Source organism: Quercus lobata, chromosome 9 (genome assembly GCF_001633185.2).
Source record: "Quercus lobata isolate SW786 chromosome 9, ValleyOak3.0 Primary Assembly, whole genome shotgun sequence".
Classification (NCBI taxonomy): Eukaryota; Viridiplantae; Streptophyta; class Magnoliopsida; order Fagales; family Fagaceae; genus Quercus; species Quercus lobata.
The window spans coordinates 107,601-179,689 of NC_044912.1; the positions used below are offsets into that span (position 1 = coordinate 107,601).

General features: G+C 35.3%; 1 protein-coding gene and 1 pseudogene across 1 annotated transcript; one reads left to right on the forward strand and one right to left on the reverse strand.

The window, feature by feature from the left end:
• Positions 1–29,936: 29,936 nt before the first annotated feature.
• Positions 29,937–44,102, reverse strand: LOC115959915 (annotated as a pseudogene).
• A 20,065-nt stretch (positions 44,103–64,167) lies between these two features.
• LOC115959917 lies at positions 64,168–65,759 on the forward strand. Its single transcript, XM_031078586.1, has 4 exons — positions 64,168–64,497; positions 64,587–65,021; positions 65,344–65,433; positions 65,538–65,759. The coding sequence occupies exons 1-4, from the start codon at positions 64,168–64,170 to the stop codon at positions 65,757–65,759; spliced, it is 1,077 nt and encodes a 358-aa protein (XP_030934446.1).
• The last annotated feature ends 6,330 nt before the right edge of the window (positions 65,760–72,089 follow it).

Sequence of the window (72,089 nt, forward strand, 5' to 3'; positions counted from 1 at the left end):
ACCTCTCTTAGGGTTTTTTTTTTTTTTTTTTTTTTTTTTTTTTTTTTTTTTTTTTTTTTTTTTTTTGAATGACCACACATATTTTGTGGGAATGAGGGGTATTTATACTGGTGTGAGAATGGAATGCAAAGAGTCAATTTTTGCAAAATAGGGTTGGCTGGCAACTTGACCTCGCGACTTGACTGAGTCGCGAGTTCAAGCCGCGAGCCAACTGAATGGCCAGTCTGGATTTTTGTCCTGTAGTGCTTCGACTGGCATGACTGTTCAGCTCCCCAGCATGCTCTGCACGTGTGCAACTTTTTGTGGCTTGCAAGCCGCGAGCCTCCCACGAGATCAAGCCGCGAGTCTCTACTTCACTGCACAGTCTTAAGCATTTCTTCACACTCTCTCACACACTACCCTTACATGATTCCCACCTAAATACAAGATTTCTAAGTGCTATATTACAAGCAAATTTGTCACGGAATAAAGCCAACACATGGTTGATTAAATTCAACCTTACAATTTGTATATGAGTTTCATTGTTATATTATTGCAATTTAAACATTGAATTTGTTATATGAACCTATGGTATAACCTCAAGTTACTATTAATCTTTATTAATTTGTTCATATATCCTTTAGAGATAACATATATAATATTATATAAAGATTAATATGAAATTAATTAACATTTTATTTATTAGTACTTAATAAAGAAAACAAATATGTATAATATATTAAAATATATTTTTTGAATATTTGGATATGTAAGTGATGTTGTATTGAATCATTTTGGTGAATAGGTACAGTTTCGCTGCTAGCAAAATGCATCCATTCGGGTCTTCAACGCCAGTTGATGGTGTCCACTCTGTTTCACCTGCATTGATTCGATTAAAACTTGCCCTTTTAGGATCTCAAGGGAGTCTATTACCTCCATAAGCAGCATTTTCTTCAGTTGAAATTGAATGTTACAATTCTTTTTTATTTTTATTTTTTCACTTTGATTTGGTTATGAACTAAGAAATATGAGTTAGTTTTGAGTATTTTGGTTGGGTTGGTTTTTATTTAAGCTTTTTGGTTGGGTTAGTTGTATAGTGAAAAGGTATGTCTATTTTATTTCAATGTAATTTGTCAAGATCCTTGATAATTAACTAATCTTACACACTTTGCAACAAATTTTTTCTTTGAAAATTGATTTTATTAACCAAATTTCTCATCTACTGACAAGATTTAAATTGATCCCGCACATTGCGCGGGTAAAACACTAATCTATATCCATATCTGTATATATATATATATATATATATATATATATATATTATTTTATATAATAGCAGAATTTGAGAGAAAGCAGATTCCTATAATTAAGGATGTGCTGACAAATAGGATAACTGCCTATCTAAAATTCAGCCACGTTTAAGTTAAAAAGTAATAAATTACATTGTTTGGTAATGTTACAGCATCGATTAAAAGCGATAAATTATAATGTTTCACTACGGTCAAAATACTATTTGGGAGCCCTTGGTATAGAAGGAAACTAATCGCTTAAAAAAAAAAAAAGAAAAAAAAAAGCTACACGGAGAAAGGAGAAAGAGAGATCGACAGAAAAGAGAGACAGAGAAATAGAGAGATAGAGATAGAGAGAAGGGTGCCACCCAGATTGTCTGCCATCACCATTAGGGCACCACCCAGATCTTCTGCCATCACCGTAAGCCTCCATTCACTACCTGACTATCGGAATCGCTACTGGTAAAATTCTGTTTTAAATTTAAAAATTTAGGGTTTTTGGTTATTATTTGGAGAATCAATTGGGTGTTAATTATGATTTAGATTGGTATTTTGGGTCAGATTTGGTCAAATTTATAAACATGCAAAAACTCTCTATTCGTTTTTTGTTTTCTGAAACTTCTCACCATTGATTTTCCCCTGTTGAGACATCTAGGATTCTTCTTTGACCCCTTTTGAAAAATAGATGGATTTATTCTCTTTCTTTGATGCTTTCGTCTCAAATTATCATCTCTGGTTCACTTTTAATAAAAACAAAATAGACGGTTCTGTCATTGTTTTTTCTACAGTTTGGCGTGGACTACAAAAAGGCATAGGCACAGGGGAGATGGAGAGACATCTTAGGCCAGCACCACTGTTGGACTCTAACCACCAAAAAATTTGCATCCCTTAACTAGCGGTACATTGTTACAGGGTGAGTTTTCTTTTTTTGCTTTATTTGTTTTTTTTATTTTTTTTATTATAAATTTTTAAAAGAAAAAACCAAAATCTTGCAATAACAATGATTTATGTTTGGCAATTTTGGTATTTGCTTTGTTTTGATTTAGGCATTTCGGTTATTTATGGTTTCAATAAAGGTTTTTCCCCTAACCAAACCTTAAACCCATTCTTTCAACACAAACAAGCAAAAGAAATAATGCGGCTTTATCATATGGCTGATTAAGCAAACCAGTTCACTATTTTATCTACCATTCTGTCACCACGTCGAAACCTTAACAGGTAAGGTTTTTTGATTTCTTTTAAAATTTTATCGTTTAAATATGATTTAGGCTTGGGAATTTTGATCGAATTGATTTTGATTTAGGCTTAGGTTTGGGTATGTAATTTTTTGAATGTGAAATTCTTTAAAATAAATCATATTTAAGGTTTCAGATATGCTCTTGATTTTTTAGTTTTTATTTGTTCTTCACAATGTTGTTTGGTTAATCATCTTATGGGTTCTAAAAACAACTCTACTAGAGATTGTTCTACTTACATTGTTTAAATTTGAGACAAAATTAAGAGAGAGGCAGAGTCCCTAAGGTTCATAGAGAAATTTGAGGGTCACCCCTACGAAAGCTGCCACCCATTATCATTACACCATTCTGTCACTGTCATATTCCTAAAACCACTACTAGTAATATAGATAAAATAATTGTGTGTCATATAGGTTTTGGTTGGCTTAGTTTTGATATAGGTATCTAGGTTAATCTTAGGCTTTGAAATGGGATTTTTTTGCAGAAGAACATACATTAATGCCATTCTTTTAAGTTTTTTTTTTTAATTTTTTTTAATTTTTATTTTTTATAATTAATTTAAATAAATTTACAATGAGTAACAGCAAATTAACAGCAAGCTTTACAAATTCCCCCTTTTATATTATTTTCATCTTAATTATTTTGTTTCATGCATTGCACAATGAACCAGATTAATGGTTTTTTCAAGACTCACCCAATCTCATTATATCTCAAGGTATTTTTTCCTTTTTATGTTCTTTTCTCCTTATTCTTTAAATAGTTTTCTTTTTGTCTACATGAATATTAGATGGGTATAAAATCTCTAGAAAACCACCCCCATTCTCCCTCTCTCAAATTTTGCCTTTTGTTATATGCAGGCAAACTATTTGATAAAATAGCTTCATATTTTTTCCCTTTTAACTTCAACAGACTTTAATATAACTATATGAAAGGTTTGTTGCAGATTGTTGTCCTCTTTGTTGGTATGTTCTGTGAAGTTGAGGTGGATCTGTGAAAAGGGTTTTGGGTAAAATCGAAGGTTTGTTGGAGTCCTGTCAGTTTAAATTATTTTGGTTGTTTTAGTTGCACACCTCTAATTAGTGGCATTTATCTATAAGGAACTGTAAACTTATATTGATCTATCAAAAATAAAATTAGAGCAGCTTCATACTCTGTGAGATCCAAATAATGTTTTATGTTGTTTGTGCACTTTCTCTAACTATGCATGTGATTATAAGTAGAAATCTTGCCCTAAATCACTTATGCTCCTTAGAGAGTTTCTGGGGGTCCCATGGTTCAGATTTTTGACAATTATGTGGAAATATGATATTGTTTTCTCTGCAAGATTCCAGAAATTATCACGTAGCTTTCTGTCTCTGTTGTTGCACTTGATGTGATTAATCAGTGCTTACCTTTGGAACCCTAATGAGTGTTGTTGCATTGTTATCCTTCATCTCTATATTTTGTATATATATATCAATTTATAGTAAATTCATTATTTAGTTTTTTTTTTTTTTGTTGTAATTTCAACACTCTTTTTGCTATAACATACAACTATTTAATCAATTAAATCATTTGGTTTCCTTACATGTTCTGTGTTGATTTCTCAGTTTATGTAGTTCTTTTCATTTATAACATGACTTAATAATGCAGTCACAAGAGCAAGCCTATTCAGGTCCTTACTCATGTGATCAATGCTGCTTTGTTGTTGCTTTCCTACTTCTTAATGTTGCATATTGAAAACAAATTTGAGGATGTTGAGTGAACTTCCATTATAAAAAAAATTAATAAAAAAGAAGGAAGAAAAATTAAACAAAAGGGAGATCCAGAAGAAGTGGATGAACCTTATAAATGTTGACTAATTTTGTTTTAGTTAGATTTTTTTTTTTTTTTGGTTGGGGAGCTGTATTAGCGATTGGGTTCTAGATGGGTTATTAAAATGAGTACTAGGTGTTCAATGAAATCTTGCAAAGAACTTGGGATAGAAAAGGTTATGTTTGGGTTATTCTAAAACAAAATTAAAAGGAACTGGATTGAGTTTATTAAGCATTATTGTTGAGGAAACTACAAGAAGCAGCTGACAAGATTAAGTTAGTGCCTATAGTTTTCAATTACTTTTTTTTAATTGAAAAAAATTAAGCTTTTCATTCGAGCATTGATGTTTGCGTAATAATAGTAATAAAACTATAAGCATTTTGTAGTGAAAAGAATTGATTGAAGATAGGTCTGTTGACAATACTAAAATCAAAGAACTTGAAATAATAATGAAAAGAAATAATAGAACTAATAACTCTGTTAGGAAATGCAATGGTTTACTTTTTATCATTCAAATGGTTGATATTTTCACATATGCTTGAAAGGTGAATAACATTGTGTACACACACATACTAGTAAAAAAGTGGAAAGAAGCACCAAGTTCCTATTTTGATGTTGTTGTTACTTATATATAACATCCATAGTCTATTGAATAATTTGTGTTGTTAGAGAAACCAATTGAAGTGGATAAGAATGAATGATTTTCCTATCAATCTTTATGGGGCACATTATAGAGTATCTCTATTGTTGTTGTTGTTGTTTCTCAATTGTGGTGTTCATGGCATTTAATCTAATCCAAAAGCAATATACATTATGTTCATGGCAGTTAAGTTTTTCCCCGTCCAACCACCAAAGTGCTTGAAGAATTACTTTGGCTTTGGAATTTTTTTTTTTCTATTATTAAAGCAAAGTTACACTTAGAATTATATATGATGATCATTGTACATTTTTTTTGGCAAACCGATCATTAATGTAGCTTCTAGCACCTCAGTTGACTCTTCTCAGGAATTTCGTATTTACAATGATATATTTTCCCCCACATGTTAATGCAAATCAGTCATCCTTGACTTATAAGACCTTTGGCTACTATTTGAGAAGAGCTACTATATTAAATTGAAAGGTCAAGAAAACTTAATTTTCCCCTTGTATCTATTATTTATTTTGTAACTCTTGAAAATGGGAATTCTAAGTGTTTTTGTGCTCTCAACCGGCAAATAGCTTGAGAAACTTTTTGAAAACAAACAAATTCAAGACTGGGTGAGTGCAGGTGCTATTGGTGACCTTCAAAGTCTATTCACCAATATAAGAAGTGTTGGCTCTAATAGGATTGATCCCAAAATTCTTTGTTAGGTCAGGTAATATGCAAATATGACATAAAACTACTAGGATGAACTTTTCACTTTACATTATATTTACATTTGAATTTTAAAGTTACTTCTATAGTCTATGCAAGGTAAGGAAAGGACTGCATACTTTTTCTTAGTATCATGCATCTTGGAAATGTTTATTTTGTTATTGAAAAAAAGGGCTTAGATGAGTAGTTGGGTAGTTTCAAGGTAAAGTTTAATATGACATATCAAGTCTTATGTCATTATGGAATCATTAGTCTTTCACCGTTGCGTAAACCAAAGATTTTGTCATCCACTATCATGCACATTAAATTAAGCAAGTTTTATTTAGATTGGGAGATGATGAGATATTCTTGAGGTTGGTTTGTATTTTTATAATTAAAATTGTCTTATCAAAGTTAGTGCTAAATTTGATGTCTAAATCTCTTTGATTTTTTTTTTCCTGTTAAACTTAGGTTCATGGGTTCAATTTCTTTAGTTGAAGAAGTATTAAGACAAAGGATGTGAAATGGACAACAATCCTGCTTCTCCACCAATTTGCTTCCAAGGAAGGATGATCACACCATTCACTTTAGCTGGATTTTTTTTTTTTTTTTTTCAATTGCTAGAAATGTTTTTCTCTCCATCATAGTGGATGTTACAGTTTTAGTTGTTTAAAATAGGCTTTAAAGAAAATCTATTTGTAAGACAACACATATTTTTATTGATAGCATACTGAGTGTTATATGCATTTTAAATTTGAAATTCATACCAAGTGTTATTTTTTAAAGTTTAAAAATTCAATTGCATTAGCAACATATTTAATTAAATTTATTTAAGTACGACTTTTGAAACAAAATGTTTCTCCAAATATTTACCTAAAATTATTTGAATATATTTGCTTTCTTGGATTCTAATTATTTTTATGTACAAAAATTTATTTGTGGACTCTTACAAAATTTTCATTACTTTTATTTCTATTTTGTTGAAAATAGATTTTTTTTTCCAAAAATCCAAAAATACATGTACTTGTGTAATTCCCGTGCATTTGCACGGGTTTAAAAACTTGTATATATAATAGCAGAAGTTGAGAGAAAATGGATTTCTACAATTAAAGAGGTGGTGACCAATAGGAAAAGTGTCTATCTAAAATTTAGACACGTTTCACTTTAAAAAACGATATATTATATTGTTTGGTAATACTACACTAATGTTTAAAAAAGTAATAAATGATAATTTTTCACTTCGTTAAAACACTGTTTAGAGCCCTCTTGGTATAAAAGGAAATTAATTGGTTAAGACAGAAAAAAGAAAGATGGCTACACGGAGAAAAAAAAAGGAGAAAGAGAGACTGAGAGAAAAGAGAGTAGGGGTGTGCAGAAAACCCACCGACCTGCCAAACTCGACCCAATCCAACCCGACCCGTCGGGTTGGGTCGGTTTTTAAGGCTTGGTGGGTTGGGTTGGGTTACAAATAAAAATTTTATGGCGGGTTGGGTTGGGTTTGGGTCATAAAATTACAAACCCGCCAAATCCAACCCGACCCACCCATATTTAATATATATTTTTATATTTAATAATTTTTTTAAAAAAATCAATTGTAGGACACTTTTATATATATATATTTAAATATATATTATATATTTAATAATTAAAAAAAAAAACAGTTGCAGAGCAGCATTTCCTTAGTTTCTCCTACTAATACTAATTTAATATATATATATATATATATATATATATATAAAATATATTATATAATTAATAAATTTTTTTAAATAGCCAATTCTTCCTATCCTATATAAAAGCCAATTAGTTCACACAAATCCTAATAAATTACTATTGTTGTTTAGTCATTAATGTTGTTTGCCTTTAAGGAGTTACATTGATACTAATCTTTAGGTTTTTTTAATATTTTAATATTTTTTTTCTACTCAATTTAATAATAATAATAAAAAATTTCAAACCCATGGGTTCAACCCGACCCAACCCGATCCATGTGGGTTGGGTTGGACTTATGTGATGGGTTGGGTTGGGTTGGGTTTTTTTTGACCCACCATGGTGGGTTGGGTCAAAAACTCCCCTCAACCCGACCCATGCACACCCCTAAAAGAGAGAGAAATAGAGAGGCAGAGAACGGAGAAGGAGAGAGAGATCGAGAGATCAAAAACTGCACGCTCTAAAAACTGAAACCCAAACCACACAATCATCCATTCTTTCCATTTGTTAACACAAACGGCCAAAAGAAAAGATTTTCCCTGTCGATGAAAAAGAAAAAACAGAAGCCCATTGAAATATTTCCACAGTTTGCAATCAAGAATAAAAAGATGTCTCTCACTTTCCTGTCAGATTTCTTCATCTAACTGTCCGTTAATTTCTTTCACCGGTGAGTTTTTATCTTCGATTTAAGTTTGTTTATTAATTATGATTAGGTTTTGATATTTTGTTTAGATTGTTTTCGATTTTGGTATTTTAATTAAGTTTTTCTCTTCGCTTTTCAGTTTGACATTCTCATCTGCACGCCCTCAAGTTTAACCAGGTACCAATTTTGAATCGATCAGATTCCAGATCGCTTAGATCTACTTTGATTTTTTTTTTTTTTTTTTTTGTCGGATCTAGGGTTTATCATTTTCTCTTTGGATGAATATATTGCTTTTGTTTATTGGTGGTGTTAGTACTCTACTTTGAATGTTCCAATTTCAATGTATTTCTCCCTCAATTGTTCACATTCTAGATTTTGGAATCTTAATGATTGTGTTACTCGCTAATGGTGAAATAAGCCGCATCACTTCCCAATGAAAACTTCAAAGTCACTGTCACTGAGATCTGCTCTTCCACCCTGTTCTGTTTCTTCTTTGTAACTCCATACACACAAGGTCAGAATAGCGTGGTTAATTTCCCTCTTTAGGATACTCTCTCTGAAGATTGGGCCCACTTTTTTACTGTTTGCATGTTCCGTTACAGACCAATAGACACAGGAAAAAAGAAAATCCAAAAGGTTTGGCTACCTTTTTCCCTAATTTCCCATTTATTTTTACAATTTCTTGAATTCTGTTTTGTTCGATTATCGTATTGATTAAATTTTGTTTTAGTTTGGCAGATTTTTGTTAGGTTTTTTTTTTTTTTTTTTTTTTTTTTTTTTTTTTTTTTTTTGTTAAACCCTCAAATTTGAATTGATTTATGCTTTGTGCAGATCTATGTTTTGCTGAATCATTCTCAAAAAAAAAAAAAAAAAAACGTTGATTATTGAGAGTACAGTTATTTATAATTTTTATAAGTAAAATTATTGGATTTTTTATGTTAATTACTGAGTTTTTACAGATTGAACCACATTTTCTCTGATCGCCTTTGTTGTTTTTCTTCTTGATATTTAATTTTATTATTATTTCTCTATTGATATATATTTTCATCGTTTTGCACCTTCTAGCTTAATTAATGTGGTATCATTCTATTTTTATAGATTAGTCCGTAAAATTGTTGGAAATTTGGAATTGCTTTAATTTTTTTTTTGTTACCCTTTTTGCAGCAGCCTTATAGAAGGCTGGAATTCTCCTCAAATTTTTGTTCACTATGCTTTGTAATCAATTTGACTTATTTGTGTTTGTGAGGTTTTACTCAATTTCAAGCTAGTTTTGTATATTTAGTTTGTGGTCTCTAGCATAGTGTTTCATGTATTGTAACTGTTGATTTTTATAATTCACATAATTTTTTATTTGTGCGTGCACCCACCCTTGTGTGTTAGTTCTTAATTTTTATTGAGAATTTTGCTTTGCAACCCAATGAAGAGATAAAAAGAAGGCAGCGGGCTGATTTTCTATAGATGAGTAATGGAATTCTCAGGGATGTGCTTTAGCAATACAACATTTTGAATCAAAAGAAGGGATCACATATTAGGTTTTACTTGCTCATTTATCATATTTGTCATTTGCTCTGTTAAGTCTGGCTAATTAATTCTTGCAATATTTAAAATACCTTGAACTGCTCAAATGTATTTTTTGATTGAGATCCATAGAGGAGTGTAACAATTATAGGTTCCACCAATATTACGGAAGAAAGTGGCCTCCATGATGCCTAGAAGGTAGAAACATTGTATTATTGTTCTAAATTCCTAATATAGACATTGGTTAAATCAAATATTCAGTAATTGTCCAAGTTCTATTAGACTTGGTTTCTGTTAATTTTTGTATTGATCAAACTATTAGGCTTAGTTTATTGAGTACTTACACATGATTTACTTTTATTATTATTATTTTTTTTATGAATAGATGATTACATAATAATGGGTGGAAAGTTTCATGAATTCCATAACTTGGGTGTGCGTATAATCTAATATGTCTCTTTCTATAATTTTGAAGTAAAGCCTAATAAATTTGAGGAACCTTTGTGTAATTAATCTTGATTCTTGCTGTCGAAATTAGAAATTGTTATCAACTATTCAATTTATTTGTTTTTATTTTCTGCAGAAAAAATTGTCTAACAATATATGGAGTTAAAGTGATAGAATGACTTTGTATATATGAAAGTAGAGACTTTATCTTTACATAGTCTAAAATTTGGCCAGTTGGTGCATTCCTTGCAATATTCTTTTGTTTTTAATTAATTTTTTAAAATTTCTGTGAGACTACTTACTACGGTGGTTTGATTTGATTCATAGATTACTACTATAGGATTTTAATTTCATGATATTTTAATTATTAATTATTGTTAGTTGAAGACACTAATACTTGCTTCTAGAAAAAACAAATACACCTATTATCTCTCTTGGACCACCCTGAATTTATTTTGTATATCTTTTCGGAAATTTGGAACATGCTTGAAATAATTAACTCTTGGAGTCAAAAGAAAGAAAAAAAAAATCATTTTCTTTGATGTGCTTGAGTGCATGTGTGATGAAAAAAGATGATTTTTTTTTGGTCTATTTCAAATTTTGTTGAATGAACAAGAAATTTCAAGATTAGATTTCATAGTTCTCTTTCTTTGCAAGTTTTTTTTTTTTTTTTTTTAATATTTCTTTTGGTATTATCTAACTATAAAATGTTTAAATTTTCACCTACAATATGTCTTTTGTAATAAATGAAAGTGAGCACATTGTGCAAGTTATAAGCTAGTAAGTAATAACCACTCATTACATCAACAATTTGTAAAAATATTTATAAAATAGTTTGTGCCTTTAATACTTTCCTTTTATATATATGTATATACACACACATTATCACCTCATCATCTGAGTTGTGAACCCCCCACCCCTCATCACTCCAAATTTCTCAAATTTTCATACTCAACATTGCCTCCACAGCACCACTTGCTTTAACTCCATATTCAATATGATTACCCCATATCAAAAAATATAAGCAATTTAATGTTTCAGTTTATACTTCATATATTTGATTTTTTTTTTTTTTTTTAATTTTGATTATTTTCTGATGAAAGCAAAAAAGAAAAAAAAAAAGTGATGGTCAAGTATTAGTGGAACACTTAAAATATGACTAAAGATCTTAATCAATTAGTCTTATGGTCCCTCTTTCTTCTTTTTCAGGAACAACCTTGGCAAACAACTTCCACTTGAGTTCTTAATTTTTACTTTTAGGAAGTAAACTTCAATGTTCCTTCCAAATAAAAAGTTATACAAAGGGGCGAGTTAGGTGACAGTGGTTTTGATACCATGTTGACAGATTCGGCGAGGGAGACTGGTGGCTCAATCTATGTGGTGGCAGCAACTCGGAGACGGTGGTTGCAAGGAGAAGCTCGGCCATGGATGGGCTTGGGAGAACAAGAAAATGTAGAGACATTTTAAGAGAGAATGCCACACCAGCATGAACCATCAGAGGTGGTGGCGATGTGGGTTTCGGTGACTGCTAGCTGTAGCCATGGGTGTCCCAGATAGGTTTGGTGGAATGGAAGAGAGAGGGAGAGACTGAAATTTTAAAAAATTCCGAGGAGAAAGTAAATAGTTGAAACTAGAAAGTGGAGTTAAAGGAGCACAGGGATCGCTAACTTGGCTTAAATGATGTGTCAATTTTTGAAGCATTGGATCCAATAAATGGTTGAGATTTGAGTAATTGTACATCGTGCAATACACTAGGTATTGCACGGGATCTCAATCCAGTTTAGTGGATTTCCTATATTTGTTGAAGAAGAAAGATTTCAGATTTTTGGGTGTCAGTAGTGGAAGGTAAAGAAGGAACAACGCATCTGGCTGTCAGTTTATAAAATTAAAGACTAAATTAAATACTTGTATATTTGATCTAAATACTTATACTCATGTACTACACCATAAGTGTTCCAGCAAAATATATATATATATATATATATATATATATAAATCCAGCAAAAAAAGTAGTACACAGTAAAGTGTTGTGTGAGCATCATGAGTCTGTTTAATGAAGAGCTTGTAGCTTTGTTTTTAACTTTCTATTTCTTGCCAATGACTAGTAACTGTGTTCTGGAGCCACTTGTTCTTTAATTCTTTTATGTTTAACATCAGTAGGCGAAGAAGAAGAGACAGAAGAACAAAAAATGAAAGGGAAAAAGAGTTAAGGCCAACCGGTTAGGACTTGAGAGTAAGGATAAGTTTGGGATGAGCTTATTTGCTTCAGTTTATTTAATTTTTAGCTTATTTTTTATATTATTCATGAGTCTCATTATACTTTTTGGTATTATTCATGAGTTTTATTATACTATTCAGCTAACTTTTAACTGTTTTTTCTATACTTTCAACAAAAAGTTTTCAATTTTAGCTATATAAGCTATTCCCCAATGAACCCTAAATGTATTGACATTAATGGGACATGACATTGAGCTGGGTCCCACATATATGTAAAAATTTACAAAAATATCATGTAACTCATAATTCATAATCCATAAATAAGAAAAAGTTGTTCTTATTTTCCACTACTCTAACTCAGTCTTTTGGGTTATGAGAATTATGAAAATTGAGAATGAAAACTTAACCAAACAACTTCACTTAGGGTGTGATTGGTAGGGTAGATTTTAAAGAAGAGGGAAAACTTTGGAGAGAAAATGAAAGTGAAAACTTTTTTAGAGTATGCTTAGTTGGATGGGAAGGAAAAGAATTGGTAAAACCCAAGTGTTTTCTCCCCAAGCGTAACAAAAAATTCTCCCCAAAATGGGAAAAAAATTGGAGGTGGAGATTGTTTCATTTATTTGTGCACTAGATCTTACAGAAATGCCCATGTGCACTTGCACATGGGCTTCTTCCACGCCCATGTGCCTTTTTTTTTTTTTCCTTTTTGTCTTGTTGCTTTTTGTTTTGTTTTGTTTTTTGGTTTTTGGTCCACTTGTAGATACACAATTATTTTTGCTAAAAAAAATGTGTTATTTTTTTTGTTTGCACATATACAATTTTTTTGCTAATAAATGTGTTGCTTTTTTTTGTTTTATTTAATGAGAACATAATTATAAATTTATAACTTCACTTTTCCATCCTTTCATTTTTTTTCTCAACCAAATAAATAAGTTTTCCCTCTCTCCACTCTTTTCATCCTCCCAACCAAACACAAATGAAAGAAAACTAAATTTTTTTAATCCTCCCACTTTTCTATCCCCTCCACATTTTCTATTCTTCCACTTTTCCACTCCTTCCACCAAACGGACAGAGCCCACAAAAAGTGAGTGATGAGTAATGATAACACCCTAAACCAAACATGGCCTACAAATAACTAGACAAATTTAGTTCTGAAAGGTTACATTTGCTCAGGGTTGCCAATCTAAAAATATAGATTCTACAAATCCAAAATCCAATCATCTCATATGCAGTTTTCATCTTCATAGTTCATATGTATAAATAACTTATTAACAAATAGCTCATGAGGATTGTGCACCAGTCCTCAAGGCAGAGCAATGGGTGATACTCCTTTCTATGATTAACATGAAAAATATGCTTGCAAAGACTTGATGATTTTCCTCTAGAAGTTTTCTACTAGATTCTTTTAAATTGAAACTCTTTACGATCAACAATCAACAAACACCCTATCTGAGAGCCAAGTTTTTCTCCTGGAAATTTCTTTCATGTGACTCATAAGGGATGAATGCTGCAAAGCAAAGCAGCCAGGCATCTAGTTGCCACTCGGTTGCATATGGCAGAATTGCAACAACCTGCAAAACTTTCCTGCCAGCACATGATATAGGCAAAACCGCGCCATCTGCACCATCTCTGACATTGTCTCTTTACTGTCAGCAACACCTACTATCCCTTCACAGCTGGACACACCCGCCATGGTACTCATGCAGCAGTAACTCTGATCTAAATGTGCACGATAGGCTTGTGCATGCATACTTGCAAAACAAAGCTTTATTGAGCATTAACACTTCATAAGCAGGCTGTTTTGCACCCTCAAACATCACTTTGTTGATATTATACCACAAGGTCAACAGAGTTATGATAAGACAATTTAGAGAACATCACATATTCCTACTTATGAAAATGCACATCTTCCATTCACTAAGTCAATCACTGCTTGATAGAGCAAGGATAAATGAACACAGTTCTACCTTCTAACTTCTAAGGGTCTAATCCGACCAAAACCATAGTCCAAGCAAGACTGCACTTCAGGAATAAATGATCCAAGTTTTCCTCTTCCTCATTGCATAAGACAGTTTCACCCACCAAGTTTAGGTGTTGTATGAGGTCATATCAGCTTATCAGTAACTCCACACCATGAGATAGGGATGGCTAAAATTTGAGCAGCCACTTATGGATAAAAATTTTTTATTGGAAAATATTGATACAAAAACATACACACACACTTGACCCAAAGTCAAGAAAAATCAAGAGGCCATAGCACAAAAATCATATGGAACAAGCCTGTATAATTAAAGAGAGCAATGCTGCATAAAAGGAGTTTTTAACCATCTAAATTACAAATTAAACAGGAAACTTACATGTGGCAGCACCCATTTCCATCAAAACTTGGCATCAAACACACATACATGATGCAACCTATTAAACTTCTAAATGTCTGAAAAAACAAAACAAAAGAAAAGAAAAGAAAGAAAGAAAGAATAATCTAATTATGAAAAGGCAGAGAAAAAAAGATATATTTATTCTAAATACGATTCAAATATTATTGAGGACTCACCAATGCTTCTGCACAAGCATCACATGAGAGAATGAGGTTTATGATGATTTCACAACTTTGAAAAACAAAGGCACCAAATGGCCAAGGCCACTTAGTAATACTTACCATTCACTATGATATATTGTTGTTTGCAAATAGATACTTCTCTCATGGTAAATTGCTGATCTGACAAGACAGGTATAACAATCAAGTAATAAGTTGCCATTCACAACCCTTTTTTTTTTTTTTTTTGACTGATAAAATGGGAGTATATGATTTTAGCTTTTTAGTATAGCTGTATCAGAGCTTCTTATTTAGTTGGTGATCCCATGTCTGTTAGCATATACGTACAAGCCTAGGTTCCTACTGCTGATAGTTTTAGTAGTGTACCAGAAATATCACTGATGTTGATGTAGAACCTTCTCTGTAGAGCCAACCTTGAAATTGATCAATTGTCAATAATGTTGATGATATTTGGATATGTCAAGAACTTGATTTAATGATTTGTTAATTAATGAAATTTTAAATATCCAAATTAATTCCTCATAAAAATAAGGATCAAACTCCTCATTGCTGAAAATTTTGTACATTTTATACCTACGATTTGATTGTAAAGTTTGTACATTTTAGAATTGGAATCCTGATTGTCTTAGCTGTATAGCAACTGGAGTGGGGAAAATTTCATACTGTTATCCTACTTTAAAATAATAAATTTCATAGCAAAAAAAAAGAAAAAAGAAAAAAAAAAGAACAAGAACTAGAACAGAAACTCAGCTGTTCTCTTAAACAGAAAAAGAGCATTTCCTTTGGTAAAAAGTTAGTACACAACTGTAGATAACTTTCAACAAGGGAGGAAGCTAGATGCTACCTTTAGCTAGACTAATCATTCTGATTGCAATCTATGCTTGACTTCAGATATATAGTATGTAATGAGATAAAAATTAATTTCGATTGTAATGTTTGCAGTGGCATGCATATATTGATTTTGCACTTTGAGAAATTTTTAAATGATGAACTATAGGCAACAATGCAAGAGAAAATCAAAAGCATATAATGGAATGCACTTTTCTTCTTGTCTCTTGATCATGTGACAGTTTCTTCTCATGAAGTCCAATAATCCCACATCAAGGGGGCAACCAACACAAACAAGTAACACAATCACTAAACCAAGATGACCCTAATCATTGCTTATTTCATAAGACTTTTTTATTTGTTTTTGGATTAAATGAGTAGCTTCAAGAATAGGGATGATTCTTTTACCAATTGAATCAATCCTCATGATCCAATAACATGCATATTAAATTAGCTAGGAGTACTGCTTTGTGGTTTTTTATTAATGAAAAAAACCAGATGAGAGTTTGAATAAGTGCCAATAATTAACTAAGGTACAGCCAGCAAGAAACTATTTTGAAATTAAAATTAACCTTATTTTTTTTAATTCAATAAAGTTTTATTTACCAATCAAATTAAATAAATGGGCAAATCACAACTTACCCACTTATGGTTTGGCCGAAATTTAAGTTACCTACCTATAGTTTGAAATTTGACATTTTACCCACTTGAGGTTTAACCAAAACTTAAGTTACCTATCTATGGTTTGAAATCCCTTGATACAAGTTTTCCATTGGATTCTTTTTTATCTTATTTGATCTTGTATTTTTGTGTTTTTGGAGGAGAGAGACATAAAGGTGGAGCAAAATTACATATTTAGCCATTTTTTTTAACAAAGGTGGGTTAGGAAACTCTTACTAAGCTAATTTGAGATGGGTAAAGTGTCAAATTTCAAACCGCAAGTAGACAATTTAAATTTTGGTCAAACCACAAGTGGGTAAGTTGTAATATGCCCTAAATAAATAAATAACCCAAAAAAAATACAACTATATGCCAAGGAAAGGAAAAGCGAAGATGCATCAACCAAACTCAAATTAAGAAGAAAGATAGTGACTTACAGGCAATCAAGAGAAAAAGTTGATCAACCTTCTGGGTCACTTTCACAAAATTCCTTCCAATGAAAAAATCTCTAGTGACTAATCGCTCACTTGACTCCTCACAAACAGCCATGGACATGCACATTCTCTGTTTTTACAAAAGAAACTAGATCCCCACTATTTCCTTCCTACCCTTGCAGCTCTCCTCCAACAGGACTGGTTGCTAGTTGGAACACTCTAAAGTTCTGGACTTGCTTATCCTGCTATTGTCAAGGCTTTTCTTTGTATTTTGAACTGTTAGTTACCCTGCACATTGAAATCAAACTTTTGAAATACATGACCACATTAGTGGCAGAGAATGGCTCTTTCTACATGGTTGCCTTGTTCCTATAAGTCCAAATAGACCATAAGATTGAGACAAAAGACAACGAGAAATACTTTAAGTTCTTTAAATTGCCCTGATATCCTTCATCCAGCTCTTCATCCAAGCCTGAATCAAGTAAAGTTGAATGAAATTAGTTCTAACGGAAAAATCAAACCAAACCAGATTTTTCTAGATGACAAGGCAAAAAATAAGGTCTAAGGTTTCAGTATATTTGACAAAAAAGACATAAGTCCTCAGAAGTCTTCTCAATTCTGCCCTCACAAGAAGAAAATTCAAAAAAATCCTACAAAGAACAAGAATCATTTTAGAAAGTAATTGTAACCTATAAAATGGTTCCAATGCTCAAGGTCTTCAATTATGGTTGTGCCAATGAGATCAAAAAAGGACCTTCTAGCATGGTTTCTACAATTTCTGGTATGCAACAACCATTATCCTTTTCAACTAAATAAGCCCCAGATTTGGAATGAGGCTCTATGAGCTTGTCAGCAACAAAAATAGGAGTTTGTACAATTCTCTCAGAATCAGTTTGGCTATAGAGTTTTCAAACTAATTCAAAATTCCACCCAAATCTTTGACTAGCACATTGGGCACAACATTTAGAGAACCTAAGAAGTTTCATAGGACATCCCTTTGGGGACATGCAATAAAATTGGAACCATATAAATAATTGTATAATTTTTATATACTTGGATGTCTATAAAGGTATATTATCAATTTACTATGAAATGTAATAAATTAGGCTAAAATGACAAAACAACAAGGAAAATGTGACAAGACTTAAATTCTAGACGTAATGCACCAAAATGACAATAACAAGTAGAGCAGGGTTTACATATCTAAGCAGATTACCTTCTCCAATTTTCAACCTTGTCTACATAGTTGTTTGCTTGCTTGAGTCTAATTATTATAAAGATGAACGTGTGAAATGGGCATGGGTGGTTTGCGTCATGATCCAAAATGGGCCTCGAAAATTTCAAGAACATCAAGAGCCCAAAGAACAATAGATCATATGTTAAAAACTTCCATAATTAAAGAGAAATTATAAAATGAGTTTATAAAGTATCAATATCACAGATCAATGTGGTAATTATATTACAGATGAAGGAGGCAATGCATGTGATAGGCTATAGCACCCTTTCCATTCAAACTTGACATTGTATCTGTAAGATGTTTTCCTAACATTGAAAAATAATGGTAGCACATGGCTAACACCAGTTTCTAATATTTACTATCCAATACCATCTATTATTCACAGTACTTGTCGACTTCCATTAGTGACATTATTAACCTTTTGAACTTTGTCTTCAATTACAATTATAAATTCATGGTGACTACCTCTTGCATCTTGACCTAATTTGTTGATTACAATTAGTGACATTAACTTTCTGAACTTTGTCCTCAATTGCAATCATAAACTCATGGAATATTACTTTATTCATTTTAAACAACCTGTCATGCAAACAAAATGAGCTTGTGCTTGGGCACTTCTAAAATGAGGACAGGGCAGGCAGTGAGGAGGGTGGGGAGAGATTCAGAGTTTGCATACTCAGCATATCTAAGTACTAGAATCCTTAGATTTGGGAACCTAGAAGCAGAAGGTGGATTGACTAAAATATTACCTACCAAACTCAGAGACACTAATGTTGTAGAAAAGAAGAGACAGCAAGGAAACTTCACCAAAGGTTTAGTAATGGTTAGATCAAGCTTTTGCAAACCACGTGTAATGGTGGTGCAAATCCATGTGTAAATGTTAGAAGGGAAGACATTTGGTGAAGCAATAGATGTGCAATATGTGTAGAGTATGGGATTGGAAATGGCAAGCGAGGAGTCCAAAGTCTAGACATTAGATCCACAAAGCTAAGATTTTGATCCCACCGCCCAAAGTATGGACCCAAGTCAAGAAAACATATATACAAAAAAGCAAAACACACAATAACCTTCTGTTTTCTTGGGAAAAAAATGCATTTTATGTAAAGGAAAGAAATTTCCAACAAAGCTAAACAAATCTGGCTTACTAGAGCATGCTTATGTGTTCTGAAAACAAAACCATAAGAAAGGATAAACCCTAGCATTTTGTCAGTTGTCCAGTTTCTATGAAAAAAAGAGGATAAGAAAACAAAATCTATACATTTCAAAGGGAACCCAAAAAGTTGAGAACTCATGATCTAAGTCTGGCACCACTATTTCGGCTCAAATTAGTCAAGCATTACAATTCCTGAAACTAAAACATCATACAAGATAGAATTCAAAAGCTTTGTACCCTTTCTACATTAATTTTCTTCAACTTTCCTAGTAGCTAAACATAGATATAGTCACACATACAATGGCCACTTTATCTGATATTGGTGTCAGAATGAAAAATAAAATCACAAGAAGTTTCTAATTCCAATTTGTCAACAGTGGCATCTAGATTCTCATAGACAGAAAAAGAAGTGCACATATAATAAGTAAAACTAAATATGTAAAAATAAAAGTGTATGCTGAGTACAAAATTTTTTTTTTGATAAGTAATAAGTTTATTGATATCAAAAAAGGAACACCCTAGTACACAAGGAGTGTACAAGGGTCAAATAGCTGAGTACAAAAATTATGATGATTCTGATCAGCAATAACACAAATAAAGATATTCAATTGATAGAAGATAATCCATCGACTACAAATATTTTAAGGAGAGAAATCAATACTATTCAATAGGAGCTCACTTGCCACACAGACACACATAAGAAATTCTAGACAAGATTTCATTTCTAAAATCAAATTCTGAATGAAAACAAAAAATAATGATCTTTAAGTTTCTTATATTGGGTGTAAGGTTGAATTCAATCAACCATCTTATTGGCTTTATTCTGTGCCAAATTTACTTGTATTTCAGTATTTAGTAACCTTGTATTTAGGTGGGTTTTGTTGTAAGGGTAGTGAGTGAGATAGAGTGTTGATTGCTCAAGAGTGTGCAAGAAAACAGAGACTTGCGGCATGATCTCGCGGGTGGCTTGCGACTGCAAGCCGCTAGACGCAGCACACATGCCAAGCATGCCAGAAGGTGAACAGTCATGCTAGCTGGAGCACTACAGGACAAAACAGGACAACTGGCCATACGGTTATCTTGTGACTAGATCTCGCGACTCAGTCAAGTCGTGAGGCCAAGTCGCGAGCCACCCCTGTTTTGAAAAACCTGACGTTTCACATTCTCCTTTCACCTCAGTATAAATACCCCTTATACCTACAAATGAAAGAAAGCTTCCAGAGAGAATTTTGAGAGAGAAACCTTAGAGAAAAACAAGATTGATTCACCTACAATCTATACATTAGAGTCTCTTCAAATTTCTCAACTCTCTTTCTCTCCATTGTCAAATCCTTGAGAGGCATTTTACCAAAACCTTGTTCTCACCATATTCATCACTGTGAGAGGGCTGTTTGGTGTTCTGGGAAGCAGTTAGGAAGGAACCAATTTACATTAGTTGATGCTATGGTCTAGTAGCGGAATCCGGGAAGCTAGAAAAGAAAAAGGTTCGGCGCAACCTCGTTGGAGCAAGAAGCTTGGAGGGCTTAGGTGCACTGGGTAGATTAGGCACATCGCGTGTTTCCTCTTCGATAACACATCGCGTGTTGTCTTTGTGTTTGCATCTTCCTTCCCTTTTATCTTTGCCTTTCATTATCTGCTGTGGGTTGTGATTTTAATTTGGCTTAGATAGTTTTTCCAATTCTCTGTTATAGCTTTTGTTCATTTTCCGCACACTAGTTGTTTGACATAAAGCTTGAATTGGTTAATTTGTAAATTGGGGGTCTAAACGTTCAATAGTGTTTTTACACTATTTGAACTTTCAATTGGTATCAGAGTTGGTACACTTCTAGTGGTTTCATAACCATTGTGTGATCCTGGACTCCTTTTTGAGATGGATTGGTCTCAATCCCTAAATGCACCTCCATATTTTGATGGAAATAATTATGCTTTTTGGAAGGTTTGCATGAGAGCCTTTTTGTGTTCCATCGATGAATTTGTTTGGGATGCTGTTGAGATAGGTTGGACCAGGCCTGAGGAAGCCAAATCCACATGGGATAAGGCAGCACTTGTTGCATCTAATGCTAATGGTAAAGCACTCAATACTATTTTCTGTGGTGTGTCTCTAGATGAATTTCACAGGATCTCTCACATTACCATTGCTAAAGAAGCATGGGAGATATTGGGGACCACTTACGAAGGCACGAAGAAAGTAAAAGACACCAAGTTGCAGATGCTAACCACTCGGTTTGAGGAGTTAAAAATGAGTGAGGATGAGTCCTTTGACTCTTTCTATAGCAAGCTGAATGAGGTGATTGTAAGCAAGTTCAATTTGGGAGAGAAAACGGAGGACTCTAAAATTGTAAGGAAAATCCTTCAATCATTGCCGAAAAGTTTTCGTGCTAAAGTGACAGCGATTGAAGAGTGCAAGGACCTTGATGACATCAAAGTCCAAGAGCTGGTTGGTTCTCTTCAGACCTATGAGATGTCGCTGCCCAATCAACGGAAGAGTAAATCTCTTGCTCTTAAGACCATTAATGAGAAAGTGGAAGACCATGACTCATCGGGAGAAGATGTGGTTGACAAAGATGTTGCATACCTTGTAAAATTTTTTTGAAAATTCTTGAAATTCAAAAATAATGGCAAATTTGGTGATAAGGAAAATTCCAAAGTTCAGGAAGGGAGAAAAGGGAATTCAAAAAGAAATATGGAAAAGAATCCCAATCTACGCAAGGTGTCACTTGTTTCGAATACAACGGGCATGGACACTTTAAGAAAGAATGTCCGAATTATTTGAAATCGAAAGGCAAAGTGTATGCCACGACATTGAGTGACTCGGATTCATCCGACTCAGATTCTAAAGAAAGCTGTGATGGAGAGGGGAATTATTCAGCTTTGATGACTATTGCCCATGTTGATTCTTCGAACGAGTTGAATTTACTTGTGCAAGACCTTGGAGAACATAGTGATGAAGAATCAATGGGAATTGTTGAAGAATCAGATGCTGAAGAAGATGAAAGCACAGCTAATCTTCAAGAGAATTATAACTCACTTCTGGAGAAGTCGGGTGAGTACACAAGGGTGGCCAAGGCAGCTGTGAGAAAAATGAAGAAGGCAGAGGAAGACTATAAAAGTCTTCTAATTCGATATAGGGAAGCCAAATGTGAGATATAAACACTGAACAGTGAGCTGCCAGAAGCTTACACAAAAGTGAGATTTCTTGAGTAAGAGGTTGTGCAAGCAAATGCTAAAATTGAGAGGGTCACCACCAAGAAGTTAGATGATGTTATTTCATCTCAAAAGAGTTTTTCAGATAAATCTGGATTGCGATATACCGGAGGAAGTAGCTCATCTGGAAATGTCACAAAAGAAGTGAAGTTTATTAGGGCCAAAGAATCAGCTGATGTTGGTCCTACTGCTGAGAAGCCCAAGATAGAGGAGAAGAGAAATGTGGGGAACGAACGGTTGTTGAATTCACGTAATCAATCTGTGGGCAGGTCTGAATCTCGAGTCAAGTCTCGTTCATAACCACAAAGAGGTCCTAGATCAAATTATGTGTGTCATCATTGCGGACTTCAAGGGCATACTCGACCAAATTGTCAAAAGTTGAGAGCAAAGAATAGTGCAACTCCTTAAAGGTCACGAGGACCTAGAAATGATAGAAGAAATTGGGCTGGTGAACCATTAAGAGATCAAAACGGTGATCTTGGAATAATGAACGTGATGAAGATGATTGGTGCATTCACTAACTGCTTGGAAAGCTTCACATGAAGGTTTGAAAGCCCTAACTCCCGTACTCAATCCTATAAGGAAATCACCCCAAACGCAAGTGACGTGTGGGTGAAAAAGGGTACTCATGCATAAGCATTACAACATTTCCATGCATTAATACTTACTATGCTTTGCGACGATGTTTGATTGTTTACTTGTTGTTTATGTTGATGGTTGCCTTGTTTTTCTATTTGTGCATACTTTTGGTTTTCTTTATGTTTTTGATCAATCTGTTTCTTCTTGTGTCAAAAATCCAAAAATCACATAAAAATAGAAAATCAAAAAGTTTGATTGACATTGTTGAGTTTTGTCTCAAAACTTGTTTTGCCTTGTACCTTTGTGCTAATGGCTTTATGCATTTTCGAGCATAGCTTGTTTCTTTGCACTCTTATCATTGTGGGAGAAATCTTGAAATCTATGTGATTGTTGTAAATAGATCTTCAAACTTGTCATGAATGATTAGTGAATGGTTATGATGATCTTGAGACATGCATAGACTTGTGTCTATATATCTTCCCACTCCTTATTTATGTTTTTGCTAAGAAGAGCTCACCAGATGTAAATCTCCAAATAAAAAGAGATATTGAGCTGCAAAAGCTTGTCGCACATACTAGTATTCGACTAGGAAAAGGGGAAAACGACCAAAAATTAAAGTGAATGTTTATTCAAAAAGCCAAAGGCTATCTTATCAAGGTGAAATATCTATTATCACTCTCACAATGAGAGGTGATTGTTTTGAAAGGATCAAAAAGATCAAATGTTATGATTGAAAGTGGAGTCAAATGTAAAGCTCCAAGTTATGTTATCAAGTTTTGTGGGAGGTCATATATGCATACTTCTATAATTGAGATGGATCACATGATCTAGTGCTAATTGTGTATGCCTTGGTTGAATTGATCATTGAAGCTTCACATTAGACTAAGGACTATCTCATTGTTGATTTCCACCCACAACACACAAGTTTATGTTCAATAAATGCCATATTCATTTGTGTGATTGTACTTGATGAAATATGTTTTAACATGCTCAATCATTGTTGATTCAAGCACAAAAAGATTTTTGAGTGTTTTAGGTGTTTTTGGAAAGTATTTTGTTCTCAAAATTTGAAAATTTCAAAAATTCATTTTTGCCCTGTTTTGGCGACTCAGTCGTGGGTTAGTGAAGTCGCGGGCCTCAGTCGCGAGTTTGCGGGTCTATTTTGGCGACTTGTTCATGAGTGAAAGGTTCAGTCACGAGGGTTACTCAGAGATTTTCGTGGCTCAGCTTGCGACTCTCTCGCGGGTAGACCTTCCAATCATGAAAAACACTTAGAAAATTTTTTCAAAATTTTGTCTTTAAGTGCTTTGGCGACTTGACCTGGTAACTTGTTGGCAACTCACTTAAGTTGAGAAAAACGCGTGTTTGGCAAAAATAGAGGCATTTTTTAAATCTTTTTCAGTTTTCCCTCGAGCTTTTGTGACTATTCATCTTCTCTTTCAACTGTCTCCTTCTCAAACCCTTCGTGTACCCACTTTCAAACTCCATTGTTGCTTCCTTTCAACTCAAAATCTTCAAGTAACAGGTATGGGTTTTCCTTCTCGAACTCTATTTTACTTGATTTTGTGTTTTTCCCTCTTTTTTATTTGCATTTGTGTATGTTTTTGAGATTTTTTTGTTTCGGCAGTTGCTTCTTGCTCATGCTTAGCTAGTGGAAGCTATTGATTTAGTTTGAACTTAATTAAGTTGTTGGTTTTGTTCTTCATCATGTGCTTAGCTAGGGTTTGTTATTTATTGGTTACTCATCTTATCTGATCTTATGTTGATGTGTTGATTCAAAATGTTCCTATTTTGGATGTAAAGTTTACTGTGCTGAATGTGCCTGTTCATCTATTGTGTGAATCTGTCTTTTGTTCTTTGAGTCATGTCATTCTCATCAAAATGTATGTCTCATTGACATATATCTGTCTTTAGGATGTTTTCAATCTCTGCTGCTTTAATACTCCCCTGAATTTTACCTATTGTTCTTGTGTATCCTCTTTTAGGCTTGTTCATCCGTGTGGTTGATTTAAGTAGCATAAGGTTTAAGTGTTTAAATTCATCTGTGTGGTTGCATTTTTGTCCTTGTTAATAACATAGTACTGATTAGTTTTACACATGTATTGTTCTATGTTGTTGTGGCCTCTTCTAATTGTTCACAGATGGCACCTTCATCCCTAAAGAAGAAAACACCTGCAAAGAAGGCAGATAAGAGAATGAAAATGGACCCTAACTTGTTCAGGTTTGTTTCCCACTTTGAGAGATACAAGGACTTCTTCTTAAAAGCAGGAATTATTCAAGAAAGGTTTGTGGATTTGGAGGATTTAAGGGACACTTTGATCCCCAGCTGTTTTGAAGGGAGAGGATGGGATAAGCTTCTGTGTGATCTCCCAGTTGTGTGTGAACCCCTAATTAGGGAGTTCTATTCTAATGCTGTGATAACGGAGGATGAACTAAGCTGCTGGGTTAGAGGTAAAGAATTCACCCTGGATGCACATGACATTGATGATGTGCTAGGTCTTGAAGGATTAGAAGATTAAGAGTTTGTCAATTACAAAGATAGGATTTTGTCTATTGAAACTGTCCAACAGAGGATAGGCGGACAGAGAGAAGGGAAGTGTCTAAATACCACAGCTTTTCCAGTGGACATGAGGTGCCTCACTATAATCATGATGTTTAACCTCTATCCCATAAGGAAGTTGACTACAATCAACAATGCAAGAGCAATTTTTCTGATGGACCTTAAAGAAAAGACTTTCATTGACATCAGTTCCCACATATTTGACACTATTGTGGATGAGACTAGGACCACCTCTAGGCCTAAACTGATCTTCCCTAGTCTACTGATGAGGATCTTTAGAAAGAAGGGTGTTCCAATCCCTCAAGACATCAGTCCCATGTCCATACCTTCTGCAATTAACAAGCTAACCTTCAAAAGGATAAGTGTTCGGCTTCTAGGTGAAGAAGATGAAGGTGATGAAGGAGAGAGTGTCCCAATGGAGACTGAGGTAGAGGCAGCAGGGCATGCATTAACCTCAACACCCAAGAAGAGTGTCAAAAGGAATAGAGCATCAACTTCTTCAGATACACCTCCAGATGCATTTCAAGTCATTCTAGAACGACCTGATGGAATCAGAGGGGTCCAGACCGAGCACTCTAAGAGGATGGCAGCCATGCAGGACCAGATTGATATTTTGTCTGCAAAACTTGACAGCTTCACCACTCAGCATGGACAGTGACCCTTTGGCCATTCCGGTCAAAAAAGGGGAGACATATAAGTTTGTTTTGTTGAGAAGCAGAAAAGCAGCTCTTAAGGGGGAGTAATATGTTGAGGGGGAGCAGTCCATAATCAGGCATTGTTTATCTGTGCTTATGTTTTTGGGTATTTTGTGTTGTGGATACACTGTGGTTTTAGTGTATTTCTGTTTCTAACTCATAACTTGAACTTGGTTTACTCTTTTATATATATTGTTGATGTTATTCAGTATATATTGTGTTTTGTACCCATGTTGCCTTTGTAAGCTTTTAGGGTTATGTTTTTATGCATATTTGTAGGCTTTATGGTTTGTACCATGCTTTATGCAGCCTTTTATGCTTTGTTTAAATCAGTACTTCTATCTAAATGTCTTGCATTTTGTTTTAAGTACTGTCACTCTTGTGCCCTTGTAGGATTGTTCCTAGATGCATATACTTAGTGTATTATGCATTGGTTGAGTGTTGAACATACAAGTAACTTGCTTTGTTCTTGTTAACTTGTATGTTCAAGTGTTCATTTCAAGTGTGAATAAGCACTGTGATCACTACCTTGTGGTGATTACTTGGTTGATCAAGCTATGATTTGAAACTTCTCTTCATCTTTGCTTGATCACCTTAAGCTTGTTTCATATGCATTTCATACTTTCCTGCATACAATGATCATGGTGTATTATTGTGTTTCAGGAGTTTCTTGTTCTTATGATTCAAGTGCTTCATAGCTTCTAGAGTTAGGTGTGAGTGAGTTTTGCTCAACTATTCCCAACTCACATGTTAAGTCTAAAGTCTGTTTTAGGTTTTTGTCACGGAATAGCCAAAGGGGGAGATTGTAAGGTTGAGTTTAATCAACCATCTTATTGGCTTTATTCCATGCCAAATTTGCTTGTATTTCAGCATTTAGTAACCTTGTATTTAGGTGGGTTTTGTTGTAAGGGTAGTGAGTGAGACAGAGTGTTGATTGCTCAAGAGTGTGCAAGAAAACAGAGACTCGTGGCTTGATCTCGCGGGTGGCTCGCGGCTGCAAGCCGCCAGACGCAGCACACGTGTCAAGCATGCCAGAAGGTGAACAGTCATGCTAGATGGAGCACTACAGGACAAAATAGGACAACTGGCCATATGGTTATCTCACGACTGGATCTCGCGACTCAGTTAAGTCGCGAGGCCAAGCCGCGAGCCACCACTGTTTTAAAAAACCTGACGTTTCACATTCTCCTCTCGCCTCAGTATAAATACCCCTTATACCCACAAATGAAAGAGAGCTTCCAGAGAGAATTTTGAGAGAGAAACCCTAGAGAAAAACAAGATTGATTCACCTACAATCTATACATTAGAGTCTCTTCAAATTTCTTAACTCTCTTCCTCTCCATTGTCAAATCCTTGAGAGGCATTTTACCAAAACCTTGTTCTCACCATATTCATTACTGTGAGAGGGCTGTTTGGTGTTCTGGGAAGCAGTTAGGAAGGAACCAATCTACATTGGTTGATGCTATGGTCTAGTAGCGGAATCCAGGAAGCTAGAAAAGAAAAGGGTTCAACGCAACCTCGTTAGAGCAAGAAGCTTGAAGGGCTACGGTGCACTGAGTAGATTAGGCTTGGAGGGTCTATTGCTGTCCATGTATCCCAACTACATTTTCTAGTGGATTGTTTACCGCTTGGAGGGCGGCGGAGAGGTTTTATGCTGAGGGCTTCGATTTCCTCTTCAATAACACATCGCGTGTTGTCTTTGTGTTTGCATCTTCCTTCCCTTTTATCTTTGCCTTTTATTATCTGCTGTGGGTTGTGATTTTAATTTGGCTTAGATAGTTTTTCCAATTCTCTTTTGTAGCTTTTGTTCATTTTCCGCACACTAGTTGTTTGACATAAAGCTTGAATTGGTTAATTTGTACATTGGGGGTCTAAACGTTCAAGGATTGTTTTTACACTATTTGAACTTTCATTGGGATTCAAAAAAAACAAAAGGCCCACCAAATGGGGCCTAATTCAACTATTATAGGCCCAAATTCTAGGGCCAACTCAGCACAAAATACAAAAACCAAAAAGCAAAATTTCCATTGCTTTCTTATCAACCAAACAAAACAAAATCAACAAAATTCATCGTAGCATCAGAGATCATCAACAGTACAATTGAAAATATCATTGACTCAATTTCCAAATTTCCGAAGGGTTGATGTAGTGAAAAAAAAAAAAACATGCCTTTTTTTTTTTTAATAGGAAGGAGGCCTCTCTAGGAAAAAGGCCCCAAATTTCCTCCTTTCCATTTGATTATAAAACACTGAAGTGGCATGAATCTATTGTATTCTCCAATGGAAAAATGTAGTAAATACTATAAATAGAGCAACAAAAGTGCCATTTTTACCCTCCAACATAATTGAACAAAAATAACGAGCACACAATCAATTACCCATATATATCTTCTTCACTGCGGGCAAATGTGACAATTTCTCCTCGCCAAAAACTCCAACAACTTCATCGTATCCAGTATGGGGCAACTAGAAGAAATAAGAATCACAAATTACTCAACTAAATTGGGCCTTGTCACAAATTGAAGAAAAATGCAACCATATGCCAATGAATTTTTTTTTTTTTTTTAAATGTATAGCTACAAACGAGTTTCTTAAGAAAGATAAATGGTGACTTACACAAATCAGAAAAAGAAATAAAGTTTATCAGCCTTGCAAATTCATCAAAGCTACCACTTTCATGGGCATTTCTCTTCCTCGCAATCAAAGTTACCTTGTCCTTGTGTGCTTCATTTCCCAAACCAATTCCTCAAATGCAGAATGAATCTTTGAATTAGAGTAAGGATTCGTATCCACTTTGGGTGTGGTACATCTATGTCATTAGAGGTATCTTCTCTTGAATCATCTAAATCATCCTTATAAGGATTGATGCTGCAGCTGCTAGACCCAACCATAGTTTGTTTGAGATCTTCAACGTCTTGCTTGAATACCAAATGAGCCCCACATTTTGTAACCTCCAATCCTGGACCTTCAGTTTCAAATGTAACCTCAATCTGGCTGCATCCATTAGCACCAACTTGATTCAATTCTTTTGTCCACTCATCTCCAAAGAATGTAGAGGGATAATATTCCAACCAAAGCTGATACGATTTAATATTACCAAATTCTTCTAATAAAGGAAGGTACAGCCTGTTAGCTATAAATCCATTGGCTTTAATGGAACACCAAAGCCTTTGTGTAGCTTTATAATATCCATAATCATTAATACTACAAAGTTGCTCAAGTGGATATAGCCGGCAGAATCCAAAAACAACGCACATAGCAATTCCCATAAATTCTTTACAAAAATGTGAATGCACATGCAGATTCACTGAAGCCTCCACATTTTGGTGGCTAAACTATTTCAGAATTTCACTTCCAGGAATCTCAAAACCATAGGATAAACGATCTTGGTCAAAGTATCTCTGAAATATACAAATCATGATGCTTAGAACTTCACACACACACACCTGGTTATTAAGGATATAACGTCTGAGCATTGTTGACAAGAAGTCATTGTAGCCTTGATTTTCCATTAATTTGATGCAATTAAGAAGATAAAGTGTTGGCCAAAAATCATCATCTGATGCTAATAACAATGTTTCCAATGAGGTACACCCTCTTGCATGAATATACTTAATATTTAATGGAAGCTTCGGCAATGATCGAAGACTCATGCAATAAATCAAACAAAGAACTTTCAGATTAGATAGTAGAATCATACTTTTCGGAAGATAAAAAAAATTATTTCCCAATAAAGACAACAAACAGCCAATAACATCAGGAATTGTCTGAAGATTGCAATAACTTAGATCAAGTTCAATCAAGAAGCATAAGCCTGATAAATTATGCACTAGCATGCCCATGGGATTTGTACTTCTTCTAGGAATTACTGGAAGACCAAGGAATTATTTGAAGATTTAGGTGATGGCTCTTCACATCCATGAAAAGACATTAGTCTGAGATTTTTTAAGAGATTGATGGATTTAGGTAGCCCTTTTATAGCAGTTCCACTCACATCTAGCTCCTCCAATCCTTTGAGATTCCCCAAATTCTCTGGCAGTTCATCAAGTTTTGAGCAACCAGATAAAGTGAGAACTTTTAGAGACATCGAACTACAACATGCATTTGGAAAGCTTGAAAGGTTTTTGCAGTCTCTTAGGTCCAATTTAATCAGGCTAGTTAAATGCTCCATTGATAAAGGAAGATCGTTTATAGCAGTCTCATTCAAATAAAGTTCCAACAAACATGACATCTTACCCACAACCTCTGGAAACTTCTTTAGTCTTAAACAACCAGAAAGAATAAAAACTTCAAGAGATTCCAAGTTGATCGTTTGGGGAAGGCTTTCAAGGCACTTGCAACCATTTAGATCTAATTGAATAAGTTGTTTAAGATTTCCAACAGATGCATGAATCTTTGGCAGTTTTGTACAACCTTGAAGAATCAATTGCTTAAGATTTGGAGCTCCAGTGAGGTTTGGGATCTCAATCAAGTTTTGAGAGTCACTCAAGTCAATGAGTTTTAACATATTTAATATTTGTTATAAACCAATAAATTGTGAGTTAAACTCAAGCCTAAACGAAAGGGAAGAAAATACACAATTGCATAAGCAAAAATCTTACAATAATTTCTTTCCATAGATGTTCTACGCCGCTGCAATGCATTCTCAATTCAACAAGTTTGTTTGGTTGAAAACCAGTTGGCATGGATGTTAAAGGATATCCACGCCATTCTATAACACGTAACTCATCAGAAAGGTAACTAAGACCTTGTGGAAATTGCACATTACAAATTTTAAGCAATCTCATTTTTTTCATCTTTGAGAAGACATCAGCATCCAAGTGTTCCTCTCTTTGATTATATGTGTTTAGCATTATGACTTCAACCACCTCTGTTCCCTAATAATTAAAATAATGCAATTAGTATAATTGGCAAGAATTTGTAAGAAAAAAAAAAATATATATATATATATATATATAAGGTTGGGTTCAAGTTACATCTGGTGTAACTTTAAGTAATATTACACCACCCAATATTTTTCAATTAGATGTAAATTTTGATAAATCCACTGCTAAATTTACATTATCTTTGTATATTCTTCATGCTTACAAAATTTAAAGATGATCAATAGCCTTGTCATCAATTAATTGGTTGAATTCAAGTTTTTGTAGTTTAAAATAATACATAAAATATGAGTTTATAGATTGAATGGTAAATTACATCCGATTGGCATAAGTATTGGCATGTGTGTTAAAAACATATAGAACATGTAATACAATGGTTAGATTTTCAAAATATGAATGCAATAACAAGTTATTAGGTAGTGTAACATTGTTTAAAGTTACACCAAATGTAACTTGAACCCAACTCATATATAGACACACACACACACACTTCAGGGTTAGATTTGTCAATGTACAGTACTTTTCTTCAATACATGAAGGACATCCTCATACATCCACAATCTGCTACGTCCACCGGGTTCTCCAGGGGATTGACTACGAACAATTTCTTGGCCCATTTTTTGTACAAGTCATGCATCCACAAACTTCCTTCTTCATCAATGGTTATGAGAGATTTTTCTATAAGGATATCAATATTGCAATCTGGGTAGTAACCAAAACTTTCTAGTATATCTCTTATGCAATCTTTTTTCTCTCCTTTAAACAAACATGCAATATCTAAAAACAGTTCTTTCTCTCTATCCTTTAGCCTATCATAACTTATTTTAAGTATATTCTGAATGTCTCTATCAAGTTCTTCTTTTAGTTTATCTCGAGCACTTCTCCATGCATTATCTCCTCTACCACATAATGAAGAACCTAAAACTTTAAGAGCCAAAGGAAGGCCTTGGGTGTAACTCACAAAACCCATAGCCAAATCCATAAATTTTTTGTCAAGATGGCTTTTCTTGAAAGCTTTCCAACTAAAAAGCTCCAAAGCTTCATCTCTACTCAACCCCATAGTTGTATATACACAACCCACTCCATGACATTTCAACAAATGCTTATTTCTAGTTGTTACAATAATTCTACTCCTAAGACCAAACCAATCATCTTTCCCTGCTAGTGCTTCAAGTTGTTCTATTTCAACCACCACATTATCAAGAACAATAAGAACCTTTTTATTGCGTAGTTTACTCCTTAAAAAAATGATTCCTATAAGGTTGAATTTAATCAACCATTTTATTGGCTTTATTCCTTGCCAAATTTGCTTGTATTTCAGCATTTAGCAACCCTGTATTTAGGTGGATTTGTTGTAAGGGTAGTGAGTGAGATAGAGTGTTGATTGCTCAAGAGTGTGCAAGAAAACAGAGACTCGCGGCTTGCTCTCGCGGGTAGCTCGCGGCTTCAAACCGCCAAACGCAGCACATGTGCCAAGCATGCCAGAAGGTGAACAGTCATGCTAGCTGGAGCACTACATGACAAAACAGGACAACTGGGCATACGGTTATCTCGTGACTGGATCTCGCGACTTAGTCAAGCCGCGAGGCCAAGCCTCGAGCCATCCTTGTTTTGTAAAACCTAACGTTTCACATTCCTCTCTTACTCTAGTATAAATACCCCTTATACCCACAAATGTAAGAGAGCTTCCAGAGAGAATTTTGAGAGAGAAACCCTAAAGAAAAACAAGATTGATTCACCAACAATCTATACATTAGAGTCTCTTCAAATTCCTCAACTCTCTTCCTCTCCATTGTCAAATCCTTGAGAGGCATTTTACCAAAACCTTATTTTCACCATATTCATCACTGTGAGAGGGTTGTTTGGTTTGCTGGGAATTAGTTAAGAAGGAACCAATCTACATTGGTTGATGCTATGGTCTAGTAGCGGAATCCGGGAAGCTAGAAAAGAAAAAGGTTCGGCGCAACCTCGTTGGAGCAAGAAGCTTGGAGGGCTTAGGTGCACTGGGTAGATTAGGCTTGGAGGGTCTATTGCTATCCTTGTATCCCAACTACATTTTCTAGTGGATTGTTTACCTCTTGGAGGGCGGCAGAGAGGTTTTACGCTGAGGGCTTCGGTTTTCTCTTCAATAACACATTGCGTGTTGTCTTTGTGTTTGTATCTTCCTTCCCTTTTATCTTTGCCTTTTTATTATCTGTTGCGGGTTGTGATTTTAATTTGGCTTAGATAGTTTATCCAATTCTATATTATAGCTTATGTTCATTTTTCGCATACTAGTTGTTTGATATAATGCTCGAATTGGTTAATTTGTAAATTGAGGGTTTAAACGTTCAAGGGTGTTTATACACAAAATTGAACTTTCAATTGGTATCAGAGCGGGTACACCTCTAGTGGTTTCATTACCATTGTGTGATCCTTGACTCCCTTTCGAGATGGATCGGTCTTAATCTCTAAATGCACCTCCATATTTTCATGGTAGTAATTATGCTTTTTGGAAGGTTCGCATGAGAGCTTTTTTGTGTTCTATTGATGAATCTGTTTGGGATGCTGTTGAGATAGGTTGGACTAGGCCTGAGGAAGCCAAATCCACATGGGATAAGGCAGCACTTGCTGCATCTAATGCTAACAGTAAAGCACTCAATGCTATTTTCTGTGGTGTGTCACCAGATGAATTTCACAGGATTTCTCACATTACCGTTGCTAATGAAGCATGGGAGATATTGGAGACCACTTAGGAAGGCACAAAGAAGGTAAAAGATACCAAGATGCAAATGCTAACTACTCGGTTTGAGGAGTTAAAAATGAGTGAGGACGAGTCCTTTGACTCTTTCTATAGCAAGCTGAATGAAGTGATTGTCAGCAAGTTCAATTTGGGAGAGAAAACGGAAGACTCTAAAATTGTAAGGAAGATCCTTCGATCATTGCCGGAAAGTTTTCGTGCTAAAGTGACAGCGATTGAAGAGAGCAAGGACCTTGATGACATCAAAGTCCAGGAGCTGGTTGGTTCTCTTCAGACCTATGAGATGTCACTGCCCAATCAACGGAAGAGTAAATCCCTTGCTCTTAAGACCATTAGTGAGAAGGTGGAGGATCATGACTCATCAAGAGAAGATGTGGTTGACAAAGATGTTGATTACCTTGTGAAAAATTTCAGAAAATTCTTGAAATTAAAAAATAATGGCAAATTTGGTGATAAAGGAAATTCCAAATTTCTGGAAGGGAGAAAAGGGAATTCAAAAAGAAAGATGGAAAAGAATCGCAACCTACACAAGGTGTTACTTATTTCGAATGTAACGGGCATGGACACTTTAAGAAAGAATGTCCGAATTATTTGAAATCAAAAGGCAAAGTGTATGCCACGACATTGAGTGACTCGGATTCATCCGACTCAGAATCTGAAGAAAGTTGTGATGGAGAGGGGAACTACTCAACTTTTATGACTATTGCTCATGTTGAGTCTTCAGACAAGTTGAATTTGCTTGTACAAGACCTTGGAGAACATAGTGATAAAGAATCAATGGGAATTATTGAAGAATCAGATGCTGAAGAAGATGAATGCACAGCCAACCTTTAAGAGAATTATAACTCACTCTTGGAGAAGTCGGGTGAGTACACAAGGGTGGCCAAGGCAACTGTGAGAAAAATGAAAAAGGCAAAGGAGGATTATAAAAGTCTCCTAATCCGATATAGGGAGGCCAAATGTGAGATAGAAACATTGAATGGTGAGCTGTCAGAAGCTTACACAAAAGTGAGATTTCTTGAGCAAGAGGTTATGCAAGCAAATGCCAAAATTGAGAGGGTCACCACCAAGAAACTAGATGATGTTATTTCATCGCAAAAGTGCTTTTTAGACAAATCCGGATTGGGATATACTGGAGGAAGTAGCTCATCTGGAAATGTCACTAAAGAAGTGAAGTTTATAAAGGCCAAAGAATCAGCTGATGTTGGTCCTACTGCTGAGAAGCCCAAGATAGAGGAGAAGAGAAATGTGGGGAACGAACGGTTGTTGAATTCCCGTAATCAATCTATGGGTAGGTCTGAATCTCGTGCCAAGTCTCGTCCACGACCACAAAGAGGTCCTAGATCAACTTATGTGTGTCATCATTGCAGACTTCAAGGGCATACACGACCAAATTGCCAAAAGCTGAGAGCAAAGAATAGTGTAACTCCTCAAAGGTCTCGAGGACCTAGAAATGAGAGAAGAAATTGGGCAGGTGAACAATTGAGGGATCAAAATGGTGATCCCGGAATGATGAGTGTGATGAAGATGATTGGTGCATTCACCAACTGCTTGGAAAGCTTCTCACGAAGGTTTGAAAGCCCTAACTCCCGTACCCAATCCTATAAGGAAATCACCCCAAACGCAAATGACGTGTGGGTGAAAAAGGGTACTCATGCATAAGCATTACAACATGTCCATGCATTGATACTTCCTATACTTTGTGACAATGGTTGATTGATTGCTTGTTGTTTATGTTGTTGGTTGTTTGTTTATTTGGGCATTCTCTTGGTTTTCTTTTGTTTTTGATCAATCCTTTTCTTCTTGTGTCAAAAATCCAAAAATTACATAAAAATCAGAAAATCAAAAAGTTTGATTGACATTGTTGAGTTTATGTCTAAAAACTTGTTTTGCCTTGTACCTTTGTGCTAATGGCTTTGTGCATTTTCGAGCATAACTTGTTTCATTGCACTTATATCACTGTGGGAGAAATCTTGAAATCTATGTGATTGTTGTAAATAGATCTTCAAACTTGTCATGAATGATTAGTGAATGGTTATGATGATCTTAAGACATGCATAGACTTGTGTCTATATATCTTCCCACTCTTTATTTTTTTGCTAAAAAGAGCTCATCAAATGTAAATTTCCAAATGAAAAGAGATATTGAGCTGCAAAAGCCTGTCGCACATTCTAGTATTTGACTAGGAAAAAGGGTAAGCGACCTAAAATTCAAGTGATTGCTTATTCAAAAAGCCAAAGGCTATCTCATCAAGGTGGAATATCTAATATCACTCTCACAATGAGAGGTGATTGTCTCAGAAAGGATCAAAAAGATCAAATATTTTGATTGTAAGTGGAGTTAAATATAAAGCTCCAAAATATGTTATCAAGTTTCGTGAGAGGTCATATATACATATTTCTATAATTGAGATAGATCACATGATCTAGTGCTAATTGTGTATGCCTTGGTTGAATTGATCATTGAAACTTCACATTAGACTAAGGACTATCTCATTGTTGATATCCACACACAACACAAAAGTTTATGTTTGATAAATGCCATAATCATTTGTGTGATTGTACTTGATGAAATGTGTTTTCACATGCTCAATCTTTGTTAATTCAAGCACAAAAAGATTTTTGAGTGTTTTAAGTGTTTTTGGAAAGTATTTTGTTCTCAAAATTTGAAAATTTCAGAAATTCAGTTTTGCCTTGTTTTGGCAACTCAGTCGCGGGTTAGTCAAGTCGCGCGCCTCAGTCGCGTGTTCACGGGCCACTTTTGGTGAGTTGTTCGCGAGTGGAAGGTCCAGTCGCGAGGGTTACTCAAAGATTTTCGCAGCTTAGCTCGCGACTCTCTCGCGGGTAGACCTTCCAATCGCGAAAAACACTTAGAAAAATTTTTCAAATTTTTGTCTTTGAGTGTTTTGGCGGCTTGAACTGGCGACTTGGTGGCGACTCACTTAAGTCGCGAAAAACGCGTGTTTGGCAAAAATAGGGGTAGTTTTTAAATCTTTTTCAGTTTTCCCTCGAACTTTTGTGACTGTTCATCTTCTTTCTCAACTGTCTCCTTCCCAAACACTTCGTGTACCCATTGTCAAACTTCATTGGTGCTTCATTTCTTATCCAAATCATCAAGAAAAGGTATGGGTCTTGTCTTCCTCATCTCATTTTCCCTGTTTCATGGATGTTTTTCTTGCCATTTGGATTGATACTGTGTTCGAAACATTCCTCTTTTTGTAAGATGGGTATGGCTTGTTATGTTTGTTGTTGATTTCATTCGTTTTCATGTTGATTGGTCACAATGTGCTTTTTCATTGTTCTGATATTTACTTGTTGTTGATTCTGAAAATCTTTTGTTAAATGGGTTTGGTATTTATGTGACTTGCTCCTTTCACTTGTTTGTGTGTTGAAGTTGGCTTGCGGTTTTGGTTTATTGTGTTTTATGATAATAACTTCGTTTTCTAAATGTTGTGTCTCACTGCCATGTGTTCTATTTTGGATGTTCTGATTCTTCATTTTGAAATTGTATCCATGTTTCTATCTTATGTGGTCTGTTTTATGATATCCATTCTTATTGTTCAAATGCTGTCTTTGTATGCATATCATGGTCATGGTAAATTGTCTCATTGACAATTATGTTTAAATTTGTGTCTCTCTATGCTTTATTGCACTTTCACCATTTTGCTGCACCTGTCATGTTGTGCACCTTAGTATTGATGGAAGTTTGTTTCGGTCTGAACTGTCTTAAGTTTGTCTGGTTTTCACTTTTATTTGCATCGAATCATGTTGATATTTATATTGTGTGGTACTGTTGTTGGTTCTTTGCTGTGGGCCTATTCCTTTGCAGATGTCTCGTCGATCTTCCAAGGGTAAAGACATTGCTGCTGACGATCCAGCAACACCTGTTGCTAAAAGGACTCGACTCTCATCACAAGCATCTCAAGACTCCAATGAGGAGAGGTTTAGAACCCCGCTTACCTCACACATCTACTCAAACATCTTTGACAAGTCAACTCTTATAGTGGAATGGGTGGTGGAGTTTAACACATTAGGGACCACTTTTATTCCTCGAATCTTTGAACCACGAGATTGGGCAAACTTGTTTGGGAACTTTGTCGATCCAATGGATGAACTGGTTAAGGAATGCTTCTCCAATGCAAGTGATCTTGGAGTTGAACTTATTTTCTGGGTCAGAGGAAAGGAATTTGGCGTTTCTCCAAACTCCATCACCGATGTTCTCAGCATCTCTAGACCTCAGAATGTGGATCTAACTCCGTACGATGATCGAACTCCAGAGATTCAAGACATTCTACAAATCTTAGGATCTGATCATGAAGTATCCACTACCGGAACATCCATCAGCACTGCAAAGTTTGCACTAAAGCTGACCACACTGAAGTTGATCATGCTCTCTAATCTCTACCCACTGTCCAACACTACATTCATAAATCTTGGGAGAGCCCAATTCCTTTGTGATCTTATTACTGGAGCTCCCATTGATATCTATGCTCACATCTTTCACATCATGAGGAAGACCGCAGTTTGAACTGCAGCTCGAGGAATTATTCCATTTTGCAGTCTCATCATGAAGCTCATTCTTCATGAAGGTATTGTTCCTCCCACAGATGGAAAAATGTTGACCTGTCAGCGTCCTATTTCCATGTTCTCTTTTCAAGCTAGCAGAAGTCACTCCTCTAAAACTCCAAAGAGTGCACACATCTCTCTGGTTACTCTATTTGCCCCTGAGTCAGAGACACCTACACATACCACACCTACTTCGCATGCTATTCCTGAAGTTCCACAAGCTAGCTTTCCGTAAGCACAGACTGATCCTCATACTGATAGAGTGGGTAGTTTACTTGAACATATTTAGAAACGCATTGATGAGATTGGAACACTTCTCTACTCCACAAACAACCATGTTCAAATGCATCTCGAGACTATGGAGAATCAGCTAGACGCTATTCAACAGAAGTTGGACGACAGCCTTTAGCTATTCATGCCAAAAAGGGGGAGAGCATTTAAGAGCATTCAGTAAGGGGGAGAAAGTTCAAAGGGAAGTGTGCATAGTGATAGGGGGAGTACACACATTCTTTTGACATACTTTTGTTTTAAGTCTTATCCTTTAAACTTATAGGTTTTTGTTTTTAAGTGTTTATATGGGTTTGATACACTATGGTTTTTGGTGTATTCTTGTTTCTAACTCATAACTTATAATCTTGGTTTAATCTTTTATATACATTTTTTATGTTATTCAGGATATATTGTGTTTTATATTGTGGTTTGTACCCATGTGCTTATGTAAGCTTTTAGGGTTATGTTTTTATGCATAATTTATAGGCTTTATGGTTTGTACCTTGCTTATTGCAGCCTTTTATGCTATGTTGAAATCAGTACTTTAATCTAAATGTCTTGCATTTTGTTTTAAGTACTGTCACTCTTGTGTCCTTGTAGGATTATTCCTAGATGCATATACTTAGTGTATTATGCATTGATTGAGTGTTGAGCATACAAGTATCTTGCTTTGTTCTTGTTAACTTGTATGTTCAAGTGTTCATTCCAAGTGTGAATGAGCACTGTGATCACTACCTTGTGGTGTTCACTTGGTTGATCAAGCCATGATTTGAATTTTCACTTCATCTTTGCTTGATCACTTAAAGCTTGTTTCATATGCATTTCATGCTTTTCTGCATACAATGATCATGGTGTATTGTTATGTTTCAGGAGTTTCATGATCTTATGATTTAAGTGCTACACAGCTGCTACAGTTAGGTGTGAGTGAGTTTTGTTCAACTGTTCCCAACTCACATGTTAAGTCTAGAGTCTGTTTTAGGATCTTGTCACGGAATAGCCAAAGGGGGAGATTGTAAGGTTGAATTTAATCAACCATTTTATTGGCTTTATTCCATGCCAAATTTGCTTGTATTTCAGCATTTAGTAACCCTGTATTTAGGTGGGTTTGTTGTAAGGGTAGTGAGTGAGATAGAGTGTTGATTGCTCAAGAGTGTGCAAGAAAATAAAGACTCGCGGCTTGCTCTCGCGAGTAGCTCGTGGCTTCAAGCCGCCAAACACAGCACACGTGTCAAGCGTGCTAGAAGGTGAACAGTCATGCTAGCTGGAGCACTACAGGACAACTGGGCATACGGTTATCTCGCGACTGGATCTCGCGACTTAGTCAAGCCACGAGCCATCCCTGTTTTGTAAAACCTGACGTTTCACATTCTTCTCTCACTCTAGTATAAATGCCCCTTATACCCACAAATGTAAGAGAGCTTCCAGAGAGAATTTTGAGAGAGAAACCCTAAAGAAAAATAAGATTGATTCACCAACAATCTATACATTAGAGTCTCTTCAAATTCCTCAACTCTCTTCCTCTCCATTGTCAAATCCTTAAGAGGCATTTTACCAAAACCTTGTTCTCACCATATTCGTCACTGTGAGAGGGTTGTTTGGTTTGTTGGGAAGCAGTTAGGAATGAACCAATCTACATTGGTTGATGCTATGGTCTAGTAGCGGAATCCGGGAAGTTAGAAAAGAAAAAGGTTCGGTGCAACCTCGTTGGAGCAAGAAGCTTGGAGGGCTTAGGTGCACTGAGTAGATTAGGCTTGGAGGGTCTATTATTGTCCTTGTATCCCAACTACATTTGCTAGTGGATTGTTTACCGCTTGGAGGGCGGTAGAGAGGTTTTACGCTGAGGGTTTCGGTTTCCTCTTCGATAACACATCGCGTGTTGTCTTTGTGTTTGCATCTTCCTTCCCTTTTATATTTGCCTTTTTATTATCTGTTGTGGGTTGTGATTTTAATTTGGTTTAGATAGTTTATTCAATTCTATATTATAGCTTATATTCATTTTCCACACACTAGTTGTTTGACATAATGCTCGAATTGGTTAATTTGTAAATTGGGGGTCTAAACGTTCAAGGGTATTTATACACAAAATTGAACTTTCAATTCCCTCACTAACATTCCATATATTTATTTCGCTTTCCATGAAAACCATAGAAAGAAGTTGTTTCTGGAAAGAACCTAGATCTTGATTTTTAGTTTCTTTAACAATAGAAATAAATTTGGTGGCTTCAAAATTACAATATATTCTTTTACAAATTTCTTGTGCAAGAGTTGTTTTACCCATTCCACCCATCCCGCAAATCCCTACAAAGCGAACACTGCTCGACCCTTCATTTAACAAATCCAATAGTTCTTTCACATGGGATTCCATTCCAACAATGTCCATGGAAATAGTATTCTGGGATATAAGATTCACTTTGATAAATATCCTTTTAAGGATTTCTTGAATAACTATTGATTCATGCCTACAAAGAAGACAACAAACAATAATTTTAACGATTGTATAATCATATCATATATAATACAATAAGGTGGAAGCTCAATCAAGAATCCAAATTAGATTCTAATTACGCACTAATTTTGTGCCAAGTGTCTTTTGATTGCCCTATTATTTGACATCAAGTGTCTTTAGAATGCACGCCAGTTGCATGCCAAACCAAATTCTAATTGCACTCCATTTTTGTGCTAAGTGTCCTAATTGTGTCATAATTTGATGACAAGTGTCTTTAAATTTTAATTGCACTAATTCTAAATAAAGTGCCTTTCAATTATACTCTAATTTTGTATTAATTATTTTATATCCAATTCCATGCATCTAATCTATAAAAAATAAATTCCATTCAAATTTATTAACCTACTACGTAAACTATGAATGTGTATAGTCTATTACTTTTTAGGTACTAACATTTATAAACATGTATCTAATTGTGGCTGAATTGTGGTTGTTCTTAATTGCACCAATGCATATGCTTGAGTTATAAGCTAATATAGTATAAATACAAGATACAAAACATTCAAAATACAATATTGGCTTCGTTCAATAGCATAATGGGAGTTTGAAAAGCTTAAACTTATAACATAGCACTGTAACTCTGAGGTTTGATTTGTGTGGCCCATCATGAGAACTCAAAAAGGCAACCAAAAAAAAAAAAAAAAAAGTTTGGTACTACATACGGTCTAAGTGAGAATCATGTGTTTCCTTGTGATTATCAAAATTTAGTGAGTTGAGAGTATGCCTAGTTTTTTTTGTTGTTGATAATTTTACAATTGAAGGAAGGGAAATTTGAACCCTGGACATCTCTGTTAGAAACAACATGAAGTATCAGGTGAGCTACAACACTCTAGGCACAGTGATTAATTTTTTTTTTTATTTTTTATTTTTATATAAGTAATGTAAGAAATTTTATTAGAAAAAAAACCAAGCAAGTACATTGGAAGTGTATTATAGCGGCACAAATCAAAAGCCTAGATTACATCGATCAATAAGATCGAAGAGAGAAAAACAACCATGACTAATTTTATTAATTCATTTGTTGTACATTTCTTGGATTTATATCTTCATACTCCTTTTTTCTTTTTAATCAAGTAAAAATTATTTTAACGGAAGGAGTTTTTTTTTTTTTTTTTTTTTTTATCTAAGATATAATTCTACTCTAACCTAATCTAAGTGTATGTGTGTGAAACTCCCTCCTGAACTTATACATATGATAAGTAATTGGAAAAATGCTTGAAGGCTATATAAAGGCATGCATACAGCCATTTGAATACCAAGATTGAAGAATAGAATAATAAAGGAAAAGAGCTCTTTCTCATCTTTCTTTTCCATTTGTGGGTAGTGTGTGTGTGTGAAAGAGAGAGAGAGAATTAACCAATATTTTTTAAATACTTGAGAGATTTCGGGCCAAAGAAAGGTGTTCTTTTGGTAGAACTTTGGACTCAAGCATACTTGTGTACAGCTAGTCTAAGTTATAAGGTGCATAGTCAAATTGTTGTATCCTAGACAAGACAAGTCAAAAGAGAATGTTTGCTTTGCCAATTTTGGGCTTAGCCAATTGTAGAGGGCTAGAATCTCCTTAAAGATAGCTAGATTTCCATGCCTCTGTTAAACATTGTTAGACTAAAATATCCAAATTTCATTGTAACTATATTATTATTTTTATTGTAATTTCATCAACATGAAGCATTTATTGTATACATATGCTTTTGGCGCACTCACTTGTCCATAGGAAAAAGATTAACTCCAAATTAGCTTGGAGGAATCTCCTCCAATCCATATATGGTGATTTATGAGACTACCCATGTGTATTATCTAAACAAGTCACATGACCCATTAAAAAAAGTCATGTGACTAAATTACACATTAATGGTCTCTTCAATCACCATATAATGGGTTGGAGGAAGGTAGTTCCAAAACAATTTGAAAATAAATTTTTTAAGTGCTCATCAAAGCAATTATGCATGAAATGTAAATTAATGAGACCAGAATTGAGGCTAAAAAGCTTAGTCATCATTAGTTATTGTGATAATTGTCAAAACGATGGCCGTGGATGGTTGCAAATCATACCGATAGCCATTTAAATTCGAAATTTACATCTTTCAAAAAGCTTCCCATTTGCTTATTACAAACTACAAACTTTGGAAATTACTATTAGTTAAGTAGATGTCTAAACACAGTGGTCATGATCATGGACTGTTCTGAGTGTTGTTGAGCTCTAAGATAATAAAGTATTAGACATTCCGTACTGATAAAGACCTGTTTTTTTTTCTTTGGACAATTAAAAAAGGCAGTCAACTATAAATAGCAAAACTTTGTAAACTAGACAAATCACTTATAGAATGTGGATTAATTTCCAAGCCTGTATCTTTATTTGTCCATGCCTCAGAGTATGCTAAGATTCTTCAACCAAAGTCCAACTTGAGCTCATAATTTCCTAAGTTCCGAATATACATACAATGGACAAACTGAAATTTTCTCTAGTTCGATTTGATTATAAAAAGTGAACAAAATTTGTCATGTTAAAGTAGAGTTCTATTGCAAAAAAATGACAATATTGAAAATAATGTGAAAAAAAGTACTCTGCAGAAGATAAATGATACCTATCATTTACATGCCATCCAGAGATATTGCCCACTGCTTTCAAAGCAGCTTTCCACGCTTGCACTTCCTCTGCGTTAACTCTAGGATCTTTCACATGTTTAACAAAGGCCTTAGCAAGAGTACCCATCTGGTTCCGCACATGAGAGGGATCCACATGGTAAAAGATGGGCAAAACTATTAACTTGGTCTCTTCTATGCATTCAACGATCCTTGCTAGTTCAGTCAAGCACCACCTTGAAAAGGCGTAGTTTCTTGAGAGGACGACGATTGCATACTTGGACTCTTCTATTGCTCACAAGAGTTCCGGAGAAATATACTTTCCCCTCTCAAGTTTCTCATCATCCCTGAAGGTAATAATGTGTTTTTCTTTCAAAGCAAAATAGAGATGGTCGATAAAACTATGGCAGGTGTCAACACCACAAAAACTGAGGAAGACATCGTATTCCCGAGAAGAAGAGGAGGAGGCGGTTTGAGCGGCCATGAGAGGAATCGTAAGAAATTGGATCAATGACCAACAGTTTCCAAAAGAGAAACCACCAAATTAAGATAACCAGAAAAAAGAAACAAGAAATAGTGCAGCGCCGTTGACCAGCCAATTTCGGAAAGGAGAAATAGAATTTCGGCTAGCGTTGCAAAGAAAGGGAGGAATAGATCCAGGGTAAGATTGCGGGAGAAAGAAGCAAAAAGGAAACAACAGTGAGGGCAGATTGTCGGAGTTGGGTCATAGCTTTAGTTTGACCACATACTTTACAAAAATAAAATAAAAAACCTCAAAATTAGAGTGGCTCATGAACTAAACTTTATCCAAAATTAGAGTCAAAATTTTATTTTGAAGATTTTATTTTAAAATTATTGTATGTGATTGTAAAATAATTTTATTCAAATAATCTTGTATTTATTTGGTTCGTGCTCAGTTTGTATTCATTTTCTAAGTTCATTTTCTCTCAAATCTTGTACTCATTTTCTCTTTCTAACTCATTTTATGTTTGACACAAACTTTTTGGTCTAAGTTTTATTTGTGTCAAACATAAAATGAGTTAGAAAGAGAAAATGAGTACAACATTTGAGAGAAAATGAACTTAGAAAATGAATACAAACCAAGCACGAACCAAATAAATACAAGATTATTTGAATGAGTTATTAGAAAGTGAATTTAGAAAATGAATACAACACCCACACCAACAGTAAAACCAAATCCAAATCCATCGACATCTACCTCCATTACCACCACAGTCCCCCACCACATCTAATCATAACTCACCTTCATCACTGCCAAATTCAAACCCATAGCCACCCAAAGAGAGAGAGAGAGAGAGACTCCCATAGACACTCACCACCATATCCCCTATTGGTACACCCAAACACAACTGAATCCACAGCCACCACCACCACCACCATCATATACAAATGGGTTCAAAACCCACACTACCATCACCACACCCACACCTAGCACCAAACCCACCATAATATGGATTCACCACCACCAAACCCAATCAGCTTAGTGCAAAAAAAAAAAAAAAAAAAAAAACCACTATTAAACTCAATCAAGAGAGAGAAAGAGAGAGAGATAATGAATGATCTTATCAAGGAGAGAGACAAATCAATGGGGAGGGAGAGTGAAAGAGAGAGAGAGAGAGAGAGAGAGAGAGAGAGAGAGAGAGAGAGAGAGAGAGAGAGAGAGAGAGCTCTATTATGTTGGGTGTGGAGAGGGAGCCATTGAGGAGTGAAGGTAAAGCTAAGTGTGGGCCCACAAATTTCGGGTATTTTATAAAAATGTCTATTGCATTCATTTTTACTGAAAATGAAAACAACCAAAAATTGCTTTCAACTTCTATATTTAAAATCACTTTTTTGGATTCGAAAATGAAAATTGAGTACAAAATACAGAGCCTAACCAGCTTTTTAAAAATTAAAAATAAAAATAAAATACATCCTTTTTTTTGCATAAACCAAATAGCCTTTGTTAGGGGCCGTTTTTGTGCACATTGCCACGTGTCATCCTCTAGAGGGATGAGTTTGCTAGACTGGGGTTTGTTTTGGGGAGTTGAGTCTGAAACTCAACATTAGACCAAAGATACCAATGGCTTTCTATGCACTTTTAGGCCTACAAAACAGATAAAACCCAAAATCTAAAAATCAAGATAATGGTTGAAATAGATAAATAATATGTATTTTGCGTAATAGCTATGATTGAATAATGAGTTAAAGATCATAATGATGTATATTGAGTGATATCCAATATTAGACAATAATTAATTGAATTATTATGTGTCTAGCAATGGAATAGTCTAAAATAATCCATGTCTAGTTGTGTTATAGTTCATGTTGAACATAATAAGAAATGTCTAGCAGTGACAAATCACTTTATTAATATATATGTTCATTAGTTAAATATTAGTGAAATCATGTTTATTAAATAATGAGATAACATATACTCAACAATAAGTTAACATATACTTAATAATGTAATTTAAGAGATGGAGTAATATTGACTTATTTGGTATGTTTAGGACTCTAGCCGTATAGTATTAGTGAACTAATAGCAATCTAGCAACATGATAACATAAATCCAGAGGTGGATAGACAATATGCTATGATGAGTCCTTCCATGATGACTTTAGATTGAAAATGAAAAATTAGTGCAACTAGAGGAAGAGAAAGTATGCCCAGTCATGTGCAAATGCTGGTTTAGCTTATCTGCTTATCACATACTTAAATGACTTTTCTCATGACAATGCTCTTTTAGTTCTTAGTGAAATATGAGTGATATTTCCTTACATGAGATGGGATTTTGTAAGATAAGTTTGTGTCTTCTAGGAGAAGGATTTTTCTAGTGATGTTTGATATCTCTTAAGAAGTATGGAGGATGTGTGATATATGGAGATGGTGAGAAATATAGAGTTTGTAATATGTAGAGAAAATATGTATCGATACTTTGTGGGAAATGGGTTTGTAAAATATATGATAAATATGTATAGGTACTTTGAGAGATATGTAATTTGTAAGATGTAAGGAATTATATATAAATAATTTGTGGGATAGGAGTCTTGTAGGATGTAAGGAAGTGAATATAGATACCTTGTAGGATATGATGCTTGTAATATGTATGAGAAATATGTATGGATACTTTGTGAGAAACAAGCTTGTAAGATATATGATAAGTATGTATAAATAGTTTGTGAGAGCTGTAAGTTATAAGATGTATGTGAAGTATGAAAGATATGGAGACTAAAGATAGTAAAGATATGAGATTACAGCTACTGGACAGATTATAGTGGTGATATGAGACATGGTGTTATGGTAATAGGTTGTATGTTGCATTCTAAGAGGAGATTTTGTAGAAGGAGAAGTGCTTAGATGTTTGGAGATATGGGCAGCAAGATAGTGGAATTTCTGAATAGGGAGAGTGAAAGAGTTATGTTTACAGGGGTTCTTATGTGTGTATGTGTCGTGTTTGCTTATTATGATAAGAGACATTTTGTAAGAGAAGTGGAGTATGGAAATGTGTTTATGGGCAGTAAAATAGTAGAATTTCTGAAGACAGAAGATAAGAGATTGGTGTTTTGAAGAGTTGTAGTGTGTAGTGTAGAGAAAATTGTTTGTAGCTTGGTCCTTTTTATATAAGCCAAGTATGAAACTAAAATGGGATCGGCTAGAGGAAAGACTAATAAATAAAGAAATATTTTTAGTAACGAAAGGGTAATTTCTATAGTGGGTATTGGTTTTTAGCCAAAATGAAATTTTAAGGTTTTTGAAACAGTTGTTCTATCATAGTTTTCTTGATACAGCTGTCCTAAGATAGTTGTTGCTTGGAGCTAAAGTAGATGAGGTTAGCTGGCTGATGTCAGGTTGCTGGAGACGGGTGGGAAGAATATTCAACATATCTTTCATGAATTTGGCTTAAAATGGTAAGATCTCTTTTATGAGATTTTATTATTTCTGGTTTGGCAACTAGAGGCTCAAGATATCTATTTATGGGTTCTTTGCTTCTTTGGGTATGGTAGCTAGTTGCTAGGATTAAGCATTAAAGGGTGGTGATGTCACCTTAGGACAAGTGTCACATGTTGAATCCACTGCTAGTGTTCTATTGGCTAAGTTTCCTCTTTAGGAATTTATATATTTTGTCCATGGTTATATCACAATACAATTTTAGTAAGTAATAATCTAATTGGTTGATATTTAATGAAGTTTTAGAGGTCTAATTATGGTCTCTTTATATTGTGACCAAACACTGGAGAGCAAGATGAACATTTAAGAATGAAATCAAGCTGCTGGAAGGCATATTTGGGTTTACATTGCATTTAATGCTGGATTAAAGCAACTTGTGAGATATTAAATGTATTTCTTATATTTGGAAATTAGAGATAGCTAATAAGATTTAGTCATGTTTGGGGCTGGATTTAGATAAAAATAGTAATATAGCTTATGTGAAATAATAAAATTACATTTCCAAATTGTAAGGTTGAATTTTATCAACCATCTTGTTGGCTTTATTCCGTGCCAAATTTGTCTGTATTTTAGCAATTAGTAACCCTGTATTTAGGTGGGAATCATGTAAGGGTAGTGAGTGAGAGAGTGTGAAAAAATGCTCAAGATTGTGCAAGGATGTAGAGACTCACGGCTAGACTCGCGGGTGACTCGCGACTGACAAGCCGCCAAAGTTGGCACACGTGTGGAGCATGCAGGGGAGCTGAAGAGTCATGCCAGCTGTTGCATTACAAGACAAAAGTCCCAGGCTGGCCAGACCATTAGCTCGTGGCTTGAACTCTCGACTCAGCCCAAATTGTAAGACCACCCTGTTTGGGAAAAACTGACTTTTCACATTCCTTCTCACTCTACTATATATATACCCTTATACCCACGATATTTAGAAAGCTTCTAGAGAGAATTTTGAGAGAGAAATCCTAAAGAAAAATAAGATTGATTCATCCACAATCTTCACATAGAGACTCTTCAAATTCCTCTACTCTCTTCCTCTCCATTGTCAAATCCTTTAGAGGTACATTACCAAAACCTTTTCTCACCATACCCATATCTATAAGAATGTCATTTGGTGTTTGGGAAGCAGTTAAGAAGGGAACAATTTCATATTGGTTGAGGCTATGGTCAAGTAGCGGAATCCGGTAAGCTAAAGAAGAAATAGGTTTGGCATAACTTTGTTGGAGTAGGAGCTTGGAGGGCTTAGGTACATTGGGTAGATAAGGCTTGAAGGGTCTTCTGCTGTTCATGTATCCCAACTACATTCTTTAGTGGATTGTTTACTGCTTTGATGGCAGCGAAGAGGTTTTACATCGAGGGCTTCAGTTTCCTCTTCGATAACACATCGAGTGTTGTCCTTGTATTTGCATATCTCTTCCCTTAATCTTTTCCACTTAATTTCTACTATGGATGTGATTTTATTTGGTTTAGATTGTTTATCAATTCCGTATTAAGCTTATATTCATATTTTGCACATTAATTGTTTGATATTAAGCTTGAATTGGTAATTTGTAAATTGGGGGTCTAAACGTTCAAGGTGTTTTAAACACTTATTGACCTTTCATTTGGAATCAGAGTGGGTACACTTGTTGTGGTTTAAATACCTAAGTGTGATCCTTGACCCCTTGTGTTTATTTGCCATGGATAGTGCTTTGTTTGATTTGGTTGGTGATGAATGTAACATGTCATGTGTTTATGAAAATGCCTCTATGAGTGATAATTCTAATGATTGTGATGCTATGTTACCAGAATTTTTGGATGTTGTTGATATTCTTAACATCAAACTCTTGAAGAAAAATGTTAAGAAATTTAATAAGGATTTGAGCAAGTTATTTTGTGAAAATGATGATTTGATTGCTAAGCTCAATGAATCCAACAAATTGGTTAAAAAATATAAGAAACTTACTGAAAATTCTCTTGAAAAGCTAAAAGAGTTTGAATGTTTGAATACGGACTTGGATACTGAACTTGTTTTGTCTAACAAACTTGTTGATGAGTTAAAATGTGAAAATGAATCTCTTAATATGTATGTCAAGTGTTTGATGGCTAAACCTATTGCTAAAAAGGATGATAATATTTGTTGCAATCATGTTGTGGTACCCGATTTTGTGCCTATTGTGTGTTCTACCTCAAAGGACAAATCGGTGTACATTCCTCCACATAAAAGAAATCAAAAGGTGGAGAGAAAAGCTGTTAAATCAAAGCCTTTGTTTAGATCTCAACCTAAGGCTTTGGATGGATCTAAGTTTGTCCCAACTTGCCACCATTGTGGTGTAATTGGTCATATAAGACCTCAATGTCATAAGTTGAAGAGAGAACAAAACCATGTTGCTAGATTCCTTCCCAAAAAGCCTAGTAGACCTAAACACATTGTTTGTCACCATTGTGGTTCTTTTGGTCATCTACAACCTTATTGCTCTAAGTTTCATACTCTTAAAAGAATCAAAAGAAAAGAAAAGAAAAACTTGAGCTTTTTGAAAGTTGTGCTAAAAAGAGTAAACCGATTTTTAGTGAAAATAGCATGTTGTTAAAGAAAATGTTTAATGCTCTTAACTCTTTAACTATGTGCATCTCTGGTTCTCATTCTTCCAACCCTCGTCTCACTTCTCTTGAGACACTCATTCCAAAAAATTGTTTTGTTTGGATGAGGAAGGGTTCCTATGGTTAAGCTTTTGCTTTTTTGGTCCTTAATCTAATTCTTTCGATCTTTGTAGGACCCTTCATGCATTAAATTTCATATTTTCATACATTTTGTGCATCTTGCATTTCTTTTTATGCATTGTTTCTATTTTGATCTTACTTTTATGTTTTTGTTTTGTGCGAGTAAAAAATCCAAAACCACATAAAAAGTGAAAAATATAAAAAGTTTGATCATATATGTTTGAGCACATATCACATGTGAGTTTTGCCTTGTACATTCGTACAAATGGCTTTGTGCATTTACGAGCTTAACTTGTTCTTTATGCACTTATTTCTTTGTAGGAAAAATCTTAAAATCTATGTGTGATTGTTGTAAATCGATCTTCAAGCTTGTCATGAATGATTGGTCAATAGTCTTGATAATTTTGATACTTGCATAGACTTGTGTCTATATATCTTCCCACACTTTTTATTGTTTTTGCTTAAAGAGCTCAACAAATGTAAATCTCAAAATGAAAAGAGATAATGAGCTGCAAAAGCTGTCGCACATACTAGTATTTGACTAGGAAAAAGGGAAAGCGACTTGTATTGAAAATGTATGACACCTAAAAGTCAAAAACTTGTTCATCAAATTAAAAATATCAAAAAATTTTGGCATCAATCTCAAAATGAGATGTATTGATTCAAAATGATCAAATGTTATGAATTGTAAAGAAGCCAAATGAAAAGCTTTAAAAATATGTAATCATTTTCTTGTGGGAGGTCATATATGTTCATTTCTATAATTGAGATAAACCACTTGACTTAGTACTAGTTGTGTATGACTTGATTGAATTGATCATTGAAGTTTCACTCTAGTCTAAGGACTATTCCACATTTGATATACACACACAACACACATGCCTAATGTTCAATGAATGCCTTATTCATTTGTTCAATTGTACTTGTCTAAATGTGATGTGTATGTGCTCAACTATATATAGATTAATCACAAAAATATTTTTGAGTGTTTTAGTTGTTTTTGGAAAGTACTTTGTTTTTGCAAAAATTGTCAAAAATTTCAAAAATTGTATTGCCTTGTTTTGGCGAATCAGTCGTGGGTAGAACCAGTTGCATGCCCCAGTCGTGAGTCCATCACAGAGATTTTTCACGACTCACTAGCGACTCATTGGAGGGTAAATGCTTTAGTCGCAAAAAAGACTTAGAATATTTTTCAAAAATTTGGAATTTCATGTTTTTCGCGGCTCAGGTTGGCGACTTGTTCGCGAGTGGAAGGTCCAGTTGCGAGAGGTACACAGAGATTTTTGCAGCTCAGTTCGCGACTCTTTCGCTAGTGGAACTTCCAGTCGCAAAAAACACTTCGAAATTTTTTTTAAAAGTTTTCTTTCAAGTGTTCTGGAAGCTGGCCCTGGCGACTGGCATGGGACTTGATGTAGTCGTGAAAATCGCGTGTGTTGCAAAGGAAGATTCTTTTTCTATACTGGTTTCAAAAAGGGTTTTCATTTCTTTCCCTCACATCCAGTGATTGTTCTTCTTCAACACCATCGTGCTCACACACATTAGTTTCAACTAATTTGTCACGACTCTCCCATTCTTCAAGGAAAGGTTTGGGTTTCTGTCTCTTACTCTTTATCTTTCTCATCTTCTACATATTCCTCTTGGATTGTGTTTTTCTACTGATATTTGTATATCACTTGATTGTACATGGGTATCTGATATTCTGGTGAAATCATTGTGTGATTTTTGGTGGTTATTTACTGATCTACTCTGTCTTGAGTTAATATTAGGTCATTAGTGACACACACACACTCATTGTCTTGTTTAGGAACTTTATCTCAAGTTTCTAGGGTTTTCATCATTATCCTTGTTTTTGAACTGACCCATTGCTAATAATGTTTGTGGTATTGTGAGGTTTCTTTTGTTCTTTTTGATGAAATATGATGCAGAGTGATAATGTCTCCATTTAAGAGAGTAGCTGTGAAAGGAGGTAGCAGCAAAGGGAAGGAACCTGTCATTGATGTTGATGACCTCTCACCTAGAACAAAAAGGACTCGTTCATCATCAGAAGTATTCGACCCCAACAAGTTTAGATCCTATATAGCCTTTTAGACTCATGAAAATTACTTCAGAGATGCTACACCATTACTTGAGAGGGTTGTTGATCGATCGTCACTTTTTGACATCGACATCCCAAAATGGTTTGCCCACAAGGATTGGAATTACCTTCTCTCTGACATTGACGACGCTTATGAGAATTTGGTAAAAGAATTTTATGCCAATGCAATTGTGGAAGGTGGAGAACTCAAGTGTTGGGTTAGAAGGAAAAGTTTCTCAGTCTCTCCCGCATATTTGGCAGAGATTCTTCACATAAACAGGTCAATGCTCAAGAACTCACCAGTTTATGATGATCTATCTCCAGATGAGGAACTTCTTCGGGATGGTCTTGGACAAGACTTGGAATTCTCATCAAATGGAAACTCCATTAGTGTTTCCTCTCTTCCTCCAAAATTGAGAGTGCTGACAATATTCATGTTTCACAACCTATACCCTTTATCCGGCACAAGGTATATGAACCTTGGACGTGCCTTGTTTCTTCATGACTTAACCTCTGATGTAGAGATTGACATCTGTGCTCATATCTTTCACATTCTGTGCGAAACGGTTCTACGAACTGAGTTAAGGATATGCGTTCCTTTTTGCTGTCTCATTTCTAGAATTTTGAAGCTCAAAGGGATTCGGCCAACAAATGATGACTCTCCCTACACAAAACCGAGTCCAATCACCATGCGAACATTCAACGCTAGCATTGGTCATAGTTGGAAGAAAGTCAAATCAGAAACTTGCGCTTCTCCTAGTGGTTCGTGCTCCAGCTCATTCTCCTTTGACGTCAAACTCGACAACATTGTGACATCTGTCCACGAGTTGAGCACCAAGCTATTCGAACTCACATCTATCTTACATCATCACAGCATTCGGTGGGATATGCAATTCACCTCCCTACAAGCTCAATTGGATCAGATTCAGAGGAAGCTAGAAGAGGATATGGCCTAGCTATTCCATGAAAAAAAGGGGGAGATGATGTTCATAGGGGGAGAATAATGAAAGGGGGAGAAATAGCTTGATCAAAGGGGGGGAGAAGACTATCAAAGGGGGAGATTTCAGCAAGCAGGCCTATGTTCAATATTTCTGTTTAACTTTTTGCTTCTTATTAGCTTATGCTATTTTAGTATTTTATGGAACTTGTTTATGGTAGTTTGTGTCCATGTTGCTTTTGTAAGCTTTTAGGGTTTGTTTCCATGTTTTGTAGGCTTTTATGGTTTGTACCTTGCTTATGTAGCCTTTTTGTTTTGTTTTCTAATACTTCTAGCTAAATGTTTTACATTTTCTTTAAGTATTCTCACTCTTGTGCCCTTGTAGGATTTTGTTCCTAGATGCCTATACTTTATGTATTGTGCATTGGTTGAGTGTTGGGCATGCAAGTGATTTGCATTGAGCTTATTGGCTTGTGTGTCCGAATGTTCATTCCAAGTGTGAATGAGCATTGTGGTCACTATTTTATAGTGATTGCCTGTCTGGTCAAGCCATGTTTTTTTTTTTCTCATTCCATTTTGCTTGATCGCATTGTGTTTGTCTCATATGCAATTACAAGTTTTTTTGCATACAATGATGATACTGTGTTGTTATGTTTCAGGAGATTCTTGCTTATATGTTTCAAGAGCTTATCAGATTCTAGAGTTAGGTGTGAGTGAGTTTTGTTCAACTGTTCCCAACTCACATTTTAAGTCTAGAGTCTGTTTTAGGGTTTTGTCACGGAATAGCCAAAGGGGGCGATTGTAAGGTTGAATTTTATCAACCATCTTGTAGGCTTTATTCCATACCAAATTTGCTTGTATTTTAGCAATTAGTAACCTTGTATTTAGGTGGGAATCATGTAAGGGTAGTGAGTGAGAGAGTGTGAAGAAATGCTCAAGATTGTGCAAGGATGCAGAGACTCGCGGCTGGACTCGCAGGTGACTCGCAACTGGCAAGCCGCCAAAGTTGGCACACGTGTGTAGCATGCAGGGGAGTTGAAGAATTATGCCAGATGTTGCACTACAGGAAAAAAGTCCCAAGCTAGCCAGGCCGTTAGCTCGCGACTTGAACCCGCAACTCAGCCCAGTTGCGAGGTCAAGTCACCAGACCACCCTGTTTGGGAAAAACTGACTTTTCACATTCCTTCTCACCTTACTATATATATACCCTTATACCCACGATATTCAGAGAACTTCTAGAGAAAATTTTGAGAGAGAAACCCTAGAGAAAAACAAGATTGATTCATCCACAATCTTCACATAGAGACTCTTCAAATTCCTCTACTCTCTTCCTCTCCATTGTCAAATCCTTGAGAGGTACATTACCAAAACCTTTTTTCACCATATGCATATCTGTGAGAAGGCCATTTGGTGTTTGGGAAGCAGTTAAGAAGGGACCAATTTCATATTAGTTGATGCTATAGTCAAGTAGTGGAATCCGGTAAGCTAAAGAAAAAATAGGTTCGGCGTAACCTCGTTGGAGTAGGAGCTTGGAGGGCTTAGGTACATTGGGTAGATTAGGTTTGGAGGGTCTTCTGCTATTCATGTATCCCAACTACATTCTTTAGTGGATTGTTTACTGCTTGGAGGGCGGCGGAAAGGTTTTATGCCGAGGGCTTCGGTTTCCTCTTCAATAACACATCAAGTGTTGTCCTTGTGTTTGCATCTCTCTTTCCTTAATCTTTTCCATTTAATTTCTGTTGTGAATGTGATTTTATTTGGTTTAGATTGTTTATCAATTTTGTATTAAGCTTATGTTCATATTCTGCACATTAATTATTTGATATTAAGCTTGAATTGGTAATTTGTAAATTGGGGGTCTAAACGTTCAAGGTGTTTTACGCACTTATTGAACTTTCACAAATTAATATAAGAACGACTGGAATATGTATGAATAGTTACTTGGTTAGTATTTAAATGGCTAGACCTTTTGAGCATTTGTTGTATGACTAAGTTTTAGGCAAATAACAATGGAGAGTTTTATCATTTTAAATATTATGTGATATGAGATGCTTATCAGATGTTACTTGCTACTTGCTGTTGAGGTACAAATTTTCGGGCCCTAATTTCATTAGCCCACTCACTAAAATATACCCACACAAGCCCATAAACTATTTTGAGCCCACATAAATATTTCCCACTTATTACACGAATATTCTCCACATTATTGCCCAACTTGGGCTCCCACAAATTTTCCCTATATAAGCCCCATAAATTACCTTGGGCCCTCTCACAAATAATACCCATTATATCCTACATATTATCCAACTTGGGTTTTCCACAAAAATACATATCACATTACTACCAAAATTTGGCCACAAAATTACACTATCTCCACAAAAAAACCCAAGATCATTTAACTTGTGGGCAAAACTCAAAAAACCCAACAAAACTCTCTTATAAAGCCCATTGCTACACGGCACCTCTAAAGCCCGTTGCTACACGGCACCTTTAAAGCCCGTTGCTACATGGCACCCTAAAGCCCGTGCTACACGACACCTCTAAAAGCCTGTTGCTACATAGCAATATTTTAGCAAAATCCTACAAAGCCCAAACATTATTTTGGCACCTATTTTACAAAGCCCAAACATTATTTTGGCACCTATTTTGCAAAGCCCAAATATATTATTTTGGCAGTTATTCATAAATCCCAAATACTATTTTGGCATCTATTTTACAAAGCCCAATACTATTTTGGCACCTATTTTATAAAGCCCAAATGCTATTTTGGCACCTATCTTACAAAGCCCAATACTATTTTGGCAACTACTCATAAAGCCCAATAATACTTTGGCAACTATTTATAAAAGCTCAAATACTATTTTAACAAAAACAATTACATTATGCTCAAAGCCCAAAAATTATTTCTTGGCAAAAACATATTTTCATATACTAAAATCCCTAACTCATGGAAAATATAATTACACATCCCTCAAAAAAAATACTTCTCTTACAAAATTTATAAAAACCCATGTATATCACCCATGATAAAACTATTCATTTTGAAGGGATGACCAAGCCCAAAGAAGCTCAACTACAAGGCCTAGCTGAGCCATCCTAGCTCACATATATATCCTAGTAGCTGGAGCTCACGTGATCTGGCCAGTCAAGTTTTAGCACAACCTAACAGCTAGAGCCCATTGCCATTAGTTCTAGATTGTCCAATCAAATCAAAAGAGGACATGTGTCCAGCAGGGGTCAAACCCTTTCTTGGCAAGCTGATTTCCATCATTTCTCATATGACACAAAGCTGAAATGATATGACATAAAGCTAGGAAGCTTCAGCCAGCTGTCTTTCCTTTCTTCTCCAACTCATTTGGTCAAGGACTAAGGGTAGCCATAACCAGGCCATGAAAGCTTCTGGAACAACTTAAAATCAGTTCATTATCATGCCAAAAACGTGTACTCTCTAGTTCATGGACCAAGCACATGAACCCCAAATGGGGAAACTTAGGGAAATGTGGTTTGGAGGGCACCTAAAAGATCTCTAGCAGAGTTACCAGCAAAGGGCTCCAAGATTGATACCTAGCTTGGGGTGATGCAATCTGCCCTAGAGAGCTCTGATTCTAGCAGCAGCAAAACCAAGATCATTAGCCTAATACTTGCTCTAATCCCATTAACTGAGGACAATCAGCATTTAATACCAAGTCAACTGTTATTACCCAAAACAGCACAAACTTTCTAAAGGCTGAACTTACCACTCTTGGCCAAAATCCTAAGAACAATTCTCTAAAGATTTTCTGAAGGTTGAGGTTGATTTAGCAGAGATTATTTGCTAATCACCCCCTAAAACTCAATTATAAATAGAAGCTCTCCACCAACACTCCAACACAAACTAATAGAAAAGAGCTCTTCCCTAACTTCTCTGTTTTGCCTTCTCTAAGCTCTAGCAAAGTTCTGAGTCACTGAGTTCTTAGCTTCAAGCTTAGAAACTAAGTTCTTTAGCTCCTAGCTCATAAATACCCCTCATACATCTACTTATAAATACTCATCTATCCCCAACAAAAAGCTCCAGCAGTTTTATTAAACACTCTATCTCACTACTCATACTACCCACAAATGGCCCTCTCTACTCACTACATATATTATATCCATGAGCATAATCGGGCATCATAATGATCTTGCTGTGCTAGCTCGAATCTCTCTCTCTCCATTCATCTTACACTAAGTTTCCTCATTACTTGCTATAATGGAACCTATGATATTTGTTTATTCATTTACTATTGAAGGTTATGATGTTACTGTTACCATAAAGTTTTTTTTCCTCATATTATCATATTAGAAGACTCTTCTCCAGAGCCAATGGATGATGAGTTTGAAGAAGTAGATGCTTTCCTTAATCTGTGAAATAGTTAACAGCTGGAGGTTTATACTGTTCTGTCTCATTTTACCACTGGAATATTTTACTGCTTGGTTATTTCTTTATTGCAGCATGCTTTTTATTGTGTTGATGTGTATATTGTAGGAAGTGTTTTGGGGCCATCTCATAACCCTTGTCAGTCCCATCCAAGGTATAAAAAGAGGGCGAACTCTTTACAAACTTCACCGATAGCCTTTAGGCCATACTTTAAGCCCATCATCGAGTTTCAGTTTAGACCCCCAACCCAACATAAATCTCATTTGTCGAAAGGAAGACTTTTCTTCCCCCGACACACACTAACCTGTCAAAGTTCAAGAAATTGGAGAAGACATGCCAAATAACGTGTTTCTTTAATCAATTTGAAACTATGGAGCTATATTGAACATACTTCTTGGCCCTCCAAACCACGAGTCCCAAAGTTTCTCCAATAAGACGCATAAGCTTGGATCATGAGTTGAAAAAGAGATAATTTGCCTGGACTTTGATGAGATAAATTGTCATGGGCTTTGAACCATGGATTTTGATGTTGTTTTGTGTAAATATGGGCTCTTATTGGAGAAGCCGCTTTCAATGAGTATGAGAGAGATAATATGAGATGTGAGCCTTGAATCATTGCTTAAGTCCAATCCATATGTTGATATTGATGATTTCATGGGACATGAGCCCAATTATTGAAGTAGCAAATCCAAGCCTTAAGCCCATTATGAGAGGAAATGTAGACTATGAGTCTGCCTCAAGAAGTGATGATATTGTGGGCCGTAAGCCCAATCCATGTATTTGAATGAAATATGGGTTCTTTTGGGCTTTTTAAGGAGATTTACCTAAAATTCATGATTATGTTAATGTGGCTTGAGTTGCCAATGAAATAGTGTCATATCATATGGCATGAAAAAATAGTCCACAATAGCCTCTAAGCATGTGAGGTGTGACTAGTTTTTCGATTCTATCCTTCAACAAAGTAAGATAATCTTTTTACAATATTCTTAAATGAATCTTTTTACAAGATTAAACCTTGAAAGTCCTTTCTTTTGTAGAAAGGAAAAAAAAAAAAAAAAGATATAGAGAGAACTATGTCTATCACTACATCTAAAAAGCTAGGTTGCACCGACACGCCATTTTTGGCGACGTGTCAGTATTCGACATGTGTCGGACACAGATACCAGCACGTCGGACTCTGGTATTCGAGTGGTGTCTTTTTTTTTTTTTTTGTTTGCTTCTCCGACACGGCACCGACGTAGCGCCGATACGCCAGTAGTGGAAAAAAAATTCAAGATTTTGACAGATGGACAAATCCTTGATTTTGTGATATACCCTTGAGTGAGAAGTGAGAAATCTCAAATCAGAAACCCACATAGCCCAACCGTTGATTTCCCTCTGCCTGCTGCCCTCTGTCCCTCGCGGGCGCTACATCGGGCCGATCGGCAACTCGATGAGCTCTCTCTATCCCTTTGTCCCTTCCAATATCTCTCTCTCTCTCTCGGCGTGGACAGGTCTGAGCTTCTCTTCTCTCTCTCCATTTTGCGATTTTTTTTTTCCTTTCTTTTATCTGCTGACTGCTTTGGACCTTTGGTTTGGTGTATTGTGGCGTGCTATATTTATAACACCCAAAGCTTTTTTTTTTTTTTTTTTTTAATCCCACTCACTCTGTTATACTTTACTGTGTATATATATATATATATATATTTTTTTTTTTTCTTTACTCAGCCTTGCTTTATAAATTATAATGTTCTTTATGAATTTAGTGATTTTTGTTTTTGTATGTCCTATTTGTTTTCCTTTTATGTTTTTAGTTTGATGTTGAATGTAGCCTATTTAAACTTTTGGTTTGCACTCTAAACATTTTATGTGTATTATAGTACTACTTTGGGTGTTAGTTTACTTATTTGTAGTTCTTACATAATTTAAATTCTAGACATAAACATATTTTTATATCTAAAAATATTTTTTTAAAAATGCAGAAATATAAAATTTAATTAATTATTTAATTGCCGTATCCACGCCTTGTCATGTCCTTATTTTTCAAAAATTTCTGTATCCCCGTATCAGTGCCTGTGCAACATAGCTAAAAAGTATCCTAGTGAGTTTTATTTTTTCCACCCACTTTATTCACTTATCCTTTTGCAGACTAGTCAACTAAGCTCAAGAACCTCTTGAAACAAACCAAATTCAGTTCCTATTATACAAAGGAAAAGCCATTCACACCCTCTGTTTTGGTCATTTTTGCCGAAACCAAGCATTGTTTCGGTGTTTCCAAATTGTTCATTCATCTTAGAGCCAAATTCGGCGTATATTATGTAATTGCTTGTTAAATTTAAGATTGGACATTGGTTATCAGAATCAAAGAGACAGATCGTCACGTGCAAGAATGCACATCCTCGGTTTGCAGTGAGGTGAACAACTCATTGTTAATTTGTTACAAAGTAGGTGTGAAAGTGAGAAAATAGTGGCCAAAAAAAAAAAATTATTCAATTACGTTATACGAAAAGGCAAAACCAACTAAGATAATGATCATATGAAAATTATTCAATTACGTTATACGAAAAGCAGCTAAGATAATGATGATAAGCTTGTAAGTTTGTCGGAGGAATAGATATAGATATATGGTTAGATTTTAGGGTGAGATCATTTTAAATAGTTACAATGTGCTACTAACCTCGTAGTTTGAACATTTTTCCTTCTAGACCTCCGAATATAGTTACAAGACCCTTGACAAGAAAAACAAATATGTTGGAGTGTTTTTTTTATTTATTTTAAGAATCGTCAGATTGTTGGAGTTATTGTGCTTAATTTTTTATTTTTTATTTATAAAAAACTTGTTTTTTATTATAAGATAATTTTTATTAAATTTTAGACCAAAACACATTAAAGAATAACTCATGTTCTATTTTAATCCTTGAAACACATTTAAGTGATCATTTTTGAATTTTTTAAAAGAGTATAAAGCTATCAATTTTAATCTTAGAGCATTAGCATCCGACTGTAAACACAAAATTCTCAAGTTTGAAAATCAAAAAATTGAAAGTGTTTTAAAAATTAAAATTTTGTATTTATAGAATGAGTGAGTACAATTATCTGTTTTGATTCTTTTACAAAAGAGTAATCCTCTAAGTCTATCTTTTCCTAGTCTTGACTAGAACATGAAATCTTCTCTACTTTGTTTGGATGACGGATTGGATGGTCTTCACAATAATCCTCTAGTTTTGAGCTTGTTAGAGATTTGTTAATTTTCGAGTTCCTTGAATGTTTTTTGAGTTCTTTGAAGATTCTTTGATGCTCTGTTTGTTTCAATGTAAAATATTTTCAGGAAAATATTTTCCAATTTTACTGTGTTTGTTTTGCAGTAAAATATTTGGTTAAAAATAAAATATTTTCAGTAAACCAAATCAATCTAAGCAAATTTGTGTAAAATATTTTACGCTTAAAATTTTGGGAAAACATTTTACATTTGCTACTTCCTCACACCCCGATACTTATCACTCCCACACTTTCACGCTAAAACTCTCCTCTCATATATCTCTCCAAAAAAATCCAGCCACCCTCTCAAATTTCTCTCCAAAAAACCCAGCCACCTTTGGTCCCCTCTCCCTCCAATCTCCGGCTTCAAGGTCCAAGACACCACAGGCTAGCTCTAGCTTTTGTCGGCGCCACCCATCACCGGAAAAACTAGGTACTTTTCTACCTTTTTAGATTAGATTTCTCCTTTTCTTTTCGTTTTTCTTCATCTCTAACCCTTCTCTGGGTTTTCTGTTCGATCTGGTGTGTCGTATGGTTTTGTTTCTGGGTTTTTCAACAAAATGGCTTTTGTGCTCACTTCTGGGTTGTCTCTAACCCTTCTCTGGGTTTTAGTGTTTCTGGGTTTTTCAATTGAATCAACCACATGACTATATTGAGTGTTAACTTTTCTAAAGACAATTAAGTTCAATGATTTGGTTCATTGGCCAATGCAATGTAACAATATTGTGTTCGATTATGTAACTTTTTTGATTTTTAGTTTTTTTTTTTTTTTTAATAATCTGCAATGTTTTAGTGTTTCTGGTTTTTTTTTTTTTTTTTTTTTTTTTTTTTTGTGTGTTAATTTGCAATGTTCTGTTGATTTTTAGTTTTTTTGATAATCTGCAAGAGTAAGGATGTTGGAACGGGGAGTGAGCAGAGTCCACTGGCAGCGGAGGTTGGCGCTATTGATTTTTAGTTAATATTATGTGCATGCCTGTTTGAATTTTTCAATCTAAAAATGGATTGGTGATCAATGGGGTTAGAGTACAATTGATTTAGGCAAATATATGGGTTTTTTTTTTTTTTTTTGAAGCATTTATAATAGAAACATTTGCTTCCATTTATTCTTCGATTTTGTACGTTTTGTTAGCAACTGGATGTGTGTTATATAATTCGTTTTGCATTGTTCTGGGCACAATTGTTAAACTGGATGATTGCTTGATTTTGGGTTTGCCATAAGATATAAATCTAGTGGCTTTTGTAACAATTCTGAGATTTTGGGTTTTGCTATATTTTGTATATGATTGGCCACAAGAGTAGGTTATAATTGATTTGTTCTTAAATGGGCCAGCTTACTTTTCTCAACTGTGGTTTTATGTTCATTTCTTAGTAAATATATGTAAGGTGAAGGATTCATTGGTTAAGGGTAATGTGGTTGTCATATTTTAAAGGATACAGGGCCATCAAAAATCTACAACCATTCACCTTTGATCACTTATTTGGTTGTTGTCTCTGCTTTTTGGTTGTGTGGTTGGCTTTTTCTATTTTGTTTTAGTTTTGTGTGGCTTAAGAAAAGTTAAAAGAGCCCATTATCTTGGTTTTGTTATGTAGATGGATACCAAAAAATTCAAGCAGCAGTTCTTGTCACAGTTGCATCTGTCCTTGCTGTGGGAACTATAATATTAGAAGATATTAGGTCTAGGAAATTTATAATTAGGCAACCTCGTGTGAACCGGGATTATGAAAGAGAAGGTTTTATAAGTGATATTCTTCATCGAGGTGACGCACGTTGCAGTTTTATGATAAGAATGAGACCTATAGCTTTCTATGAATTATGTAGAATTCTTGTTGAGAGAAACTTGGTACGTGAGACTATCTACATGTCTGTTACAGAGTAGGTGTTGATGTTTTTGCATATTATTGGCCATAATGTTAGGTTTCGAGTCGTTGCTGCCAGGTTCCATAGATCGATTGAGACAGCTTATTGATATTTTAAAATTGTCCTTAAAGCAGTTTTGCAGTTATATAGGCATGTTGTTAGATTATCTGACAACTCTACACCCCCAGAGATAAGGAATAGTAGAAGGTTTTATCCTTACTTCAAGGTAAACTTTTCAAATTTTGTTTGTTGTTTTTTTATTTGTTAGGTGATTTTTGAAATGAACATTACTTAATATTGGTCATCATTAGGATTGTGTGGGAGCAATTGATGGAACTCATGTCCGTGCATCTGTTCCAATTGAAATCCGAGGAAGGTTTCGTGGTCGAAAGTGGGGGACAACACAAAATGTGTTAGCTGCAGTTTCGTTTGACTTAAGATTCACCTATATGTTAGCTAGTTGGGAAGACAATGCTCATGATTCTCATATTTTAAATGATGCACTTAGTAGACCAAGGGGACTTAAAATTCCAGAAGGTATTATATAGATAACTAGCCTTTTATGTTTGGTTTTATGCTGGAATTTGTTTTTTAAAAAATTGATTCATAATTTGTAGGTAAATATTATCTTGGTGATGCCGGTTATGGAAATAGACCTGGAATCTTGTCTCCTTATCAAAGTGTTCGATATCATTTGAAAGAGTTTAGTGATCATCCACCTGAAAATGCAAAAGAATTATTCAACCTTCATCATTCTTCGTTGTGAACCACCATTGAACGAGGGTTTGCAATTATAAAAGAACGTTTTCATATCTTGGATGCAGAACCATTTTGGGCTTTTAATACATAAGTGGATTAGTTTTAGCATGTGGTGTTATTCACAATCACATCATGGGGGTTGATCCTAATGACCCAATTATGCAAGATGGAACATTTAAGACAGAGTCTAGTGATCGAGTCCAACCTAGCCGACGCGAAGCTATAGTGGAAAGTAGAGAATGAATAATAAGAGGGATGAGATATGTCAAGCAATGTGGGCTGACTACATAATTAGGAGACATGCATAAATTTATTCAGTCCAAACTGTTTGGAGTTATTTGTTGATGATGTATTACAGCTTTCTATGATTAGGTGCTGTCAACTTTATTTGGCTTTGTATTTGGTTGCTAACAGAGCATAAGTGGATTTCTTGTATACTTTTTAAAATGTAATAATTGAATATTTTTGTGGGGAAACAGCTAAAATTGTTATTTGGTTCCTCAAGTTCAAGTCAACATGGCATTGTATTGTTTTTTGATGATGAATTTTTTGTTCCATAGTTTCAGTTTTTATTTTTGTAATAATGTTTTATATTGTTATTACCATAATGGTTGTGATTCATTAGATTGTCCTTTTGACTATAGCAATGTCCAAGAACAAGGGGAAAGAACCAGGATCTCAACTTAGGTGGACACAACCAATGTGTGACATGCTATTTAAAATGTTAGTTGTTGAGGCTGAACAAGGCAACAAGCCCTCAAACAAATATAAGCCTCAATCCCTTGACAAAGTGGCAAAAGAAATTGGTGTGAAGTTTAATGTAGAGTGTCATGCATCACATGTGCATAACCGTCTTCGTATGATTAGAAAAGAGTGGAAACTCATTCAGGATATTCGAAAAAAAAGTGGATTTGGTTGGGATGATAATTTGAAAATGATCACATGTGACAAGCAAACTTATGATGCTAAAGTGCTGGTATGAAATTTATATAAATGAGCTTCATTTTATACATTTATTATATTAGATCATCCAATTTATTGACATTGTCATATTTCTTTGAACAGGCTCATCCCGCTAATGCGCCTTATTTAAATAAAAAAATTGAACAGTATGATGAGATGGCTATTGTTGTTGGTAAGGACATGGCAACTGGTGGCTTTTCAAAGCAATGGAGTGAACATTCTCCATTGGTTGAAAATGAGACCCCACAAAATGACATCCAAAATCCAGAATTTGAAGGTGACACTGATATGTTGCCAAAAGATGCCCATGAAGCTTCCAATGGAACTTCATCTAAGGGAAGGAGCCATAGAAAGAAAACTTATGCAGCTATGAATGAAGATAGTCCTTTTAGTGAGATGACTGAACAACTCAAACAGATTGCAGTAGCTGTTACAGCTCTGAGTCATGGCCCAGTTAATACAAATGAGCTTCATAAAGTAGTGATGAATGTTGAAGGCTTTGAAGAAGACATGCTTGATGAAGCTTTTGATCATTTGGTTAATGATGAAAAGGCAGGAAGGGCCTTTATGGCTAAAAATGATAGGATAAGAAAGCTTTGGTTGGAGAAATTTTTCAACAAAACCTTCTAACTTGAAGTTGCTGGATACGTTATGTGAAACATGTTAGTGGTACCACGGTATTCTTTAGGTTATTAATAATTATGGAACACTGATTGACATGTTTTGGAGTTATTATGGAATAATGTTATATTTTGGATTCATTAGTATTTTGATAATGTTATATTTTGTCCAGATATATTTTGCAAGTTCTGCTGTATTGGTTGGGAAATATTCTGCAGGTTTTTTCATTTTGAAATAGGCCATTAAGGACAAGATACTCTCCTTGGATTACCTGAACTATCAGGTTGAAATATTGACAGCTGATTCTGAGCTTTCATTTAACAATGGGGTGATTGTTAAATGAAAATACTAACAGATTCTCTCTCTCTCTTCTTTACTACTACTTTATTAATTTTTGTAGGCCATTGAGTTGGTTGCAGAAAATTTTCACAGATTGTGGTTTTGGTGATTTGGCACTTACCTTCTATAAAAGTAGTAGGAGGAAACCTTTATGGAGGGGCTTGTACCTGGAATGGATTGCCTTTGCCAAGCAACAATTATATTGAGTTGAATTCTGCTGGTTCATGGTCTGTAGACTATAGAGTTAGTATTGAATACTGTTATGGTATAGGGGGTGAAGGTCGAAAGTGGAATGGAATGATTGAAGTAGTTTGACTTAAGGGCCAGCTTTACAATGTCAAATTTTAGAAAATTGTTCATAAATGGGCCAGCTGTAATCATTTTATGCATTTATGCTCAACTAAATCTACATTGATTTTTCTTTTTTCTTTTCTTGTCGTTAATAATTTTATTGCTGGGTTCAGTTCCTAAAGCTAGCAAGAAAGTAGCTGATGATGCATAAAAAATCATCAGTGAGTTGATCGTCCATACACGTCAATGGGTGCACCTAAAGAACAAAAGAAAAGAACCAATCAAAGGGCACTGGTCGGGTACCGGCCAAAGACCTTCCGAAGGTTAAGTCAGAAGAGAGCTCTAACAATGCTTGAGAGTTTAAGCTTTAGAGAAATTGTGCGTACCTTATTTCTGAGGGTCTTTGGGTTTTTATAGTAGTGTAAAACCGACCTCCGTTTCTTGTGTAGCAAGATGTTTCCTTATGGAGAAGATCATCATTAATGGGCAGATATTATGAGATCCTCCTTATGTTAGGATTTTATTCGTATTAGGACTCAACAGTCTAGGGTTAATCGTGAGACCCAAGTTGTTTCCATTTAGGATTTCTTGGAGATCACTAAAACCAGGTGGATGCCATGTGGCCTTTAGATCCATCCACTATCAACCCACTGATCTAGCACCATCAAGTTTATTTAAATGGATCTGTCATCCCTAATTTTACCCTCTTTAGTTGCCCCCTCACTCCATGGGTTCGTGATCTCTGAGTGGATGGGCCCGTGGAGTGACGGTTCAATTTGTCTCCTGAAAAACATACCTAGCCTAACAGGCTGGCTTAGGGTCATTAATGTCGTAGGACACGTGGTGTCTATCCAGTGGCTCATCACTTGGAACGAAGTGTTCCTTTGCCTTCCATGCCATTCCTTCTATATAAACCTGAGCCCTGTTCTTGACGGTGAAGCCTTTACAAAGTCTTTGACTTCATCAAAAGTGAGATTAGTCGCCTTGGCTTATATCACCCATGTTTGCATTGGCAATTGTGGTGCCTAAGAAATATGCACTCCCTTTTCTTTTAAGCTTAAGGCGATCCCGTCGATATCATGCTAGATGGCACAATGCATGAGCATATAGATCCCTACCGAGTAAGGGTTCCTATCTGATCAATCCAATGGCATGTTGTATGGCTTTTGAGAATACCAATGAGGTAAGTGCTATCATTTGAAGTCTTCAAGAAAGAATAGCGCCATTGGTAGCCCCCCCTGGATATTCCTGAAATCCTTGCTAGCTTTATAGCTAGCTTATGGAGGTCTGTGGGGATGATAGCTTCCATGTCATAGACTAGAGAGAAAAGGCAAAGCTTCTATGGCTTGTAACTTGAGATTACAATGAGCCCAGAGAGTTGCAAGGAGCTCCTTTGTGTTTGCTATGTCTCATGGAAGATGGGATCACCATCACCTTGACAAGCTAGATAGCGATGATAATAAGCCATTTTAGCCACCAGTATGCATTAAGTATGATGATTATTCAAAGTAAATCATGTCTGATCCATAGAATTCCAAGAGGCAACGTAAGGCCATGCCTTGCATAATGGCTAAGAATTAGCTTTACTAAACGAATCATGGCTGTCATGAAAATTTTGTATAACACAGTAGTCCTCAATGGCTTGATAAAATATCATTTCAAGGAGTAAGTAAATTGTATACCACACATATATGGTTAGTAGATGAATCTAGGGCTTCATGAAAGATACTGGAGGTAAACTAAATTTGCCCCTAGTAATTACCCAGAATCAGTTTGTTGAATAAAGTATTTATTTTGAAAAAGCCTCCATGGGACTGCCAAAAGACAAGACTGAATTACTTTCATCCAATATAAATTTCGCGAAGATAATTTTCATTAGTGATGAAAGATCAGCAAGTAAATCAGCCACTGAAATTATTGAAGGCAGTCATGTAGTCAAATCTATACATAGTCCCAAACATGTGAAATGGGAGGATTTACTCTCCGATTAAGCAAAAAGGGATACCATGATTCAATGGAAAGCTATTCATGCTTTTAAGAAAGAGTCAAGGAACTTCCCTGAATTTGTAGCTCGGGAGGCTAGAGATCATTCCCATTATTGGCAATAAGGTTCCAGAATGCTGCCACTGAGTTAGTAGTTACTAATTGCATTCTTAAGGCCATTTGGGCTCATGCCTTGACAAGTTGTACTATCACTATCTTTCCCAAGCTAGATTGATTGGCTCAAAGCGACATCCAAGCAATACAACTAGATAGTCAAAATATTTGTGAGTGTCCTGTAACTTCATTACAGATTAGCCATAAGGCATAAAAAATAATTTACTTAACCTGCAAGAACAAGATTAGTACCACTAAATGACTAGTTTGCAGTTAAATAAAGTTAAATCAGCCATTTAGCTTTGTGTAGATACAGGTCCATGGACAGGAAACCATAATGAGAAAAATTAAATCTTGTAATCATATATTAAGCTTGTCAAAACTAGTCTTGAGAGAAAATACTGTTTAGGCATTACTCTCAACTCAAACAATCATGTTTCTAGCCGTATATGAGAAAATATCAAAGTGAAGAAACTTCCCTTGAAACGCAGATTGGAGATTTTAAGAACCTGCCCTCACATTAAGTGGATGCTAGCTTTCTATGGGAAGTATCTTTGTCTCTCCTTTCAGCTTCTATTGGTGAAATAATGCCAAATGTGATGAGCTTGTTGCAAGCAATCCCATAGTGTTCCCGCTGTTAATGATGTGGAAGATGAGACCATCTTTAAGCAATTAAGCTAAACACCTCGACAGCGAATATTTAGTGTGAGTGTACTGTGAGTATATATATTTATTTCAGCAAATAGAAGCAAGTAATATAAGTCATGTCTACTACATAAACATCTTCAAAACTGGTGGCTACTCGTTAGGCCAACCAACATCAGCTTCAAAACGAATTAACAGCCATATTTTACTTTTAATCCAGGTGCGAATGTGATTAAAAGCACCTTAAAGCTTCACAAGAATCTTGAAGAAGAAAATAAATATAAGCCAATGAAAGCTCTTAGCTGCAGAAGGTAGTAAATTCTGGCTTAGGCATCATCCAAAAGGCTTAGAAAGAACATAACACTTTCTTGAAGGTGCTCGTAATAAATAAGCTGACTTTGAAAAGGCAAATAGTGATTGTAACAAAGCAAGGACCATATTTAATATATAATAAAAATGTCTTGCAACCATGTGTGAAGCCAAATTTACACATTGGTTCTCAAATTGATATGACCAAATGAGGTCAAGCTTCAAGAGAAAGGTAAAGGCAGAGGATAGATAAAGTAGAGAAGACTTCCCCGAATTTGGCGATGAGCTTTTCAGCTGGAGCCGTGACTGAGTTAAGGAAGGGAAAGAGATTTCTCTGTTTCCTTTTCCTTGCCAATCCCCCTTTTTTTTTCCTCTTCCCTTGTGACCCAAAGCCTTAGTGGGTCAGCTAAAGTTGCATTGACCACAAGGGGTTTTCACGGGATGATGACGCGTCAAAAGTATACATGTCATCATGGTAACCGTCCAGTGGAATTCTTGACAAACTTGCCCTTTTTTAACAATATAATAGTCGGTGTATGCTGAACCTTATCAGATATGCATTGAACTTGGAGATTCAACATTATTTTAATATACCACCGGCTTGCTGTGGTTTTGGAACTTCCTGTGGCTGTGGGGACAAGGAAGCTAGACTAAAATTAACTAGCCAAAATGTGTCTATAAGCAGTAAAGCGCACAGATAACAAGAAGGTGTGCGCTTTGTATATCAATTATTACAACCTTTCTCCACTTCTCAGCCTTCTAATTTAAACTTGACTCCACATCTCAAAAATATCATCCACCCAAAAGCTTCAAATATTTTCAAGGAACTTTTAACAACTTTTCCTCCTCTCACAATTTGTCTGTTTTTGTTACTAAGATTTTTCTTGTCATGTCTGGGCTGGTGGATATGTGGACTAGTGAGATGGCCAAGCTGAGAGAAAAGGGTCAAACCATGTTTTCTAGTAGTTCAAGCCAACGATAAGGAAGAGAGCTCAACTGGGTTGTTCCCAGCTTTAGCCAGTTCATGCGAGTCAACTCGCCTGTGGTGTGGTATTCTGAGGCTTCAGTTTCTATGCTTGAATGTTTGAGTGCTTTAATCCGTCCTCGATGACTGTAACATCTAGTATGACAGAAATCGCAAAAGAATGGTTCAGTTTCAGTATTACCAACCTGTAGCTTTAGCTTGTGGTCGTGAATTGGTAACTGAATCTTTGATTTGAGTGAACATAAAAGATCCATTTTGAAAGTATAGTCGGTGCAACGGTAGCTGAAGCCCCGACAACCCATTTGACACACATTGCAATAGAAATCCCAATCATCTACAATACCGTGCAGCTTCAGAGATTGAAATGGATGGTGCGAGTGTTCGACCTCATCCTCCAACTTGGCACATTCTTCATGAAGATAATACCGACAATCGTTGCACAAGTGATATACTGAAATTATCACAACAAAATCAAGACTTTCCGTCCGTGTCATAATGACGCACAATGTGTGCGAGGATTTTGGCCTTTTGCCCCTTTTGGGAAAAATATTTGGCATAATGCCCCTGTTTCGAAACTATATAGGGGCGTGCCCCTGTTTCGATACTCGATTATAGGATAATTGAGTTACTTAAATAACTCGACTATTAAGAAACCAAGTTCTGGGCAGGTGCTTGCCATGCTGGTGTTCCAGCTTAGCTTTTGGGCAATAAAATATTCTCGCATTACTGTTTGTAACTCGTCAGTGTGGAAACCGAGTTATATGCGGAATAAGAACCAGTTTTTGAATGAAATGTCTCTAAAACTGTTTGTCTTCCTTCCTCAACAGTCTACAGTCTCTCTCCCTTCCTCAGTCCGATCAGTAGCCACCGTCAGTCTGTTCAGTAGCCACTGTCAGTAGCCACCGTCAAGTTCTCCTATTTCTACCCGCACCCAAACCAAACCGTTCAGTAGACCCTTTCCGAAGCTGAATCAAAACCCATACCCATACCCACACTTTTTCAATCTCACCACAACTGAAGCTCAACCCAATCTGTCTTCGGAGTTAAAGGATTAGAAACGTATTAAGGTAATTTGTAAATGTTGAGTTCAAATTTTAATTTTTTCCCTTTGCATGTAATCTGATTTGAGTGTGGCTTCTTAAGTTTTTTGCTGTTAGATTTTTCTCTATCTGTATTCACAATTATTGTTGCTATTTTAGCTTTGTTGGGTTTGGTTTTGAAGTGTCTTTTGATGCACATCTAGGGCAGAAATTCATGTAAAATACAGTTAGCATGACAACGGTGTTCATTGTTAGGGGAAATTGCTTTGTAATTCATATAGTTTGAAAGTGTATCAAATCAATCTCTATTTTTTCCAGAAATTATGTCACAAGTTATGTCATGATTTTGAATTAGGGAAAATTTCTTTTTAATTCAATGCTGAATGATCTTGAATTGAGAAGCTATTGGTTTTACAAGCTTCAAAGTTACTGGCTTTTACAAGCTTCCACTCTGTTTAGTTATTATTATAATAGATATAATGTGTGTATAATGGATATGCACGCATATATCTACACACAGACTAGGGACATCCTAAAACCTTTGCTGCCATTTACTCTGCTTAGGGCTCTAACTGTGCCATATTGTTTTTATTCAACATCTAAGTTTTGTTTTGTTTTTATTTATTTATTTATTATTATGTTGGTTTCATGTCATTATCCTTGTAATATCATATGGGAACATATAAACTTACTTACCACATCAGTTGAAAGTCACTTACATTTTGTGTACAGATGCATAATTGATTGTCTTAAGAGACTAGAATTGTCTTAGAAGTTCTTTAAGTACTTTTTTTTTTTTTTATTAGTATTCCTAGTCTTTCTAAGAAAGGATTTAGAAGTAGCCTATATAATGAACATTCCAACTTTTTTTCAATCGCAATTGCTATCTCGTACCTAAATGTGAGTGCTTAGGAAAGCCTAGGTGTGATTGCCCAATGTTTTATCTTTCTTTATTTGATGTTCTTTTTATTGTTTAAATACCAAACAGCCATCAACACAATCAATATGTTATCAAGAATCTAGTTTAGTGTTGAAATTCCTAAAAAAGCTACATCAAATTTGGTATTAAAGCCTGTTCAAGCTCCTATCTTGTGTCAAATTAGCAGCTTTTGTGGGTTATGTTTGTTGACTAAGTACATCGAATTATTATTATTATCATCTACTAGTCACAGACCCGTGCATTGCGCGTGATTATTTTTTATAATGATCTCATTATTATTATTATTATTTTGTAATTTGAACTAATTTAATGAAAAGTAATGCATTTCATAATCATAT

Coding starts and splice junctions, on each gene's coding strand:
- LOC115959917 (XM_031078586.1), top strand. CDS start 64,168: ATGTCCAAGAACAAGGGGAAAGAACCAGGATCTCAACTTAGGTGGACA. Junction 64,498..64,586: donor CTTATGATGCTAAAGTGCTG/GTATGAAATTTA, acceptor TTCTTTGAACAG/GCTCATCCCGCTAATGCGCC. Junction 65,434..65,537: donor AGCTTTCATTTAACAATGGG/GTGATTGTTAAA, acceptor AAATTTTCACAG/ATTGTGGTTTTGGTGATTTG.